The 64,066-nt window shown below is 50.3% G+C and overlaps 4 protein-coding genes across 6 annotated transcripts; all 4 read right to left on the bottom strand.

The window, feature by feature from the left end:
• Nucleotides 1-11,364: 11,364 nt before the first annotated feature.
• On the bottom strand, nt 11,365-12,860 carry GJA4 (gap junction protein alpha 4). The gene has a single exon (XM_003989842.4). It carries the CDS (start codon nt 12,858-12,860, stop codon nt 11,859-11,861), a length of 1,002 nt encoding a protein of 333 aa, XP_003989891.1. The 3' UTR covers nt 11,365-11,858.
• Nucleotides 12,861-20,506: 7,646 nt separating this feature from the next.
• On the bottom strand, nt 20,507-26,259 carry GJB3 (gap junction protein beta 3). Of its 2 annotated transcripts, none has more exons than XM_006934554.4 (2): nt 25,887-26,259; nt 20,507-22,217 (listed from the first exon to the last, which is right to left on the bottom strand). In XM_006934554.4, the coding sequence occupies exon 2, from the start codon at nt 22,181-22,183 to the stop codon at nt 21,371-21,373; it is 813 nt and encodes a 270-aa protein (XP_006934616.1). In that variant the 5' UTR covers nt 22,184-22,217; nt 25,887-26,259; the 3' UTR covers nt 20,507-21,370. The 2 variants fall into 2 exon arrangements, with proteins under 2 accessions (XP_006934616.1, XP_019692179.1); XM_019836620.2 differs by lacking the exon at nt 25,887-26,259 and adding an exon at nt 25,265-25,387.
• A 17,831-nt stretch (nt 26,260-44,090) lies between these two features.
• Nucleotides 44,091-46,739, bottom strand: GJB4 (gap junction protein beta 4). The gene is made up of 2 exons (XM_003989840.5): nt 46,638-46,739; nt 44,091-45,224 (listed from the first exon to the last, which is right to left on the bottom strand). The coding sequence occupies exon 2, from the start codon at nt 45,147-45,149 to the stop codon at nt 44,349-44,351; it is 801 nt and encodes a 266-aa protein (XP_003989889.1). The 5' UTR covers nt 45,150-45,224; nt 46,638-46,739; the 3' UTR covers nt 44,091-44,348.
• Nucleotides 46,740-47,980: 1,241 nt separating this feature from the next.
• Nucleotides 47,981-51,354, bottom strand: GJB5 (gap junction protein beta 5). Of its 2 annotated transcripts, none has more exons than XM_006934553.3 (2): nt 51,200-51,354; nt 47,981-49,141 (listed from the first exon to the last, which is right to left on the bottom strand). In XM_006934553.3, the coding sequence occupies exon 2, from the start codon at nt 49,112-49,114 to the stop codon at nt 48,293-48,295; it is 822 nt and encodes a 273-aa protein (XP_006934615.1). In that variant the 5' UTR covers nt 49,115-49,141; nt 51,200-51,354; the 3' UTR covers nt 47,981-48,292. The 2 variants fall into 2 exon arrangements, with proteins under 2 accessions (XP_006934615.1, XP_003989888.1); XM_003989839.3 differs by having other exon boundaries at nt 47,981-49,138; nt 51,200-51,330.
• Between the last annotated feature and the right edge of the window lie 12,712 nt (nt 51,355-64,066).

Genomic DNA, 64,066 nt, shown 5'->3' with positions numbered 1-64,066 from the left:
ATTCTGGGAGGAACCTGGGCAGAAACATCTGATTGACTGAACTCAAAGCATCGTCCCAAGCCTGAAAGGTGCTTTGTTCTCATTTCAGCTTCCATAATGGGAGGTAGACTCTGCCTCTTAGGCACTCCCTCCTCATTGGGAAGGGTGTGGATGCCTGTTCCAGGCAGCTGAACTTCTCTTACCTGCTTGAGTCTCTGTTTGCCCCATTTCCCCCTACCTCTGTCCCATGCTTCAGGGATATAGTTTCCTTTCGCTTCTTTTTGTGATGCTTACCTGCCTCCACGCAATATTTTGGAGTTTTCTTCTCCTAAATTGGTTGTAAATCTCTTAGTCTCTACTTCATATTGTGCAGATAAGCTCATGGGCTTAGCTCTTTTGAAAGTGTTCTTTCTGAGCCCTGTCAGAATCTCTGAGTTCAGTTCAATTAAATTCTATAAACCTTAATGAATACATTTTTTCTGGTTCAGAAAATCATTACTTTTTGTGGGAATTTCCTGATTTTGTTTTTTTGGGGATGCATAGTCCAGGCCCTCAGGGATCTCATGTTCTAGTGGAGGAGACCTAGAAACTTCAACTATCAAAATTCTTAGTCCAAGTTTCTCTTTTCAAAGCCTTTCAGGTGTTGAAAAGCCCAGGCCACTTTTACTTCTTGAGGCTCTTGCTATATTAAATAGTAAGTAATTGTATATAAAAATTATGGTATGTTTCAAAGATGTAAAATTTTTTAAAAGTTTATTTATTTTTGAGAGAGAGAATACAAGTGGGGGAGGGGCAGAGAGAGAGAGAGAGAGAGAGAGAGAGAGAGATGGAGAGAGAGAGAATCCTAAACAGGCTCCACACTGTCAGCGCAAAGCTTGAACTCACATACTGTGGGATCATGACCGGAGCCAAAATCAAGAGTCAGTTGCTTAACGGACTGAGCCACCCAGGCATCCCCCAAAGATGTAAAATTTGAATGCTTTTTGACACATATGCTAAAGCGTAGTGGTATGTATGATCTCATTTGGAAATAGTGCCAAAACTTCCACTGATGTTACTTCTGGGTTGGTGTTCTCAGTCTTGGCCTGTCCCCTCCCTGTCTCTACTCACATATACCCTGTTGTCATCTCCTTAGTCCCTCTGGAGGCCTCTCTTAAGCCAGTCCTGGGAAGGCATCTGAGCTCCCTGCCATACTGTGTTCTGTTCTTTACAGGGACTGACTGCTATAAGGCTGACAATAGTTCTTCTCATGGTTAAAGCTTGGCTTGGGTACCTGTGGTCCTAACCTAATGTCTTCTCATGGCTAAAGCTTGGCTTGGGCACCTGTGGTCCTAACCTAATGCCTGGGCATCTGATCTTGAGAAGCTTTTGGATCCTTTGCTGAGCTTGGCTTCCCGTGTCTGTCCTTCATTCCCCCTTTTAAGAATTCATCATCCCCCCCACCCTTGAGTTTCTGTTTCTGCTTTTAGAGATCCTCTGGATCACAGCTGAGCTGGGATGATTGAGGTTCTCTGAGTTCAGGGTATGGCCTAGGTAATCAGGTCCCCCACCACCCTCAGGTTCTCTGTGATACTTTGCTGTGCTACCCCCCTTCCTGGAGTGGGGTAGAAAAAGGGGTACAGTCTTTTAGAAATAGTATTTTGCACTTAACAAAGATTCCACACATACAGACCCAGGAATAAATGTAGATTCCACCAGGGAAAGCCATTTAATTGTATTAAACTCTCAGACTTATCGGATGAAGGATAAATCCGATTTATCAAAGCTAAGAGTCACTAATACTCTGGGTGAACATCCAGATTTAAGAGGATGGTTCTCATCAGTTGGCATAATGGGCTGAAGTGGACACGATGGCATTTTGCTGTTGCAGATGTCACACGTGTCACTTTTAGTACCCAAATTCCCAATTGCATAAGCTCATATTAGTAATAGTTAGTGGCAGCTCACCAAACTAGTATCACTCTGATACAAAACATCTTACATGGCACACAGAGAAGCCAAGGAACAGTTTTATTTAGGGCTTTTAGTTGAAGTGTAAGCAAAGTGAGAATAGTTGGTGTGATTACCTAAGGCTGTCCAAACACCTAATTCAAATAGCATTTGTGTGTGTGTGTGTGGGTGGGGGGAGGGACTATAGCAATAAGTACTAAGATTCATGAAGAAGAGAATCTGAGTAGACAAACTGTTGCTGGAGACAGTAAAAAAATTTTTACAGAGTGACATAAAAAAGGCATTGAAATAAGAGTTAATATCTATTCTTCTCCAAGTATTCCAAAAAATAGAAGAGGAAGGAAAACGTCCAAATTCCTTCTACCAGGCCAGTATCACCCTGATACCAAAACCAGATGAAGACACAAAAAAAGCAAACTACAGGCCAATATCTCTGATGAACATGGATGCAAAAAACCTCAAGTAAACACTAGCAAACTGAATCCAACAATACGTTAAAAAAAATCATTCACCATGATCAAGTGGGATCTATTCCTGGGTTGCAAGAGTGGGTCAATATTTGCAAATCAATCACATGAGACATCACATCAATGTGAGAAGGATAAAAACCATATGATCATTTCAATAGATGCAGAAAAAGCAGTTGGTGAAGTACAATAGCCATTCATGATAAAAATCCTCAACAAAGTAGGTTTAGAGGGAACGTACCTCAACATAATAAAGGCTATATACTTTTATTCAACATAGTACTGGAAGTCTTAGCCATAGCACTCCGACAAAAAAAAAAAAAAAGGAAAGAAAGAAAGAAAGAAAGAAAGAAAGAAAGAAAGAAAGAAAGAAAGAAAGAAAGAAAGAAAAGGCATCCAAACTGGTAAAGAGGAAATAAAACTTTCACTATTTGCAGATGACATGACTGTATATAGAAAACCCGAAAGACTACACCAAAAATCTACTAGAACTGATAAATGAATTCAATAAAGTTGCAGATACAAGACCAATGTTCAGAAATCTGTTGCATTTATATACACTAATAATGAAGCGTCAGAAAGAGAAATTAAGAAAACAATCCCATTTACAGTTGCAACAAAAATAACAAGACACCTAGGAATAAAGCTAACCAAAGAAGTGAAAGACTGGTACTCCAAGAACTATAAAACACTGATGAGAAAAATTGAAGATGACACAAAGAAATAGAAAGACATTCCATGCTCATGGATTGGAAGAACAAATATTGTTAAAATGTCTATACTACCAAAAACAATCTACAGATTTAATGCAATCCCTATCAAAATACCAACAGCATTTTCCACAGAACTAGAACAAACAATCCTAAAATTTGTATGGAACAACAAAAGACCCCAAATATCCAAAGCAATCTTGAAAAAACAAAGCTGGAATTTATCACACTTCCAGACCTCAACTTATATTACAAAATTGTAGTAATCAAAACAGAATGGTATGGGCACAAAAGTAGACATAAATCAATGGAACAGAATAGAAAATCCAGAAACAAACCCAAAATTATATGGCCAATTAATCCTCAACAAAGCAGGAAAAAATAGCCAATGGGAAAACGATAATCTCTTCAACAAATGGTGTTGGGAAAACTGGACAGCAACATGCAAAAGAATGAAACTGGACCACTTTTGTACACCATACACAAAAATAAACTCAAAATAGGTTAAAGACCTAAATGTGATACCTGAAACCATAAAAATCCTAGAGGAGAGCACAGGAAGTAATTTCTCTGATATTGGCTATTGCAACATTTTTCTAGATTTATCTCCTGAGGCAAGGGGAAAAAAGCAAAAATAAACTATTGAGACTACAACAAAATGAAAAACTTCTGCACAGTGAAGGAAACAGTCAACAACACTAAAAGGCAACCTACTGAATGGGGGAAGATATTTGCAAATGACATGTTTGATAAGGGTTAGTATCCAAAATCTATAAAGAACTTACACAATTCAACACCAAAAAAAAAAAAAAAAAAAAAATCCAAATAATCCAATTGAAAAATGGACAAAAGACATGAACAGACATTTCTCCAAGGAAGACATACTGATGGCCAACGGACACATAAAAATATGTTTAATATCACTCATCATCAGGGAAATGCAAATTAAAACTACAATGAGGTATCACTTCACACCTGTCAGAATGGTGAAAACCAAAGACAAAAGAAACAAGTGTTGGGGAGGATGTGGAGAAAAAGGAACCCTCTCTAACTATTGGTAGGAATTCAAACTGGTGCAGCCATTGTGGAAAACAGTATGGGGGTTCCTCAAAAGTAAAAAATAGAACTACCCTATGATCCAGTAATTGTACTACTGGGTATTTATCCAAAAAGTACAAAAACACTAATTCAAAGGGATATATGCACTCCTATGTTTATTGCCACATTATTTACAATAGTCAAATTATGGAAGCAGCCCAGGTGTCCATCAATAGATGAATGGATAAAGAAGAAGTGAATATAATGGAATATTAAGCCATAAAAAAGAATGAAATCTTGCCATTTGCAACAACGTGGATGGAGCTGCAGAGTATATACTAGGTGAAAAAAGTCAGATAGAGAAAGACAAATACCATATGATTTCACTAATATGTGGAATTTAAGAAAACAATGAGCAAAAGGGGGAAAAAAGAGAGGGGGAGAGAAATTAAAGAAACAGACTCAACTACAGAGAACAAATCCAGTGGTTACCAGAGGGGAGGTGGTGGTGGGGATGGATGAAATAGGTGATGGGGATTAAGGAGTGCACTTGTGAAGAACACTGGGTGATGTAGAGAATTGTTGAATCACTATACTGTACACCTGAAACTAATATAACACTGTATGTTAACTATACTGGAATTAAAAAAATACTAAATGAAGGCAAAAAAAAAAAAGGTATCAAGTCTGATGGGCTTTACAGACAAGTTTGTTCAAACCTGGGGCACCTGGGTGGCTCAGTTGGTTAAGTGTCTGACTTTGGTTGAGGTCATGATCTCGTGGTTTGTGAGTTCGAGCCCCATGGTGGGATCTTTGCTGTCAGCACAGAGCCTGCTTCAGATCCTCTGCCTAGCTTTTTCTCTTCCCCTCCCCTGCTCCTGGGCATTCTCTCTCTCTCAAAAATAAACATTAAGTTAAAAAAAGTTTATTCAAACCTTCAAGGGATCATGCTATTAAAACAATTGCAGACTGTAGAGTTTACTTTAATTGGTCCTTGGCCTGAGTATAGAATTCCAGGTTGAAAATAAATTTTCTCAGAATTTGGAAGGCATTGATCCATTGTCCTGTAGCTTCCAGTATTGTTGCAAACTGTGGTGCCATTCTGATTCTTGAGACCACATATGGAACTATGTTCTCTCTCTGCAGTCTTGAAGGCTCATCTCTTTGTCTTCTGTGTTCTGAACATTTTCAGTAGTGTGGACCTATGTTGTTCATTGGGCAGGGCACTCAGTGATTTGTTTCAGACTCTTTCATGTATGATGCTTTCCTCAAATGCCTGGCATCCTTGGCTGTGTGCTCATATCTAAGAAAGGGTCACTAAGATACTGGGATGTTCAGAGTGAATGGGTGGGGCTTTGTGACTGATCTTCATTGCATGGACATAGAGTGGCTCTATTTCCTTAGGGAGCCCTTAGTGGCCACATCTTTAGGTCTTTCCTTTTGGGTCTGTCAGATTCCACTGAGAAGACTCTTCCAAACACCTGCCTAGAGAATATAGACATGGATTTCAGGATTCTGAAGAGGAGTGAAAAAAATAAAAGGAGAATATATTCTGCCAGATTTTATTTTTTAAATATTTAAAACAAATGTTTATTTTTGAGACAGAGAGTCGTGGGGGAGGGGCAGAGAGAGAGGAAGACAGAAGATCCGAAGCAGGCTCTGTGCTGATGGCAGAGAGCTGGATGCAGGGCTCGAACTCATGAACTGCAAGATCATGACCAGAGCCAAAGTATGACGCTTAACCGAGCCACCCAGGCACCCCTAAAATACTGTTTAATAATATTAGTGTGGGTGCCTTGAAATGGGTAATTTTTAAAACAATTTTTAAATGGTTATTTATTTTTGAGAGAGAGAGAGAGAGAGGCAGAGAGACAGGGTGACAGAATCGGAAGCAGACTCCAGGCTCTGAGCTGTCAGCACAGAGCCTGACACGGGGCTTGAACTCATGAACCACGAGATCATGACCTGAGCCAAATTTGGGCGCTCAACGAATGGAGCCACACAGGCACCCCGAAATGGGTACTTTCATGCAATGCTATTGAATATTTAAATATTTTTTTTCTGGAAAGCAACTTGCAGGTCATATAGAAAAAAGTCCTGAACAATGAATAATATATCAAGCTTTCTTGTTCAGAACCTTAGAGAATGCTATTCCCTTTGTCTGGGATGCTCTCCCCATCTCTTCTGTGGAGAATCCCTCCTCACCTTCCTCAAGGCAGCCTTCTGTGGCCAGCAGTCTTCTCTTTTTATAGCCTCATCTAGAAGCAGCATTCTGGGAGCCAGCTGGGAGGGAGGGGGAGAAGGCTGAGGGTCTCTCCATTAAGTATGTAAACTTCCATTCAACTGCCCTCTGGTCTTTATACTACTCCCACCCTGTACTCTCTATGGTGTCTCCCCCTCCTCCTCTGCTTTGTCTTCTCCTGAGAATAAGCTCCCATCCCTGTAAGGGTGGGGGAAGGAGGGTCCTCAGTGCCCAGTGCCTTCAGTCAGCTCTCTTGTTTCCAGCTCCACCTTTTCTCCCACGATCAGAGGTGGCTGGTGCTTCCACTTCTTAGAATTTGTGCATTTCTGCATTTCTGAATAACCCACAATGGATTACTTCCACCATCAGAAAAAAGCCCCTAGCTTTTTAAAATGAAAAAATGTCGTACCTTTGACCCAGTAATTTCACTGCTTGGAATGTCTTTCTTTTAAGGAAATAGGCAATTTGGAAAACACTTATGTACAGGCATCTACATCATGGTACAATTTATAACAGAGGATAATTGATTGCAAACAATCTAAAAATCCAATAGCACGGTCATGGTTAAGTAGAGAATGATAAAGTCGTGTGATAAAGCCATTAAGTGGTGTTTCCAATTTGATGACATGGGGAAAAGCTTTGTGACTTATGTAAAATGAAAAAAGAATATAAAACTGTAGGTACAACTTCATTCAGATTTTATTTAAAAATATGCATGGAAAGGGGGTGCCAGGGTGGCTTAGTGAGTTAAGTGTCCGACTTCAGCCCAGGTCATGATCTCACAGCTTGTGAGTTTGATGCCTGCATCGGGCTCTGTGCTGACAGCTTGGAGCCTGAGCCTGCTTAGAGTTCTGTGCCCCCCTCTCTCTCTGCCCCTTCCCTGCTCACACTCTGTCTCTGTCTCTCTCTCTCTCCCTCTCAAAAATAAATAAACATTGAAAAAGTTTTAAAAAATATGCATGGGAGAGCCTGAAAGGAATTATTTCTGAATATTAATAGTTAGTATGCCTGGATGGCGGGATCTCATTATCTACAATGATCATGCATGACCTTTATAATCTGAAAAAAATTTCTATATATGGAAAAGAGGAGAAAATAGCAAAGTTAACATAATCCTACATTGCATTCATAGAGGTAGAAGTTTTGAGTCAAGAGAGATTGATAATCTGGATTCTGACCACTTGAACTATCATGTCTAGCACTGAGGGGAGTGATGCACCTGTTAAGAGGAAAGTAGACAACTTATTGGTTGGCCAGAGACTTCTGGAAATCAGTCAGCTGGAAAAATAGGGTAAGAGCAGACTCAGGACCAGCCTGGTGGCTATCTGCATGCGGCTATAGTTCTTGCATGGGAAGGACAGAAAGATTGAGCCTTGTGAGGCACTTGTGGTCAGAGCCAGGGCCGGTGGGGGAAGTTGTAAGGTGGAGAAAGAAATTCTGACAATTCCGTGATGGAGATCCCTTCCTGTAAACGTCCGTGGGCATGCTGAGGTTAGTGTAAAAAGGAAACAAAAGGATCTACACTCAAGGAACCGGGGGTTGTCCGTAGAATCATGAGGTCAGCAACCCAGCGGCCAGTGAGCCAGCACATTAGATTGGAAAGAAGTTTGACATCACCCAACCCTGACAGCTCTGTTTATGCGCAGCTCATGACGTTCACACGCTCCCCTGGGTCACAGATAAGATGACCTTGGGTTATGCAAAATTCCCAGTGCACTCCAAATAATCCTGTCCCTTTCTTTCCTACTTAGGAAGGCAATGTGAATTCAAGTGACTGGAACTGATCTTATTATAGAAACAAAGTTGAATCTGTTCTGATTGATGAAAAATAGCACATCACTCGTGAGCTTTAGACTGGTGATTAGTGACAGGTTACTCCCTGTTTCTCATTCAACCCTTTCATTTCACAGGGGGAAACTGAGGCCCAGAGAGGGACAGGGACTGGAGTCAAGTGAGTGTGAGGAGAGTCAGGAGTAAAGCCCCCAGTGGCTCTTTCTGTGACCCAGAATTGCCTGTTGCTAACGTAGATTTGGGTGGTGGTGAGGAATAGGCAGGTGGGAGGAAGAAGCGAGCTGGAATCTGCTGTGTTCCATCCAGGCCCGCATCTCCGAGGAGGTGCCTGAGACCAACACATACTCCTTGGCCTTGCCCCACTAGTGCTTAGAGGTGAGGCGGGGCGGGTGGGGTGGTGTGCTGTGTCCCCCAAAGAGGCATGCTGAAGTCCTAACCCCCAGTACCTCAGAATGTGGCCTTATTTGCAAATGGTCTTTACAGAGGTAATCAAGTTACAATGACGTCATTAGGAGGAACTTAATCCAATATGGCTGATGTCCTTACGAAAAAACGTGGACACAGAGACAGACACACGCAGAGGGAGAATCCCATGTGAAGATGAAGGCAGAGAGTGGGGCAATGCTTCTGCAAGCCGAGGAATGTCAAAGATGGCTGGCAACCCACCAGAAGCTGGGAGAGAGGCCTGGAACAGACTCTCCCTCACAGGCCCCAGAAGGAACTGACCCTGCAGACACATTGATCTAGGACTTCTAGCGGCCAGAAGTGTGAGAGAATAAATTTCTGTGGTTGAAGTCCCCTCCACCCTGTCTGTGGTACTTTGTCACGAAAGCCAAGTGGCATGGAACTCGTAGCCCCTCTGCATTCATAAGTCTTCACCCTACTGCACTGGGCCCACCCACCCTGTGTGGCTCCATTCCCATGGCACTATTCTTATCCTCAGACCACAGCCCATTTGCCCTCGTGGTTGTGTGGCCACCAGTCTAGGACCCAACCCCAGCCTTGCCCAAGAGCCAGGTCCCTGGTCTGACCCCAGACCCAACTCCAAGCTCAGAGCAGGCGACCCTTGAGGGAGGGGAAGGATACCTTCCTTACTCACCTAGCCCTTTCTTCTCTTACCTTTCCAAGCTAGGACAGGTAGGGAATACCTACTGGAAGCACAGGCTTCTAGAGCCCTCAGACTGGGCTGGCTCTCAGAGACTGACCTCTAAGCCACAGATCTGGCCTCTCACCCTGGCTGGGGAAGAACCCTTTGGAAGAGGACCTCAGTGTCCCAGATCATGCCCTTCTTATTCACGAACAGCCTTTCTGCCAAGTCTATCTCAATCCCTCATGTCATAGACATGTGGGATTGTGAATGATGGAAGTGAATGATGGGCTAGGCCCGTGGGGAATAAAAGTGACTCTGTGGTGATCCTTAGAGACTCACTGGGTAGATAAAACAGGCTCATACTAAGCAGCAGTTCAGTTTCCTGAGGTAGAGATCATCACTGGGGACTGGCTGGAGAAATCAGGGAGGGCTTCCTGGAAGAAGAAGGACCTGTGATAACCTTGCTAGAGGCTCAGCTGAATTTCACTACATGACTACTATAAGCTAGGCAGACTCATGTACATTCTCTTATTTTTGTTTCTTGTAACTTGTGAGGCAGGCAGTGTTATCTGCATATTACAGAGAGAACAGAGACTTAGAGAAGGGAAACAATTGACTTAAGACCACAAGGCTTTGTACATGTCAGAAGTAGCATTTAAATTGAGGACCCTCTGATATCAAAGCTCATCTTTCTCTTTGCACTCAGGTACTGCCTTTTTTGATGTAGTGTAGTGTTTGGAAGTTGGGGGAAGGGCACTATAGATCATCAAAGGAGCAAGGTGGGAACATACCTGGATGAGTCTGGGGAGCCATGAGGAGGCTGGTCTGTCACATCTCTGGGATTCAGAAGGAACAACAGAAGCCGGAGGAATTATAGGGCTGTAACTTTTCAGGCTGAGCATCCAAACTTGATGGGTAAGTCGTGAATAAGTTAGTTCTAGGGTGAGGGGTACAGAGCTGGTGTTTGGAGACCTATCTTGATGAGAGTAGGGATGAGCTGCCAACATGCTGTAAAGCTCTCAAGGAGAGGCGTGTGGCCACATGGGATGGACCCCAGGTCCCTGTCCAGCCCCAGATCTCCCTGACTAGGGGAAGACAGCCAGCTTGCCTCTGAGGGCCACTATCTGAGTGCTTGCCACCACCTGGGTCACCTTCCATGAAGGGTCAACTCTGCCAATACTGGGTTCATCCTCACCCGTACTTCCCCCATCCTGGATGGCTCACCAGGCCCTAAGCACCCCCAGGACCCCCTGCCCATTCCCCTTCTCTGTGCTTTTACAAAAACAATTTTCTCTGCCCGAGTATTCAGTGTCCTCTTGCCCTTCCCAGTGAACTATTCATCCGTCATGATCCAGTTCCATTTTCTTTTTAACGTTTTATTTATTTTTGAGACACAGAGCATAAGCTGGGGAGGGGCAGAGAGAGAAGGAGACACAGAATCCGAGGCAGGCTCCAGGCTCTGAGCTGTCAGCACAGAGCCTGATGCGGGGTTTGAACTCAAAAACTGCGAGATCACAATCTGAGCCAGTCGGACGCTTGACCGACTGAGCCACCCAGGCGCCCCATCCAGTTCCATTTTTTACTACTTTTACTGCAAACTTTGTGACTCAGAGGCAAGATTTCTCTGTACTCAGTGCATGGGGAGGAGATATGTTGCAGGCCTTTAGCGGGGGCAGACTAGAAAGGGCCAAGGTAGGAGGAGGCAAGTGATCTAAATCTGCCTCCCCAAATACCAAGGGGTCCAGAATGAGCTGGGATAGGGTAGAGGGCTTGGGAGCAGAGTGTCCAGTAAGGAAGCACACTGCACTCAGCATGGCCAGGGCACTGGATGGCCATGGGGCAGGATGGGGACAGGCAGGGGCTTTGGCCGTTGTGGGGGGCTGCATTGTAGAGGCATTTCAAAAGGTGAGCGTTCAGGACTCAGGGCTGCTGAGAGGCAGGATGTAGGGGTTTGAGGGTTTAAGACGCTGGGTGGAGTTGGGGTTGCAGAGGCCAAAGACGGATCATACAAGACTGCAAAGAAAAGGAAGCCGGGCCAGGCGACTGCCCCCCAACCTCCCAGGTGGCACATCATGACAGCACCAGGACACACGTAGCTTGTGACCAAGTCTTGTTTATTTTAGAAGCATAAACAGTGGAACTAGGAAGGAGTGAGAACGAGACACCAGTCCCCTCGACAGGGCCAGATCCAGCACAGGCTGTGTGTGAGGTCTCTGACCCAGCAGCCTCAACCAGCCCTTTCCTGTGAGGACAACGTGGGCAGAGGTGAATCTTTCATGAGGGAGGGGTAAATTGGCTCTGGGTTGCTCTGAACCAGGTGAAAAAGTCCAGAGGCCCCACAAGGCCCTTGGTCTGGAGCACCCCAAGCTGGCTTTGTGCCTGTGGCAGTCATGTTCTGGAGGGGGATCCATGGTGCCCCTCTGGTCACCAGGAAAGCCCCAGATGCTCAAACACAATCTGCAATGAGGGCTCCTGGCCAGCAAGCATCTGCTTCCCTTGCTCCCCTCTTTCCTGCAGTCTTTAGGGAGAGGGTATCCAAGGCAGCCAGACTTCCCTGGGCCCCTCTGTTGGGTGACATAAGCCCCAGCCCCCTACACATACTGCTTCTTGGAAGCAGAGCTGCTGGGGCGACTGGGGGATTTCTGGCCACTCTCGGGAGGCGGGTCCAGGAAGAGGGGGGCCCTGGAAGAAGCCAGCCTCTCCTCCGTAGTCAGGTTGGCCCAGTTCTGCTCACTGGATGAGAGCCCATTGTAGGTAGGGCAAGGCGGGGACGAGGGGCCCTCGCCCACGGGGAGGTAGAAGAAGACCTGGTCAGGGTAGGGCTCCGAGGAGGTGCGCTGGGCCGGGGGCACATCCTGGCCCTGCCGGGCCCTCACCCCCCGGCTGAGGCAGCGGCACAGCAGGTGTCCCAGCTCTAGCAGGTTGAGCACCAAGGAGATGAGTCCGACCACCAGCATGAAGATGATGAAGATAGTCTTCTCTGTGGGGCGCGAGACGAAGCAGTCTACGAGGTAGGGGCAGGGGGCGCGCTGGCACACGAACACTGGCTCCATGGTCCAGCCATAGAGACGCCACTGGCCATACAGGAATCCTGCCTCCAGCACACTTTTGCAGAGCACGCTGGCCACGTAGGTGCCCATGAGCGCCCCGCGGATCCGCAGGCGGCCGTCCTCTGCCACCGAGATCTTGGCCATCTGACGCTCTATGGCTGCCAGTGCTCGCTCCACGCGTGGATCCTTGGCTGGCAGCGCCCGCAGCTCCCCCTCCTTCTGCCGCAGCCGCTCTTCACGCCGGGACAGATAGATGACGTGGCCCAGGTAGACCAGGGTGGGTGTGCTGACAAAAAGGAACTGCAGCACCCAGTAGCGGATGTGGGAGATCGGGAAGGCCTGGTCATAGCAGACATTGGTGCAGCCCGGCTGGGCCGTGTTACACTCGAAATCTGACTGCTCGTCGCCCCACACGGACTCGCCAGCCAGGCCCAGGATGAGGATGCGGAAGATGAAAAGCACCGTCAGCCAGATCTTGCCCACTACAGTCGAGTGCTCCTGGACTTGGTCCAGCAGCTTCTCGAGGAAGCCCCAGTCACCCATGGCTACCCGGCCTCCTCCGTCTGCAGGGAGATAGAGGACACAGTCAGCATGACATCCTTCTCAGTTGTCCTGGCAACAAGCTTGCAGGGAGGTTGGCCACACCCATTCTACCTACAGGGACACTGAGGCTCCAGGAGGGGAAGGGACTGGCTTGGGGGCTCACGGCCAGCAGGGTGGTCAGGCCTAAAAGCTGATCTTTGGATGATGGCTACTAGGTCCTTGTTTTGTCATACCTCTGTATCCCTCTTGTTCCCAGGCCGAGTCCCAGGATAACACAGCTCAAGATTTGGATCAAATTGAGGCTCCTGAGCTTATGGGAACAGAATCTGAGGAACTTACCCCAGGTCACATGGCTGTGCTATGCCCCTCCTTCCTTTTGCCCATGATGGGCTGGCTGTCCCCAACTGTGGGCAGTGGTGGTGCTATCTTCAGCTTCTCAGGGAGCCCAAAACCTCAGGTCCCTGCCCCCCTGCCCATGGTAAGTCACCCAGCTGACCTCACTCTAACCTTTGAGCTGTGGTAAGGGGCAGGTGGGAAGGGTGTTAGATGCTAAAGGCAACATCCTGCATTAGTTCCACCTGTCAACAATAGTGACCACCTGCCACTTAAGTATGGACACTGATCCTACCCCCTTCCTCCATACCCCCTGGGCCCCCAAGCTGTTGTTGATAAATTCTAGACTCTTAAAAGAACTGTCATAGCAGGGTGGAGGCATAGGCCACCAAGTTCCCAGAACACGGGGTATGGGGGAGGTGGGTGGGCAGAGAGCTGGGGGAAGAAATGCAGGGAAGGGGGCAGGGGAGGCGCTTCTTCAAGGAGCAAAGCTCTTTAGAGCCAGGCTCTGGAATCAGACTTTGGTCCTGGCTCCCTTTTGCTAACTAACCCTGGGTAAGCGTCAACCTTAGCACCTCAGTCTCCTCTCCTGTAAAATGGAAATAATACTCCCACCTCCTAGGGTTGTAAGGATACAGTGAAAGAAGCCAGTAACGTGGCTTAGCAGAGAGCCTGGCCCGCAGCCGTCGCGCCTTCCCCGACCCCCAGCAACCCTCAGCCCGTGGCGGCCGAGCGGCCGGTGGCGGAGGCGTCTCCCTCCCCCCGCCCCGCTCGCTCGTTAGCAGGTGGCGTCCTGGCCCTCCCCACCCCCAAGCCCAACTCACCGCCTGCCTGCCGGGTGGCCCAGGTGGCGGCGGGGTTAGAGCGACGGCGGAGCGGCGCCCGCGGGAGCCCTGCTGGACGGCGCCGGACGGCGGGGGCGCCTTAAATAGCGCGGAGGGGCGGGGTGGGGGCAGGAAACGCCACGGGAGGGCGGCGGGGCGCTTCTCAGAGCCGGGGGCGGGGACCGGGAGGTGCCGACTCCCTGTAGCGACGCTTAAGGAAAGGGCCCCGGGACTGGCACTGGGAATTAGGAGGCGGAGGGGGCTTGAGAGGCCTCTGGCTCCCCTTCTTCGCTTTCTGCGCGGTGTTCCGGCCCAGAACCCTCCCAGCCTCAGTTTCTTTGGCTCTGGAACAGGAGTTCTGCAGGGCCAAACCTTTCCCAGGTGGCTGGATTTGAAAGGATCACAGCGAGAACTTTCTGATCCTGCAACTGACCTGAGGGCTGTGAGGGATGGGCAGATGCGGATGAGGGTGTGGGGGCCTCCAGGGAAGGACCTTTCCTTGACCATGGGGTCCTCTTGCCCTTGGTCAGAAAAAAGAGAGAAGACCACTCATTTTTCAGGGTGCCACCGTGTGCCTCGCACTGTGCCCGGACTTGGCAGTCGAGGCTCATCAGGACGTGAGGGACCACATCGGGAGAGAGGGGTTATATCTGCCCTCCCTAGAGTCCGTGGTGGAGCTGGGCTCTCAACCCAGCCTGAATTCTTGCGGAATTCTCAAACATCTCCACTCCTGGGCAGGCGATCAGAGGTCACTAAGCAACTCCCATAGATCACTGGAGACTGAAGAGGAGGGGCTCTCCACCTTTAGCTTGGATCCCTTGCTCATGCCTCTAAATGGGGAGGGGGCTCCCAAAGGAATGAAAAAGGGTGGGGGGCAGAACCTGCCATCCTTCATTCAGGCATCGCCCTGTCGATGAAAGTCAATGAGGGTCTGCTGTGCTGCAGCATTGTAAGTGGAGCTGGGGGGTTGACCATAGCCAGCCAGGTGTGGTCTCTGGTCTCCCACTCTCACTGGCTGCTACAGGAGGCTGGAATTGAGCATATCAGCCCTTAGGTAAGAGTAAAGTAGCAAATCTGGAAGGTTCTCCTGAGGACTACAGGGTGACTCAGAGGGGACTTGGTTAGGGACGTTTCCTGAGAAGACTGAATTAGCCGGTTGAAGGGGGTGCAAGGGGGAACATTCTAGGCAGAAGGAACAGTGTGAGCAAGAGCCTGGGTTGCAAGGTCTCGAGACCTTGGCTGCTGCCCCTAGGGTGCTGAGACTTTGCTGGGAGGAGGCCAAAGAATCTAGAAGTTGAGACTTTGCTGAGGACTCCTGTGCCTTTAGGCAAGTTGCTTAAACCCCTGTGCCTCAGTTTCTTCCTCTGTAGAATGGGGATGGTGATTGTTCCTACTGTGTGGAGTTGATAAGAGATCCAATCAGCACATAGCATAGTGGTACACAAGGAGTTTTCAAGTGAGCAGTGGCTAAAAATGTCGTGAAGAAACAATTGTGACAAAAAGAGTCTGTGGGTTGGTCTTGATGGGAGCAGAGAGGACTGAGGGGAAGGAGACCCAGAGTGGAGTGGTGGGGGGCAGGACAGCTAAGGAAAGGAAACGTGGCAGGTGGGGGCTGAGGCCTGGGGCAGGTGGTGGAATGGTCCTGGTTTTTCTGCAGTAGGTTTTCTGCAGCAGGCTTCAGTCCTCCCAGTGCCCCAGGGCTGGGTCCCTGAGGGTCCTGCCCTCAGCCCTGGCAAGCAGACTTCTGGGGCAGCAAGTGTGCTGGGCCTGGCTCAGACCTCAAAACTTCAGGATCAGACTGAGCTTGCTTCCCCTTCCAGGCCTGTCCCTCAGGGCCAGGCTGAGCAGAGCCTCCTCCCGGATTTCCAAAGCTGACAACTGCGCCCACTTAGTTCTGACCTCGGAGGGCATGAGAACGGAGGTCCCTGGAGGCGGGTTCTTACCACGCCCCCAAGACAGCCTCGCTCTGAGTTCCTCTCCCGCTGCTGGGCCCAGGCTCTCCCAAGCCTTTCTGATCCCCTCTCCTGGAGGGAGAGAGGAGCAGGTGGAGAGGGCAAGGCATCCTTGGAACCCCACACCTCCCTCTCTTCCCACTGCCCTGACCCTGTTTAGGCCACTGTCTCAGTGTGCTCTCAGTAAGGCCTCCAGCCTTATCCCTCTCCCCCTTTCACCATGTGATTGAGCCATACTCCATTACTGTAGTTCTCTGAGCGCTCTACTTGTGCCCATGCCGTTCCCTCTGCCTGGAGTGCCCTCACATGCCTAACCTACAAGTCTTTCTATGCTCTATGTCAACTTCTCCCAGAAGCCTCCTTGCTGTCTCCCCTGGGTTAGGTGAGCCTTGGTGCCCTCAGTGGCTCACGTATTGCCCCTGGGTGCATTGTTTTATTTTGGGTTTTTGGGTGGCTATTTTTAGAAATTTTATTTTTAATTGTGGTAAAAAAAAAAAACACATAAAATTTACCATCTGAACCGCTAAAAAATGTACCATTTAGTAGTGGTGTTAAGTACATTGACATTGTTGAGCAACAGAGCTCCAGAACTTTTTCATCTTGCAAAACTGAAACTCTCTACCGATTAAACCTCCCCCCACCCCATTTCCCTTCCTCCCACCCCGGGCGCGTCACTTACTGCATGAGACTGAGGGCCCCTAGAGGGCACGCAGCGGGGTCTTCTTTACATCCCCAGCACCTAGCAGGGCACCAGCCCCATATATGAACGTATTAATTCAGCACATTTTTACTGAGCACCCCCTGCTGCTGTGGCACTGTCTTAGACAGTGGTCCCTGGAGACCAACCAGGGAATGACAAGACTCCCTGTCCTTGGGGATTTTACACTTTAGCTGTGGGGAGACAGAACACAGAACCTGCTAGATGGCGACAAAGCTATGTGGAAAGCAGGGAGGGAGGGTTGAGCATGCTGAGGGTGCAGTTTTGACGTTGAGTAGAAGAGAGGAGATTGTCTCACTAAGCAGCGGGCATTTGATGCGCACCCTGAAGGAAAGGATGGAGGGAAAGAGCCTTCTGGACAGAGGGAACAGAGAGTGCAAAGGCCCCGAGGCAGGAACATGCCTGGCAGGAACATTTCCTGCTTGAGGGCAGCAAGGAGGTCAGTGTGGCTGGAGTGAGGTGAGAGAGAAGGGGTGCATACTGAGAGAGAGCAGATGAGGTGTGGGGTGGGCAGATCTTAGAGGCCCCTCAAGGGCTGTGTGAGATGTCTCAGGAGGTGCAGGCAGGGGGGTGACCCCGCCTGATCTGGGTTGTAAAGGATCCCTGGGGCTGTGGTGCCGAGAATGGACTGTGGGGGTGAGCGGTGAATATGGACATCCCCCTTTGGGATAGGACTTGTTGCCCAGCTGTGGGAGTCTGGGCAGCTGACAGCCTCCAGCTGTTAGCCCTTTCAGGTCCACTCCAGCTGTCCAGGTGGCCAGGCTCGGGGGGTGGCCCCAGGCAGTGACTGAGCCAAGCAGCGGTCAAGGGCCCAGCCAACTCCACGTGACCGCCTCTAACCGACAATCTCTGCCTGATGGACACAGCGCAACAGGTCTTGTCGCTCAGTCCCGCTTCCTCCCCTTTCCGTTCTTCTGCTTCCCAGAGCTAGGGCAGGAAGCAGGGACGTCGTTGTGGTAATCCAGGTGCGAGATGATGTGGTTGTCTCAGCTCAAGCTGCTGGAACAGAATGCCACACGTGGGGGGCCCTAAACAATGGAAATTTATTTCTCACGGTTCTGGAGGCCGGAAGTCCAAAAAGGTTCTTGGTGAAGACCCTCTTCCCGGTTTACACAGGGCTGTCTTCTCATTGCGTCCTCACGTGGTGAAGGGAGAAAGGTCCTCCCTCTTCTGTGTCTTCTTCGAAGGGCACAAATCCCATTCTCGAGGGCTTCACCTCCCAAGGGCTCCACTTCCTAATACCATTACAGTAGACGTTAGGGTTTCAAGGTATGAATTTTGGGGGGACACAAACATTCAATCCATAATAGGAAGCTGAGACCAGGGTGATGACACAAGAGAATCTCCTGTTTAGCTTGGGCTGCGTGGTGGCTGTTATTTCGTGCAGTAGGTGTGGTTGTGAAGGCTGTGTGTGCGTGAAATCTAAATCTATCATGTGCGTGAGGGAAGGAGGCTTGCAGTGAATGCTCATGTGCTGGGGAAGGAGGAGATAGAAGCGTGTACCCTGAGAAGAGAAGGCCAGGGGACATGAGAGCCACCTTGTGGTGACAGCGTTGTGTGCTGGGGACTCTGGATGGTGAACAGTAGCTCCAGGTGTCCTGGATCAGAAGAGTGAGCTGCACTGCTCAGAACAGCTCTCAGGCTCTCAGGCCGAAGGTGGCACATCTCAGGACAGGGCTGGGACATCCTGTCAACCACGGTCCTCACCCCCAGCCTGGAGAAGGGGCCTGGGGCTGGAGGCTCAGTCTGTGCTGAGCTAGCCAGTGATGTCCTCTGGTTGCTCTGGCCTCCAAGCCATCCTTGGCCAAGCAGCTGAAACTGCCCTGGAAGATGCTGGAATGTGTGGCAGCAAGTAGGAGAGACCTTCCCTGAGACCTTTGCACTCATCCAGGCCAGGCTGGGACTGGCCTTGTTGTGGCCTGGGCAGCAGGCAAGCTCCTGCCTGGATATTTACTGAACACATTAGCACCATACTGCTGGGTTACCTTCAGTGTCTCATCTCTACAGCAACCCCAGGAGTAGTACTGCTCTGAGTGCTGGGATGAATATGGTCCCTTTGTCTCTCGGGTCAACTCTCCACCCTGCTCTGTGCCCCAGGAGGCTGAGCCATAACTGGCTGCCTCATTTGGCTCCCTTGCTCTCTGGATCCTGGTTGGGTTGTGTCAGTGGGAGCCACTGGCAGGAGAGCAGGAGATGAGAAAGTGAAGTTGGGGTATTTATTTGGTCGCTGGGGTGGAATGCATCCTTGCAGCTCCAGTGTGGCAATCCAGTCCGTGGCTACCCTGGTACAAGCCCCAGGGCACTGCAGTAGTGTTTGTGGTTTCCTTGATCATGCCCATACTTTTTAAAACAAATTGACTCAGTTGGTTAAGCGTCTGACTCTTGCTTTCAACTCAGGTCATGATATCATGGTCGTGAGATCAAGCCTGCATTGAACTCCATGCTGAACGTGGAGCCTGCTTGGGTTTTGCTCTCTCTGCCCCTCCCCAACTTGCATACGTGTTCATGTGCATATGCACCGGCTCTCTCTCTCTCTCTCTCTCTCTCTCTCTCTCTCAAAATAAATAAACATGAAAAAATATCCCTCAAGGAAACTCTTTAAAGTTACTGGGTTTGAATGTGCCATCTGTTTTTTGCTGGGACCCTGACTGGTGCAATTCACATTGTAATGATGACAAGACTGCCGTTCTGAAAGCTTGCCCAAGGTGCAGCGTGGTGACTGTGGTCATGAAGTGGTTAAGCTATGATTCAGACTGTGGGGGGTGGGTGTCAGCCCAACCCTGGGCCCTTTAAGCTTGGTTGGCTTACCCACCCCACTAATAGCCACACGAAAGAGCAAAGGTGAACCATAGCCTGTTCTGTGGACATAGTGATCTGTCCTCTCCTTGCCTGCATTGGCTCTTGGTTCACTGCTCCTAGGTTTCTGGCCCCTGGCCTTGGCTTTGATGGTCACTAAATGTGTCTCTCATTAGTGGAGACTTGCACCCCCTTTTGCTTTCCATTCCAGTCTGGCTTGAATGTTGGTGTCCCCTAAATTGCAGGTCACCACACAGTACTGGGGGTGGGGTGGGGGGGGTGCTGTGAACCACCCCAACTGTTGGTTACTGCAGAAGACGAGTATGTTACTGTCTCCCCTAACTCGGAGCTGTTTGAGTTCAGCTCCTGTTCTCCTATGCACTCTCCACCTCCTGCCAGGGCCCCGGTGAGCCAACGATGCTCAGGGCAGATGGAAGGAGCTGCTGAATAATGCTTGAGTGAGGCTGGGACTCCCACCTTTAGAGGAGACAACCATCCTGTTGTGGCATATTATAAGGAGTGAGAGTATGAATAACAGAGATTTGTGTACACAGGGTGGGGACGTGGATTGTTGATGGTGGTGATTGGGAGGAGGAGGGAGTGTGGTTTATCTATGGGGAGAACAATGATTGTGTGTGTGCTCAGAGCAGTGTTCTCCCTAGAAACGCGGGAAGCGCTGTTGCAGAGGGAGCACAGCGTCCTCTTGTGACCACACTTACAATCACAACATATATACCAGTAGGTTCCACCCACATCCCCACCCAGATCAACCCCAGCCCCAGTCTGCCTTCACCCCCAGACGTACAGCCCTCCTGAGGGCTACCTTCCCTGCCCTCAGGGTCTTGTGGGTGGGAGTACAGAACAGAGGACGGAGCCAACCTGTATAAAACACAGCCTTTATTTATTTATTTTTTTTTTTTTTAATTTTTTTTTTCAACGTTTATTTATTTTTGGGACAGAGACAGACAGAGCATGAACGGGGGCAGAGAGAGAGGGAGACACAGAATCGGAAACAGGCTCCAGGCTCCGAGCCATCAGCCCAGAGCCTGACGCGGGGCTCGAACTCACGGACCGCGAGATCGTGACCTGGCTGAAGTCGGACGCTTAACCGACTGCGCCACCCAGGCGCCCCAAACACAGCCTTTATTGATTTCAAGGAACATCTACCTTGAGTCTCTGGCAGCAGAGTCTGAGAGGCTGGCACTAGGTTGAGCACGTTTGTGGCAAGAAGACGGCAGAAAAGCTGTCTGAGCCTGGGAGGAGCAGAACTGGGAGAAAGGGGGCTTCCCCTGAGGACAGTGGGGACCAGGAGGACACCCGAGTATCTCGAGCAGCAGGTGGCGTCACAGAGCCATCTCCTCCCCTTCACAAGCTCACCCTCAGGCCTTTGGACCTCCCACTGCTTAGAGACTACTTCCTTTCCAGCCCAGAACCTGGGTGCTTCTCCCAAGGGAATGAAACTCCCTTTGATCCGGTGCTTCCAAACCAGGGCAAACATCTCCCCTGCAAACACCTGCCGCTTTCTCGTCTAGGAAGCCCTTCTCACCTCTCTCAAACATTTTGTACTCAGGGTAGTCTCTCCTGATCACTCCCTCCTGGGTTAGGCGGAAGCTCTGCTGGGAGCCTCCTGGGGGTCCCCTCGCACTCAGTCGTTGATTTGTTTGTTTCGACGTCTGTCTCCCCCAAGGGCTGGCACTAGTTCTGGGGTGTGACTTATACCTGGGTAGACAGCACAGTGCCCAGTGCTCAAAAAATCTGCCAAAAATGAAACGGGATAGAGTAGCGAATTCAAAGTGGGGGCACCCAGCACCTGTAGGACCCCTCCCCCCGTGCAGTACTGCCCATCTGTCCCCACTGGCAGCTCCAGCGTCGCTCCCCAGCCTGTGGTCAGATGGGGGTCATGCTGGGTGCAGACGCGTGTCTCTTGTCGTCGCCAGAGTCGGAGCCCAGCTCCCCAGCCTCCACCAGCTTGTGGTGGCAGCGGCAGGTGGAGGCCCGGCTGGTGGAGGATGGGAGGCTGTGGCCCTTCGGGGGCTTGTTCCTGGCTATGCCTCGCAGGACCCTGTGGAAGATGAGGTAGCAGATCTCGCAGATGGTGAGCACGATGCAGACGGCAGAGGCACCCACCATGAAGTAGGTGAAGACCTTCTTCTCGGTGGGCCGCGCGATGTAGCAGTCCACGATGTTGGGGCAGGGCGCCATGTTGTCACACTGCACCAGGCGTGGCATGCTAAAGCCATGCCAGAGCGTGTGCAGCACGTAGAGGAAGAGGAATTCGATGAGGAGCTTGAAGATGAGGCTGAACAAGTAGGTCCACCACAGGCCGCCGTGCTTCTTGCCCGCGTTGGCGTACAGCTTGGCGCACTGGTCCCCGTGCTTCTGGCGGTGCCGGCGCTCGCGCTCCTCCCGGTAGGCCACGTGCAGGATGACCAGCAGCGAGGGGCACGTAACGAAGATGAGCTGCAGGGCCCAGAGGCGGATGTTGGAAATGGGGAAGAAGTTGTCGTAGCAGACGTTGGTGCAGCCGGGCTGCCTGGTGTTGCAGTCGAAGTCCTTCTGCTCGTCCCCCCACACGCGCTCCGCGGCCACGACGTACACCAGCACGCGGAAGACGAACACCACCGACAGCCAGATGCGCCCAAATGCCGTGGAGTACTTGTTCACGCCGCTCAGGAGGGCCTGCAGCGTCTTCCAGTCCATGGTGCTTGGCGGGCGTGCCGGGGGCCGTGCCCACCTGACGGCATGCAAGGGAAAAGTCCATGTTTAATGTATGGGTGACATTTAAAATTTTTTTATTATTTTAATTTTTTATTTTGTTGCATATATATGTTATTTTGTTATATGTACGTGTATACGTATATACACACATATATATGTATATTTTTATGTATTTTTTCATTTTTATTTTTGAGAGACTGCAAGCAGGGGAGGGGTAGAGAGAGGGGGACAGAGGATCCGAAGCGGGCTCTGTCTTGACAGGCTGACAGCAGTGAGCCTGATGGGAGGGTGTGAACCCAGGAATCGTGAGATCACCACCTGAGCTGAAGTCGGATGCTCAACCGACTGAGCCACCCAGGTGCTCCGCATAGGTAACATTTGATGTGAGCATTTACCGTGTATCAGGCACTGTTCTGGGGTCTTTATGTGGATAGATGCGTTTGATCAGCCAATGACCCTTTGAGATCAGGACTATTATTCCCCCCAGGCTACAGGCAGGATACAGGCCTAGAGAGAGGCTAAGTCAAAAGTCACAGAGCTTGTATGCATGAAGGAAGGGAATGTGCATTTGCTGATAATAACAATGACCATTTATTGAGCATTTACTATGGGTCAGCCGAGGAGCTAAAAGCTGTGCAACACTATCTCCTTTAGTCCTTATAATGACCCCATGAGGTAGATACTATTATGCTTCTCATTTACAGATGAAGATAACCGTTGCAAAGCACTTAACCCATAGTAAGTGCTCAATAAATGCTGGCCACTCATTGTGAAATCTAGAGAGGCCAAATCACTCATTTAGAACTGCAGTTGGATTCCAGGCCAGGCTGTCAGTGCAGGGGTGTGGGGGGGTCAGGCTGTGCTCTCCACCACCTCCTACCCCTCCTCTGCTGGATGCCTGTCCCAGACCAGGTTCTTGCAACTTACTTCACTGATTCCTTGCTACCGTCTTGTGAGGGGTGGGGTCATGAGCCTGTAGGGACCAAGGGCAGGCTGCCCCAAGATAGGCCACTTTGGCATGCAGATGATTTTGAGTTAAAAGCAATCAAAGCTCATCAGATTCAGGAAAAGCTCTTTATCTCTCCTTCAACTGCCTAGAAGTATTCAGATAGAGGACCTGCTCCAGGAAGAGAGCCATCACCGGAGATAACTACATTGTTATACGAACTAAGGAGGGTAGACAGAGAGGAGCCTAGCAAGGCCTGTTTGATCAAAGTCCTCTACATCCCATTGTTTCTGAGTGGCCCAGCAAACATTTGTTTACCAAATATTTACTCATTTTCATCCTTGGTGAATTGTATTTCTTCCCTTTGAAGTCCCAGACCCCTATTCCCTTCTCTTTAGTTCAGGAGGGCATATATACCTCCTTTCATCTGTCTTTGGAATTTCCACATCCATGTGGATTCCCCATTCACATGAAATTAAATTAGATTTTCTCTTGTTTATCTGTCTCTAATTTCATTCTTAGTCCAGCTAGCAGGACCGTAGTCCAGGTAGAAGGGCAGAGGATCTTCTTGCTCCCTGGCAAGCCCATTCTGCAGAGGGGAAACGGAGGTTCAGAGAGGAGAAATAACCTCCTCAAGGTCTCCCAGTCAGTAGGTGGTGACGTTGGGAGAACAACTCAGGTTGGGGGTGAGTGGGGGATGGTAGGTGGTTTGGCTCCTGGCACACCAGATCCAGGGAAAATCTAGAGACAATCCCTCTCCCTGTGCCAGAGCCTGGGGGAGCCCCAACCACCCCAGCCATGCTGGATGCCCGGGCTCCGTGGTGGGGAGACATACTTTGTTCAGGCCCCAGAACCACCCATCTTCCTCCCAGTCCTGGGATGACTCAGAGGGTGTGGATGGGTGGGTCTGCCTGAGTACATCTAGTGTCTGCCTGTTGCCATGGGTGTGGGAACATGTGTCTCCATGTGCATGTGTGGGCCTGTGTGCACATGTGGGCGCTCCTGGACCACACGATGCCCCTCTGAGCATGCATGATGCCTGTGGGTCCAAGTCTTGCAGGGCCCCTCTCACCCCTCTACTGCTACCACCTTGCTCCAAACCACCATCACGCTTGCTGGTATTATTGCCAGGGCCTCCTCGCTGGCCTTTCGGCATCTGTTCCTGGGCCCCTAGAATCCACTAACTTGGACCGTGTCACTCCCTTGTTTAAAACTTTCTACTAGCTTCACATTACGCTTAGGATGAAACCCCAGATTTTACATTCTTGCCCTCCTCTCCTACATTCTCACCCTGCCTCTCTCTGCTCCAGCCACGTGAGGAGAGTTGGGGACTCTGCAATTATTCCTGCTGCCAGGAATGCTCTTTCTCCAGAACCTTGCATGGCTGGGTCCTTCTAATCGCTGAGGACTCCCCAGATTACCCTGGGTCTGGGAGCCCTGCCCTCCCAGTCACTCTGCTCCTGTCTCCTTTATTTTCCTCCTCGAATTTAATCACCATTTGATATTAAAGTATTTGTTATTTTTTGGTTCTTATTTATTGTCTGTCTCCCCCGCTAGAATATCAGTGCTGTTTTGCTTACTGAGTTATATTTAGTGCCTAGTGTTTGGCACACAGTAGGTACTCAGTAAGTGCTGGGTGATAAAGAAATGCATGCTGACTTCTCAGAGAGGCAGCTTGGAGGGAAGGGCTGTGAGGTGGGGGCAGGTAGGTAGCCTGCAGAACAATCTGGACAAGGTCGCTTGAGGGAAGGACTTCCCGGCTCTGGCCAGAGGGAGAAGGCACATTTGCTTCTCAACACCTCAGCTCTTCTGATGCCTCTTCTCCGGGACTCTCCAACAGCATGGTGTGACTGCAGAAGACCCCATCCCTGCAGACCCTCTTCTCCCCCACGTGCTCCTCTGAGACCTGGCCTTATGGGGACGAGCAGAGAAATGTGCACTGAGCATGGAGTCACATCTGGATTCCAGCCTCAGCTCTGCCCCTTACTAGCCAGGTGACTTCCAAGAATCCCTTAATAGTTTGACCTCCGTTCCTTATCTGTAAAGGGAAAGAATTCCTACTTTCTTGAGCTGTTGTAAGAATCTTAAGATCACTCCCTCCCCAGCCTGCCACTCACCTGGTGGGAGCTCAAAAAGACTGAAGTGGTGGTTGGAGCCCAGTCTGCCAGCCTTCCCGAGGAGAGGGGCCCTGTCACCCGACACCCACCTGGGTGCAGCCCCCTTCTGGGTCCCCACCTTCCACCTTCCACCTTCCACCTTCCGGTCCTGTCTGTCCAGTCCCGCCCAACACACCCCAGGGACTCCACTCATCTGCAAAGAATTTCCCTCCAAGCTCAGAACTGGGACAGGTGGAGCCAGTTCTGATTACCCCAGCCGGCCACCAGCACTCCCCCCCACCCTCACCCCCCAGCCATCCTCTTTTTCCCAGCTCGGGACCAAACTTCGCCCAACTGTCGCCACACTCTATAATGCCACTGCAGTCTCCCCCCACTCCCCTCACCCACTTTCCTTTCATCCGGGGCAGCTCGGGAGCTTGCGGACGTGGGAGGGGGTGTCTCAGAACCTTCCAAGCCCCCTAGAGCCCCCACCTCGCCCAGAATCGAGGGGCGAGAGGGCACTGGGGGTGTTGGGGGAGACCCTTCCACCACCTCCCTTCCTTCGCACCCCCCCCCCAGCCGACCCCGTCGCTGGGGGTCGCCCGGGAGCGCTCGAGTCCCGCCACCCCACCCGCACACTCACCGGGAGCCCGCGTCCGGGAGCCCCGCGCGGCGGCGGAGGGGCGGGAGCCGGGCTCTGCAGTGGAGGCCAGGCGCGCGGCGGCGGCGGGCTCAGCCAGGGGGGCGGCGCGGAGGAGGGAGGGCCGGGGAGGAGCCTGGGAGCCGGCTCGGCCGCAAGGGGTCCGCGTCTAGTCCCGCTGCCACCCGCCGCCGGGGCGGCCTTCCGAGGGGCTCGTCGCTGCTCCGAGCCTCGGTTTCTTCATGTGGGAAATGGGGGCATCGGTGGCCATGGGCAGGGCTGTTGCAAAGGCTCCAATGAGATCAGGGGCGGGAGGCACTCTAAACTGTTAAGTGCTGTGGCCCGGGACAGCCTGCAATCATGACTCGCCCACACGCGTTGCCACGGCGACTGTGCCCGCGCCCTGCGGGTCTCTGTTCCTGCCCGGCGCCCGGCCGGGACCCTGCTTGGGGGCACTCTGGGCACGATGAGCCTCCACGGCGGTGCCTGGCTCAGGCTCTGTGGCCTCCAAGGTGGGGAGCAGACTCTGCGTCCACAATGGAAAGGACACAGCGAGTCCTGTGCCTGGAAAGGAGATGGGGGGATCCTTTGTCCAGGGGTGAGGGCAGAGGTGGTCGCCTGGAGTTAGGACAAGGGGCAGATTCTGTGCGAGGGGGTCGGATGTTGGGGCGAGAGCGCCCTTGCCCTAGAGACTGCGGAAGGAGGCGGGCCTGCAGCTGGGCTGGGCTCTGGGGACAAAGAGGCTTTATCTTATTTATTAGTGTGCTGTGACAAGGAGCTTTCCCAGCCTTGTTGGAGAAACCCCAGCGTTTCTGGCCTCCCTGGGAGCCCTGGGGTCTTAGTCACCTTGGGGCTGAGCCCTCGCTGTCTCCATAGAGATGGAGACATAGAGATGGTGTGGTTAACACAAGGGTGACTGTACATGGGATTTCCCCAGGACTGTACGGGTTTGCCACCTGTGGTCCAGTGTAATTCGCATCCTCCCCTTCCTCTCAAGAGTGCCCCCAAACCTGGGAAGATCCATTACACGGTCACCCTACCGACTACTCATTTCGATAGAGACTAACCCTGCATTGCGTGTTCAGAGACATCTTTGCGCCAGACATGGCTGGCAGACTTTATTTCATCCTCACAGTGGGGAGGAAGGTGTGACCCTTCCCACTGAGGTACAGAGAGGTTAGGTGACTTACCCAGGGTCATACAGATGCTAAGCAGCAGAGCCAGCTCTGGAGGTCTCAGCCTTGTGGATGGGGCAAAGCCACAGGGCAGAGGCCGTCTTTCACTCACTGGGTCGTGGCCCCTGAACATCACTGTTGAGACCCCATGCCGGGTGGTCTCGGTGCTTCTGTGTATGTGCCAGTGTTGGGGGATGTGTGAACATGAGAGCGTCCTGTGAGGGTCCATGACTCTGCCATCTGCTCCCTGCGGCCTGTTGCTCTCCAGCATCTCAGAGCAAACCCGCTCCCCACTTCCTTCCCTCCTAGTCGCTCTTCAACCCATTTGAACAACGTTTCCATCCCGGTACTGTGTCACAAAGGCGACCCTGTCAAGGTCACCGCGGATTTCCATGATGCTAAATCCAACAGTCGTGTCTCCATCCCCACCCTCCTGGACCTACAGAAGCACCTGACACAGCGGGTGACCACTGCCTCCTTCTCAGAACGCTTTCTGCCCTGGGTTTCCTTGACACCACACTCCCAGTTTTCTTGCACCTTGGAGGCCACATGCTGGTGTCCAGGGCGGGCATGTCCCAGGCTCTAGCCTCTTCTCTCCCGGGTGAACTCATCCAGTCTGGGGGCTTTCAATACTATCCAGCACTGAGGAGTCCCACGCTTGTGGTGCTACTCCTGACTTCTCCCCGAACCCCAGATTATGTGACCAGGGCTGCCCACATGACCACCAGGTTTCCAGTTACTTGTTTCTCCTTCCTGAGATCAGCTATGCATCTTTGACTATATACTCTCCTTTTGACATTTACCCAATGTGGGTATGCTATGCACATGGTTCTATGCATAGAACAGCTAAATAGTATGTGTACTATCATGTATTTAATCAGTCACATACTGATGAAACGTAAGGCTGCTTCCAATCATATATTTCCTACTTTCTATTATAAACACCATTGCAATAAATATGCTTGGACAAACATCATTTAACACATTTTAAAATTAGGTCCATAGGATACATTCCTAGAAGTGGAATTTTTGGGGTAATGTTGTATGCTCATTTTTAAATTTTTATAGATAATGCCAAATCCTCTCCATAGATGTATCAGTTTACGCTGCCACCAGACGTGAGTGCTTGCGTCCCTGTGTCCTTGCTAATGTAGAGCATTATCAAACTGTATGATCTTTGCTCATTATACTTCTATTTTGCATTTCTTTTATTATGATTGAGGATGAGCATCATTTGGTATACTTAACATCCATTTTGTTTGTTTTTCTGTGAACTGTCCTTTGCCTTTGCCCATTTTTCTTTTTTTTTTTTTTAATGTTTATTTATTTTGAGAGAGAGAGGGCGGGGAGGGGGGAGGTGGTGGGGGGAGAATCCCAAGCTGGCTGACACTGTCAGCGCAGAGCCCAATCCGGGGCTTGATCTCATGAACTGGGAGATCATGACCTGAGCCAAAATCAAGAGTCAGATGATTAGCCAACTGAGCCACCCAGGTGCTCCTGCCTTTGCCCATTTTTCTAGTGGATGGTTGCCTTTTAAATTATTGATTTCTTAGGGGCTCTTTATATATTAAAGCAATAAGCCCTCTGTCTATGATACAAATAAAAAAGATACAGTCCCTGGTTACACACTTGTATTTTTGACTTTGAATATGGAATTTTTGCCATACAGAATTAAAATATTTTTTATGCAGTCACATGTATCCATCTTATCTTTTTGGTTTCTGGGTTTGGTCATAATTAGAAATGCCTTCCCTACTCTGGGAACTGAAAAAGTTTTCCTCCCATGGTTTCTCCTAGCTAAGGTAATGCTTTCATCATGTAAATCAGATGTCACTCACCTATGAAAACCTCGCAGTGACTTACCATTACTTTTATACTAACACCCACTCTCCTGACATTGGACTACAAAGCACCAAATGACCTGGTCCTGCTTTGTCTCCTATCCCACATCTCCTTGGTCACTCTTCTCCAGTCACCCCGGCTTTCATTCTGCTGCACAAACACACCACAGTCAGTCCAGCCTCCTGGCCTTTGCATGGACGCCTGGCCCTCTGCCCGGACTGCTTTTCACTCATCACCTTCTGAAAGAGGTATTCCCTGGGCACCCCATCTGATGTCACCTCATCCACTTCCTCAGCAGTGTCACTTCAGAACGTTCCCTGACATTCTAAGAGGGCAGCGGGCTTGCCAGTAGCACTCCTGCTGCTTCTCCAGAGTGCAGACACTCAGTTATTGTTTGCAAAGTAAATGCTGGGTGCACAGAAAGTTATGTGTGGGGACTGTCTGTCTGGTAAGTGCGATTGGGTAGCTGTGTGTTAAGGGGGGGGGGGTGTGGGGAATATGGGTGAATGGTTGGTGGTGTGGCTGTGAACGGGTATGATTGCAGAGGTGGCTGGGAGGCTTTTGTGAGGTTGTGTGCATGTGTGGTTGTGAGATGGTGGCGTGTGGCAGGGTCTCTGTGTGTGGTCGGGTTATTCTGCTCTGGTGACCAGGTGATTTTATTGCCGAGCTCCTGATCATTTGGACCTTGCCAGATGCTGCCCCCTCCCTCCTGACATCAGGCAGTGTCTCCAACAACCGGCCTCTGCTTTTTCTTGGAGGGATCTGGACAAGTCCCCATTCCAGAAAGAGGCTGCGAGGCCCTGCCGTCCCACTTCCAAGTGCTGCTCCCTGAGCAGGGGAATGTGTGGGAGGCCATGTAGGCCAGCCCCCTGCCTCAGGGCAAGACTGTGTTGTAGCTGGGCTTGGAAGCTGCCCCAGCCACCCACACTCCCTTCAGGGTCTACACCTGTTCTCTGGGGGTGGCGGGCCCTAAGCCTGGCACTGCACTTCTTCTGGCCCAGGCCTTGGCAGGGGCTGGTTTTGTTCCAGGCCTCCCCCAGTGTCTGAAACTCTGCCCAGGCCTCAGGTAGGGGCTTCCCTCTCTGGCTGAGGGTTTCCTTGCATTTGTGTATGTGCGGCAGGGGCTCTTTCTTCCCTTGAGCAGAGTGGGGCAGGCAGAACCAGCTGCGAAGCAGGTCAGGTGGAAGAATGGGGGCTTTCCAGCCGTGCTGCAGCATGCCTGGGGCTGTGGGTAGGAAGGAAGAGATGTCCCAGGATCCAGCCTAGAATACTGCTTTCCTTCCAAGACACTGGGACTTACTTGGGACTTCTGCCCACACAGCTTTTATCGTCAAATAGAGGTAACGCCTGGCTTTTCTGAGTTGCCGGCAAGCTTCAAGATTCCACATGTGTCCTGAATCCCATCCCTTCTCACCCGCCCCGGACCTCCCTCCTTTCTTTCTCCTCCATCTTCTCCCTTCTGCTCTTTACTGGATCTTTCCCTTTACAATAAATGTGCTGGTAGTCCTTTGTCTTAAAAAACAAACACACCTCCCTCACTCCGTTCTTCCAGCATCTGCCTCGTTTCTTTCCATTCCTCTGTAGTAAAACTCCTCAAAAGAGTCGTCTTGATGCATCATCTCCATTTGTTCCCTCCGTCCCCTCTTGAAGTCACTCTAACCAGTCCCTGGTTCATCGCATTCCACCTGAACCCTCTTGCCCGGCTTCCCACAGCTAAGGCTCTGCATTCCCGGCAGGAATTTGGTCCCTAGGATGTCACACTCTCCTGACTTTTTTTCCTCTCTGGTTTTTCTTTCTCCGTCTCCTTTGCTGGGTCCTCCAGATCTCCTTGACGTTGAAGTATTGAGGTGCCCCGGGGCTCAGTCCTAGGCTCCTTCTCTCCTCTGGCCCCACTCCTTCTCCTGGCGGTGCCATTCAGTCTCAGGGCTTAAAATAATCAGAATTAGGCTGACAACTCCTAGATACTTATTTATCTCCAGCCAGACCAGCCCCCTGAACTCTGGGCTCATGTGCGTAGCCGCCCGTCCACCTCTCCTATCAGTGTCTAGTAAGTATCGCAGACTCACCTTGTCCCCAATCTAACTCCTTCCTTTAGTAAGATTGTCAGATTTAGGGACAAAGCAAACAAGTAAACGCCCCTCCCCTTAAGTAAAACCATACCCCGAATCACGTGCTCAGTTAAAATTGAATTTTAGATTGTACACGGGACTTCCTTATACTAAAAGACACTTATCTATTCTTTTTTTGAAATTAAAATTTAGCTGGCTGTCCTGTGTTTTACCCGGCAACCTGCTCCTTACATCCCTCTCCATCCTTCTTACTTTTCCAGTAAATGGCAATGTTACTCATCTACTTGTTAAGGCCCCAAACTTAAGAGTCATTGTTGATTCCTTTTATTCATACCCCACGTTCAGTGCCACAGAATCATTTTGGTGCTACTCTCAAAATATTTTCAAAATCTGGTCGCTTCTCACAGATTCTGTTAAGGTTATCCTGGTAACATCAAACCCACGGCTTGTTTCTTTCCTGGATTATTGCAGTAGCCTCATAACGGATCACCCTGCTTTGTCCTTGCCCCCATTCATCCATTGCTGACGCAGCCACCAAGGGGATTGCACCCCCTCTTTTCCCTAAAGCGCTGCTCAGGCTTCCTGCTTACTCAGAGTGACAGCCAGGGGTATCAGGATGGCCTGTGTGAGGTGGTCCCTCTCAGGCCTCACCTGAGGACTCTGGCCTTGTTTTCCACGGTCCTCAGCTCTCTTGCTGCCCGGCCTGCTGACTTCTTTGCTGTGCATGGGTCTGCATAGCGTCTTTCCCAGCCTCAGGGCCTGCGTGCTTGCTTTTCTCTGTGCCGGGTGCTGCCTTGCCTTCCCTGGCCTCCCCATCTAGAACTGACCTTTCCCTCCCCACACTCTCTCTCTCCTGCTTAAATTTTCTCCTTAGCAACTATGATCACGTCACATATTTTATATTTTGCATATTCTTCTTGTTAATTGTCTCTCCCATCACTAGAAGCTGTGAGGACAGGTATTTTTTTTTTTTTTTTTTGGTCTGTTGTGTCCACTGGTGTATCCTCAGTGCCTAAAATGGTGCTCGGCACTTTGTAGACAAAGTACTTGCCAAACGAGTAAATACATGCACACAATAAACCCCCATCCCAGGCCAGCACAGAGCAGGTGTTTGATCAGTTCCCTTCTTCAATTTTTTTTAAAAGTAGGCTTCACACCCAGTGCAGAGCCCAATGCAGGGCCTGAAATCACACCTCCAAGATCATGACCTGAGCTGAGATCAAGAGTCAGATGTCCAACCGACTGAGCCACCCAGGCGCCCCTCACCAGTTTCCTTTTAGCTTAGTGTCCCAGCTACCTACCCTCTAGAAGTCCCTCCCTGGCCACCTGCCTCCTCCAGGAAGCCCTCACTGATTAAGCCTCATCTCTTTCCCCTCCTTCCTGCTACTAGGCTCAAACACCTGGTACTTAAGGGGCAGGTGGGCTGTCTGTCTGTCTGAATTTGTCTGTCTTCACCCAGCCTCTGCTCTCCTTCTGGATGAGGAAGAAGTCTTTGCTTGGGCTGTCCTTTGAGCTGCAAAGGTGTGGGCTAATGAAGCCAGCCTGGGGTGAGATGTGTGCCAGATGCCTGAAATCAGCCTGCCACCTGCAGTGTGGGAGCTTCTGGAGCCTTGATTCTGGGTTGAGGAGGTGATGGGCCCTGGGCCTCAGGAAGTAGAGCCTAGACTGGGACTGGGCTGCAGGGCTGTGGTTCCTGAACTTGCTGTTTCTACGAACTGGGGAGGTCCTGATCTAGGCACCTGAGTAGATGGTTTGCCATTGGCCGAGCTGGGAAGCACAAGAAAGAAAGCAGGTTGGGAGAAGCAGAAAAAAAAAAAAAAAAAAAATGATAGGCTCATTGTATCTGGAGCTGGCTAAATGACATGTGTGTTTGATGATATTCCAGTGCAGTCATCTTGACAAGGCCATGAGAGTGTTCAGACATGACTTGTAAACCCCCCATTTTTATGATTCAGGTGAGCATCAGACAGTGTCACTCCAACCCTGAGCCTCACTTCATGCCCAACACAGCCCATCCCAGATCCTCGGGGGTGGGGTGTGGCTCAGCACTGGTTGTTCACACAACCAAGTTTTCCTCTGCATCCAAATGCCCTGCTGGGGTGTCCGTGGAACACACGTGTGTGGATGTGCAAGAGGCATCTGGATGCATGGGACAGGGACAGGAAAGAGAAGAGCCCTCATGCACTGCTGGTGCCAGTGTGAAACGGTGCAGCTGCTGTGGAAGACAGATTGGCAGAAAGAATGCAGGATGACCATATGACCCAGCAAGTCCACACCTAGGTCAAGGCCAAGAAGAGCTGAAAAGAGGGACTCAGATTCAGATATGGGTGGTCATAGCAGCACCATTCACAATAGCCAAGCCAAATGCTGGGAACAACCCAAATGTCCATCAAAAGGAAGAACAGACAAACAAAAAGGTGGTATGTCCATACAGTAGAGTATTATTCAGCCATACGAAGGAGTCATGTCTGATACATGCTTCAGTATGGATGAATCTTGAGGACAATATGCCAACGGAAATAAGCCAGACACAAAAGGACAAATATTGTATGATCTCTGGATGTCTAGAATAGGTAAATCCATAGACAGTAGTCGTTAGAGGCTACCAAGGCCTGGGTGGAGGAGTGAGTGGGGGTTATTATTTAGTGAGTACACAGTTTTTGTTAGGGAGAATTAAAGTTTATTTATTTAGAGCACACATATACATGTAAGCAGGGGAGGGGGGAGAGAGAGAGAGAGAGAGAGAGAGAGAGAGAGAGAGAATCCCAAGCAGGCTCCATGCTGTTGGCACAGAGTCTGACACAGGGCTCAGTCTCAGAAATGGTAAGATCATGATCTGAGCTGAAATCAAGAGTCAGACGCTTAACTACCTAAACCGTCCAGGTGCCCCTGTTAGGGGTAATTAGAAAGTTCTGGAAATAGTGGTGATGGTTGTACGTTATTAATGAAATTAACTCTACTGAATTGTGTGGTTAAAAATGGTTAGAATGGAAGTTTCACGTATATCTTATCACAATAGAAATATTAAGAAAAATGAGGACTATGAGGGAAAAATAGGAGATGAGGAAATAATCTGTAAGCAGATACAGATTTGGAGTCAGCAGTGTCCAGATGATGATGAAGGACATGATAAAGGAGGAGCTCACTCAGGGAGGGAGTGGAGCCTGAGGGGAGCAAACAGCTTGGGAAGAGCCCCGAGGACCACCCCAATGGGGGACGTTGAAGGAGATTGAGGGGGTATGACTGGAGCATCAGGAAAACTGAAGAAGCCTGAGTGTATTAATCAGTGTTCTTGCTTGCAAATGACAGAAATCTGACTTGAATTAGTTTGGGCACTTGATTGCTTTGTAGAAACACGAGGAGGGGAGGGATGTATTGGAGCCCCAGAAGCACTCAGTAGAGCCACGTCTGGCTGTGTCTAGAGCCTCTCCAGCTGGCCTCACCTCTGCTCCTCTCTGACCGTTGGCTTCTCTCCATGTGTTGATGGGCTTTTGCACATGGTTTTTCTCATGGTCATGGGCTCTGAGCTCACACTTTCCCAAGTTTCCCTTAGGAAAGACTCAAATAATCTGGGGAAGAACCCCGAGTGGTCCCACCTGGGAACACACATCCACCCTGAAGTCGAGAGGCCCGGTGGCACGCCTGGCAGTCGCCTTTAGCTCCCCCTTGGAGAAGGGCCGGGTGGACAGAACGTACAAGGTGTCTGTGATACGGGAAGAGGTACAATGAGGGAGGGCTGTTTACCCTATTAAATGGCTCCTGGCTCAAGGAATGGTAGTGCCCACTGGCCTTGGTGACAAAGGAATCTTAGGTGCCCTTGGCAAGGGCAGGGTGGTTTGAGTGGGGTGATGGAGCAGAGACTGATCATAGCTGGTGGGAGGGAGTGGGAGATGAGGAAGTCAGGATGGTGAGTGTAGACCTGTTTTAGGATGCACAGTTGCAAAAGCCAAGAGAGAGATAAGGAGATGCCTGTGGGAGACATGGGTTCAAGGAAGGGTTTTGTTTTGATTTTTGGATGGGAGAGGTGTGAGCCTGCTTAAGTGCCAGGACAGCCAGGAGAGAGCTAGAGGTTGAAGAAACAGGAAGGCAGGAGGGGGTGGGAGAGAGGAGTCCTCAGCATAGGGTGTGGGGGTGGGGTTTTTAAAGCATTAACGGGAGTGGGCTCACCCCTTTCACTGTGCTGGGGGAAAGGAGGGAGGGCGACTGGTCTGGTGGCAGTCAACAGGAGAGCATTCTTGGATAGCTTTTGCTTTCTCTGAGACGTGGGATAAAGATAAGATAGAACTGGCTAGAGGGTTCGAGGAGAGTGGAGAAGGCTGAGAAGGCCAAACGCCACCATGAATGACAGCAGACAGACCAAAGCAGGGAAGAACGAGGGCTGTCAGGTGGGGCTGGAGAACACGGATTTGCAGTGACCTCACTCTGGTTGGCTGTTGGGTTCACTGGAGCAGAGCCCAGCACAGGGTGCAACCATGGGAAAGCACTGTTGGACTGATCTGGGCCTGGAGTCCTGCTAGATAGGAGGGACAGAGGGACGATGGGGAAATTGGTAGGACAGCAGTTCATTCCAGTCATTATCTCATTATTACCATTTTACTGTATCAGCAAATACTTCTTACCCTTTTACTGTATGCCAGGCATGATGCAGGGCCTGAGGATACACTGACAAACCAGATGGGTTCTGTTCTGGCTCTCAGAGAGACTGCAGTCTAGAGGGGAGGACAGACACCAGTCTAAGAGCTCTCATGTGAGGGTGGCGCGAGAGACTCTGGATCCCAATCCTAGGCTAGATTCAGAAGGAAGTGAATGTAGGAGGGGCTAGCAGATTGGGAGGTCATGGGGTCAGGTCTGGAGGTGCCTCTCAGGTCCCCTGTCGGTCGGTTGAATAAACATGGGCAGATGTTGAGGGAGGAGCTGAGCGAGAGGGTGGTGGGGAGGCTGTGGTAAGAGACGGGGGTGACCTGCACCTGTCTCCCCACTTCTTCCTTCCCTCCTGTTACAGTAGCCGATGTGCCTCCATCTGGGCTCTGCATCCCATTCCCTCTGGCTCTAGGGGGACCTTGACCTCCTTTCTTGTGTACTGGATTCATTTCATCATTATTTAAATATTCCCAAGTCTCTTAAACCGTAACAAAAGGAAAAAATTGACTGGTCCCACCCTTTTGCGACGAACACCCTTTCATTTTCTTTTCTTCTCCCAGCCACCATTTTCCAACCAGTTGTTCACGGTTGCTGTCTCCATTTACTTGGCCCTCACTGTCCCCTCACTTCACTGGGACCTGGTTTCCTCACCCCATTCTCTACAGATGGGCTCCTGCCATGGGTACCAGTGACCATCTATGTTAATTGAATGAACACTTCTCAGTCTTTATCTAATTTGACCCAAGGCAATGTTTGGCCCTGATGATCATTTCTTTTTCTCTAGAGACTCCTCTTCTAGAAGTTCTACAAACTTCTTTAGAACAATCATCTCTTGGCTTCTGTGACATCACCTTCCTCCTCTGTGACATCATACTTCCTTGGCTTCTATGATATCAATTTACCCTGCAGTCCCCTTTGCTGGCTTTCCCCCCTTCTCTTTGGCCTCTAAGCCTCCATCCTAGGACATCTTCTCGTTTCTCCCCCCCAGGCTCTGTACAATATTAGCCACCCTCACAGCTTGAGTTACCACCTACCATAAGCCCAGATATATGATAACTCCAAGTAAAAAGCAACCCCCTAGGGTCTCCTGGGTGGCTCAGTTGGTTAACCCTTTGACTCTTGGTTTCAGCTCAGGTTATGATCTCACGGTTCATGGGATCGAGCCCCGCATCGGGCTCTGTGCTGACAAGGCAGAGCCTGCTTGGGATTCTGTCTCCCTCTCTCTCTGCCCCTTCTCTGCTTGCACACACTCTCTCTCTCTCTCTCAAAATAAACATTAAAAAAACAAAAGCAACCCTCTATATTCCCAGTGAGGGGACCCTCTAAAAAGTTGGGGGCTTATATGGACACATAAACTTTTTAGTGTGACCAAAATAATAATTTACTTAACTTAGTTTGCTACCTATATATTTTTTTCTTTCCAAGTTTTCATTTAAATCCTAGTTAGCTAATATACAGTATGAATCTAGTTTCAGGTATAGATTTTAGTGATTTAACACTTTCATATAATACCTGGTGCTCATCACAAGTGCATTTCTTAATTTTTTTTTTACATTTTTATTTTATTTTTGATAGAGAGAGACAGAGCACAAGTGGGGGAGGGGCAGAGAGAGACGGAGACACAGAATCCAAAGCAGGCTCCAGGCTCCGAGCTGTCAGCACAGAGCCCCACGTGGGGTTTGAACTCACAAACCGTAAGATCATGACCTGAGCCGAGGTCAGACGCTCAACCGACTGAGCCACCCAGGCGCCCCACAAGTGCATTTCTTAATTCCCATCACTTATTTCTCCTATTTCTGGACCCCGCTCCCCTCTGGTAACCATCAGTTTGTTCTCTATAGTTAAGAGTCTGTTTCTTGATTTGTCTCTCTTTTCCTGCCCCCTACCACTATGTTCATTTGTTTTGTTTCTTAAGTTCCACATATGAGTGAAATCATATATATGGTATTTGTCTTTCTCTGACTTATTTTACTTAGCATAATATTCTCTAGAGTTTGCAACCTGTTTTTAAAATCACATTATAGGGGCGCCTGAGTGGCTCAGTCGGTTAAGCGTCCGACTTGGGCTCAGGTCATAATCTCGCGGTCCGTGAGTTCGAGCCCCACATTGGGCCCTGTGCTGACAGCTCGGAGCCTGTAGCCTGTTTCAGATTCTGTGTCTCCCTCTCTCTGCCCCTCCCCCGTTCATGCTCTGTCTCTCTCTGTCTCAAAAATCAATAAATGTAAAAAAAAAAATTAAAAAAAATCACATTATATAGAACAATGTAGTAAACCTATTGTTTTTTTCTCCCCTGAATAGTTTATGAAGCAATTTTCTTTAAACTTTGAACATTTTTCTGTAACACCTGGGTTAATAGTCATTAGAGTTTTGTTTGTTATCATTAACCTTTTACAAAACACACAAACTTTATTTTTGTCCAAGTTATTTGTGAAATAGTGCTTTTTAAGTCTGTGAATGATACCGAGAACTTTATTCTCTCCACAAAACCCGGTTGCATAATATTAGGTTGTATAACTTAAAAAAAAATCATCTGGTAGGTGTGTATATGTCATCTCTTTAACACAACCACTTTTTTTTATTGTTCTTAATGTGGTTTTGTTTTGTTTTTTTAAGGGCTTGCCTAGGAAGAAAATATTTGCAATTGGAACGTCATACCACTGGGAGTAATGATGGAATCTGTGTGAAATGTCTTTGCCTGCATTTTTTCTGATTCTACCCAGTGACCTCTGTGGATATCCAAGACTTCATTGATTGGGGTAATTTCAGGCTAATGAGTTTCCCCCAAAGAGCATTCTGTTTTTCAAAATGCAGTAATTGAGAGCATGCCCCACAATGTGAGAGACTTGGTAAGGACTTGGATATAAAACAAATCCTTCCTACCTGGGGGATAATTTTGGAACAAAATCTTTTTTTTAATGTTTATTTATTTATTTTTGAGAGAGAGAGAGAGAGAGAGAGAGAGAGAATTTCAAGCAGGCTCTGCCCTGTCAGCACAGAGCCTGATGTGGGGCTTGATCTCATGAACCATGAAATCATGACCTGAGCCGAAGTCGGATGCTCAACTGACTGAGCCACCCAGATGCCCCAAGAATGGTTAATTTTCATTTTTATGGCCATTATGGAAGCCACTCGGAGGGTTTTAAGCAAGGGGGTGACTTGACTGATCTTGGTTGAAATATCTCTCAGGCTGTCACGTGCAGAAGGAACAGCAGAGGAGTGAGAGAGGAGGGGGCCAGCTGCTGCAGGTATCCAGATGTTCAGTGAGGTGGCTTGGCCTGGGATGGAAGCACTTGGAGACGGTCTGAAGGGAATGGACTTTGAACTTAGAATTATATCCAATGTGACTTGCTAATGGTGTGGATATAATTGTGAAGAAAGAGGCATGTAGGTTTTTGAACTCAGCAGCTGGGTGAGTGGGGATCTCCTCTTCCAAGGTGGGAAGACTGGGAGAGAACATAAATCTGTTCTCTGTTAGTAGGATCAGGAGTTCTGTTTTGGATGACTGAAAGGAAGTGTTGGATATATGAGTCCAACACTCATGGGAGTGGTTAGGTGGGAACATATAAATGTGGGAGCCATTGGTTTATAGATGGTTTTTATAGATGGTACTGGACAAGATCACAGAGGGGAAAAGAGGGTAGAGAACTGGGCCCTAAGGCACCCTGCATTTAGAGACCAGCAAGAGGAAGAAGAAGCATCGGTGGAGATCAAGGAGGGCCCCTCGATGTGGTGGGAGGAAAGCCAGGACAGGGTGCTTCCTGGCAGCCAAAGGAAGATGGTGTTTGAGGAGGGAGCTCTCAGTGGCCGTATGTTGCTGGGGGAGTAAGATGAGATTGAAGAACCAACCATTGGATTTGGCAGCTTGTTGGCCATTGGTGAACTTGAAAGAACAGTCCTGACTAGAATGAGTAAATGTGATGAGGAGGTGGAGACAGCAAGAATAGACCACCTTTAGAGAGTTTTGTTTTTTGCAAAGGGGGTGGTGGCTGGAGAAGGATGTGATGTCAAGAGGGAATGACAGAAAGAGAGAGGACACGTCATAGCATTTTTACAGAATTGTGAGGCAACAGCTGTGGAGCACAGTCCAGAGGGGTGAGAGGTGAGGGGTCCAGTGTCCAAGAGGAGGGGGTATCAGGAGCAGGGGCGCTCATCCGTGTCACAGGGGAGAAGGCAGAGTGAAGGGGCACATAATGCTTGCCTGTCAGCTGAGGAGGTTTAGGCAGAAGGGGGCAAGAGGAGAAGGTATGATATAGTCATCTCAGAGACTAGGGTTAAAGTTTTAGGAAAATGTAGACTTGCCTGAGGTGCTGAGTGCCCACCGGAGCTTTGTACTCAGAAGTTTCCACTGAAACCAGTCAGTGCAGTTGTGTTATTCTCCAGGTGCTCTGGAATGGGTGCCACATGGAGAGCTGGTTTTAACTGGGGTTTGTCTTGCCTGGTGAGTGACTATAGCAGCAGGCAATGGCAAGGGAGAGCAGGACACATCTATGAGGGGCCCACAGAGTCTAAGCTGGGAAAAGAGGGGAGGGAGGACATAAAGGGGCTGATGATGGATGGTGAAACAGTAGATGTGGCAGAGGGAGCGCTGGAGCGGGAAGCAGAGTGGGTGAGCTAGGAGATGATGCAGCTCTTGTTAAGACAAGACATATGTGGGTGACTAAAGATGGAGGGGAACAAGGAAGTCAAAGCATGGCGAGGTAGGTGTTAGATGTGGTCACCAGAAATGGTAATACGCATAGCCTTAGAGAGAGAGAAGGTGATCCAGGGGCTAAGCTGGTCCAGGAACAAGAGGAGATAACCAAGATATCTTATTTGTCTCCCCAACTCAATGTGTCTGCAACTGAAGTTATCACTATGTCCCTCAAACCTGCCTCTCCCCTGGGGAAATGGCACCACCACCCTGAGAAGAAACCTGGGCGTCACTACGGTTCCTCTCTCCCTGATCCGCACACCCACTCAAATCACCCAATTGATCTGATTCTATCTCGTAAATCTTTCTTAAATCCAGCAACTTCTTTACATCCCCAATGCACACACCCTTGTTGAGGCCATTGTTGTTTGTCACTTGGACTATTGCATCAGTTTCCAAATAAGTAGCCCTGCCTTGGCCCTTCTGCACATTAACCAGAGACACTGCACATGAGATCATCTCACCTCTGTGCTGAGTCTCTCCAGTGACTTTTCATTGTCCTGAGGATGAAGTCCAAAATCCTTAACAGGGCTTTACCATGAAACCTCTGCATGATGTAGCCCTTGCCTACTTGGGCCTGACTCTTACTGCCAGCCCCCACACTGGGCTCCAGCCCTTCTGGGTTACTTCCTGTCCTGGTCACCCTGTCCTTGCTCTTCCCTCCATGCCTTTCTCATGTTGTCCCTTCACCTGGCATCCCCTCCTTGCTCTGCTTGGCAAAATCCTCTTCTTTCTCTAGGTGTGAGCTTCAGAAGTCTCAGGGAAGCCTTTCCTGAATCCCTGGATGTTGGATCCCCTTCCCCCTCCTCCCTCCCCCCTCCCCTCAGCACCCTGTGCACTCCAGGATGCTAAGAGCTGTTCTCTTCATGGGATATAACCTCCATGAGATTAGGGACTGTGTCTGATCCTTGGCACCTAGCGTGGGGCTTGTCATGTAAAAGTGAACAATAACTATTTGTTGGCTTGAATCAAGTGGGAGATTCTAGAGGTGGAGTAGTACTGGGTGAAGACAAAGTCTGGGGTGTGGTCCTGTGAGTGGGTAGCTAAATGGAACAGAGGAGGAGGTCATGAGAGACACCGAGGGCATGGAATGAAAAGGACAGAGTGACGCCCAGATGTTTCCGGCAGCCCTGGGCCACGAGAGAATACCCGAAGACCCTGACTTGTGTCCTCAAGTCTTCAGTGAGCTAGAAGCAATGAGGTGGCAGCAATGGGGGTGGGGCAGAAGGCGGAAGAGACAGATGGCAGGGGCCTGAGCTGAGCGAAGGGAGTTCAAGAAGGGGGAGATGGGAAGGTCTGAGAGTGGTAGTGAGGGCTGTGGGGGGGCCTTGGGAGTGTGGGCAGGACTGAGAAAAAAAGTTCCATAGCTAGCGGCTCAGATGGTGTTCCACCACTCTCTGGGTCACTGGCTCAGGACTTGGGATCTCCGAGAACAGCACCTATGAACAGGGCTGCCACAGGAGTAGTCAGGTCCTAGGATGCACTCACCATATGCTGGCAGAAACTGGAATGGGGAATCTGGAATCTCAGAGGGATATGGCTATGGCTGGTGGGGGCTGGTCTGAGAAGCATGGGGTCACCTGGTTCTGAACTGGTTGAGAGCATTAGCCTGCTTTCTGGGATCTGGTGGTCACAGCTCTGGTCTGGATTGGAGGTAGAGCCACCCTTATTTCCTGGGGGCAGGAGTTCAGTGGATGGTTTTGGTGCCCTGCCCATGTCCCCTTTGCTGGGGGACAACCATTCCCCAACTGCTGTGAATATAGGGCACTCATGGCTTCTAGCTGTCCCTGGAGAATTGACCTTGATTGAATAGGAACCGCCTACCCCTTCCTGTCAGCCCTGCTGCCCATGGGGTTGCCTGAAGCCAATGACTGACTGGTATGGGAGTTCCAAAGCTTGATGCCCTTTCTCGCTGGGACAACTCAGAGATGGGATTTATGATCCAAAGGCCCCTCACCCCACAGGGATCCGGCCAAGGCCATTTCCCTGAGCCCATACCCAGCTCAATTTGCTCCCCTCCCTAGCCTGCTTCTCTTGCTCCTTCCATCACATGCAAACAAATTCTTGCTGTTGGTTCTGTTTCCAGGGACCCTGACCTAAGAAGTGACTCCTGATCTTGTCCCGTAATTGGGCGTGGGGCACAGAGGCTCTCTATGGACCACTAGAGACACAGCCCAGCTAGGTGGGCCCTCTCCAGGCCAGTTTCCTTAACTATAAATGAAATCTTTAGGCTAGATTTAGTTAAATGGAACAATAATGGAATCTATAAGCAAATGAGAGGACACTTATCTGTGCTTCCTGGGCTAGGTGTGGTGAAGGATTCAGATAAACAAGACAGGTCTCTTCCGCCAGGCAGCTCATAGCCCATTTACTCATTTACCAAACATTTATTAAAGGTAGCTGGGGACCTGGGTGAGTCAGCGTCCTGCCCGTGAAGGGCTCACAGACCGATGGGCAAAGGCAAAGGCACAGGCTAGGTTTAAGGTTTTGAACCGTGGGGTTCAAGGAAGCATCCCAGGGGAGATTGGAAGGGTATTCCAGGCAGAAGGAACACTTATGCGAAGGCATGAGGCATGACACAGCATGATGTGTCTGGTTGGGGACCCATAAGCCCTTTGGTATTATTGGTGGGAACAAGGGGGGAGGAAGCAGGGGTGACACTGGGGAGGCCAGCAGGGGTCAGGTTGAGGGCAATGGAGGGTAGTGGCAGTAGTGGAAGAATTTTTAAAGCAGGAAGAATGCCAGAGTCAGGTTCATATATAGAAGGACTACTCTGTCCCCATGGTGGAAGGGTGGTGGGAAAGGAAGGACAGATTCAGGAGACATTTAGGGTTGGAGTTAGCAGGATGAACTGCACTGGCACTGGCTTGTGGGGTGTGAGAGGCTGGGAGACGGGGAGGGCATGAGGGTGTCAGGCCAGCTCCTGCCTGGGACAACTGGGTGGCTGGGGTGCCATTCATGGTCAGGGAGTCGGTGATGTGTGAGGACGGTAGGTGTGGTCAGCATGGGAGCTGCTGACTGGAGGAGGCCTGGGGGCCTCCCGGAGGGTTGTTCCCCTGGGCTGTTGGTGGGGGCTCTGGCTCTGAGGCAGGTCCATACTGGAGGTGTGATTTGGGGAGGGGTCAAGGTCTGAGTGGTGGGGATGGGGGTGGGAGGATGAGGAAATGTGTGTCTGGTGAAGAGAGGGGGATTTCCTCAGACTGGAGGCTCTGGGAGGGACCCTGTAGCTCTGATGTTCTCAATAGGTCCATGGCCTGTGGGGATATCTCTACAGACTCCCCATCCTGGGCTCACTCTCAGCACCTTCCCCTCCCTCCCAGCCTTCCCCTGATACACTCAGGGAGACTCTCTCTCTGAGGAGTGTGATGGGCAGGGTGAGGGAGGCTGGAATGGGGGAGGGGCCGAGGCCTCCTGAACCATGCACATTCACTGCAGGGGCTCCCACTGAGAACTGACCTGTGCTGGGCCCAGGGTCTCCTGGGATCCCACTCCTCTTGCCTTGGCCAGCTGGTTGCAGACCAAGGCTGGTTGCAGAGTCCAGAGACCCCTGGAGCCACCTCTTGGCATTCCTACCACGTCCTGGGGGCACACTCTGTGTGTGTATGTGTGGTATGTTGTGTGGTGCGTGTGAGTGTGTGTGGTGTGGTGGTGTGTGTGTGTGATGCATCGATGACCTTGGATCTGAGGTTCTGGGGTGCAGTCACCCACTGAGTGGTTGTGGCTCCTCTCTGAGGTCCATGGTGAACCCCCCTGACACTTCTACCCGCCACTCCCCACCTGGTCTACAAAATACTGGGAAAATCACATTTATTAAGGTTTTGACATACCCCATTGCCATATACAAAATCCCCACCAGCCGTCAACCTCCCTCCCCCGGGGCTCAGGACCTAGAGACCAAGCTGCTCTCCAGCGCTGGCCCATGGGGGTGCTTCCTGAGCCCCACAACCGTCTTCCTCACCTGCCCTGCTGCAGAAAAGAGGCCACTGCCCTGCAGTGGCCTTAGGGAACAGACCATGGACCCGGTGGTCCCAGCCGCCAACCTCACAGGTTATGGAAACCCACCTGCATCCAACGTGGCCGGCCCGGCCTTCATTAGGACAGAGTTCCCATCTTGGGGGTGCTCTCTCTGGGAGAGGACATATGGGGGGCACGTATCGGGCAGGTGATCCCGGCGCGGAGACCGCTGGCGCTTCGGGCTGAAGGTCTCCAGGCACCTCTTGCCCACCAGGTAGACGACCTCACTGAGGTTGAGCAGGATGCAGATCACAGCTGTGGCCACCATGAAGTAGGTGAAGACCTTCTTCTCCGTGGGTCGGGAGATGTAGCAGTCCACAGTGTGGGGGCAAGGGGACTCGGAGCAGGCCACCACCCGGGGCATGTCGTAGTCCCGGTAGAGGCGGTGGAAGATGTAGAGGAAGGCAGAGTCGACGGCAGCCTTGAAAACGAGACTCAGCAAGTACGTCCACCAGAGCCCGCCCCGCTTCTTGCTGGGGTTGTCGTACAGGGACGGGGCGTTGGGGCCGTGCTTCAGGCGGTGCTTCCGCTCCCGCTCCTGGCGGTAGGCGACGTGCATGACCACGAGCAGCGAGGGGCAGGTGACCAGGATGAGCTGCAGGGCCCAGAGGCGCACGTGGGACACGGGGAAGAACTCGTCGTAGCAGACGTTGGGGCAGCCTGGCTGCTTGGTGTTGCAGACGAAGTCCTTCTGCTCGTCGTCCCACACCTCCTCCGCGGCCACCACGTACACCAGCACGCGGAAGATGAACACCACCGACAGCCAGATGCGGCCTAGCGCCGTGGAGTACTTGTTGACCCCGCTCAGGAGGCCCTGCAGGGACGCCCAGTTCATGCCGACTGTGTCCTTGCTTCCTCACGTGGACGGTCTACACCGCGAGTGCCCACTCCGGGGTGGGGGCCACGAGGCCTGGAAATGGGTGCCCTTTATTGAAGGTGCGATTGGCAAAACCCTTTCAGAACCACCTTGTCATCACGTCCTCACCTGCAATGACTTGGTGGTGGTGTGTGTGTGTGTGGGGGGGGGGTAGGGATGGCTGTTATCCCCATTTCATGGAGGGGGGGGGGGAGTGGGTAAACTAAGGCCTAGACAGCCACCTACCCAAGGCCTCCCCCTGCTGGAAATGGTGGAGCTGGTCTTGAACTCCCATCTTCCAGCTCCAAAATCAGGGGATGTTTTATTCTACAGGGTAACGGATAAACGTGAAAGGTAATCATCTTCCATGGATGTGCCTGCCAACTTCTGTGACCCCAAGTTTCCGTGGATAGCATAACTTCTACAGAAACAGGAAGAAGGTGCAGGTTGGATGATTTGCCCTCCTGCCAGCTGCTGGGGCTCGACAGGGGCAGGGGATGAGGGGTGTGTATCATTATCCTCCGGCTTCTAATGAGCACCAACATGAGCCAGGCCCTGTGCTGGGTGTGTTCACATTGGCCTCTTTGAAGAACCCCTGAGTGATAACCATCCTCACTGAGAGGCCCAGGGCATCCCCAGCCCGGACATTTCCTCCCACACTAAATAGGCTCTTTGGAGCTGTGGCGGTTTGGCCCCATGCGCCTCCCCTTCCCTGCACCCGTGCGAGCGCTGACTGTCCTGACCACAGTGGGTTCCTCTGGAATGCCAACCATTTCGGCTTTAGGGAGGGCCTGGGAAAGGGACAAAGGCAGGATTCTGGCTCGGTCCACCCCTGATCATGTACTTTTTCTCAGGGACACCTGTCTTCTCTGATTGTCAGCCAGGTCTCCCATTATTCCTGGTCGGGCCTCTGTCCGATGTGCTCTGTCCTCCACACCCCCTTATCTGGAGAGCCATCAGGTTCTCTCTCCTGCCCCAGCCCCCCCCGCCCCATCCCTGACTCAGACCTCACCATCTTCAGAGCTTCTCACCCTGGGACATTTTCTGAATACCCTCCTCTATCTCTCATGGCAGAATGGATCACTGGTGTTCAAACAGCCTGTTTACCTGTCTCCTGCACCAGACTGTCAGCGTCTGGAGGGCAGCCTCTATGTCTGGATCATCTGTTCCCCCAGGACTCAGCACCAGGCCTGGCCCCGTGAGCACACAGTAGATGTTTGCTGAACTGAGCAGAAACTCTCTCTTCCTGGTCCCTCCTTTTCTTTGTCTCTTCTCTGGTCCTCTGTCCTCCCTTTGGTCTGGCAGGATGTCCCCTCCCCTCCTTGGGTCTTCCCTGGGGTTTCTCCAGGGATCCTCTGTACTCTTTCTTCCTCCCAGGAGCCCAGCCTGCAGCCTGAGTTCACGAGGTTCCTCAGCCCACCTGGTCCCTGCTTCCCAGCCCCCTCTCCGGCCCGATTGGGTCCTCACCTTTCTTGGGTCTAGCAGCCACTCTCTGGTCCCTGGGCTTGTCTGTGTGCCTGAGGGCCTCCCAGAGGCAGCTTTTGTTCCTCACTCCTCTTCGGGGTGGAGCTTTCTGAGCCAATGAGCCAAGGGAGAGTGAGCGGGTGGGCCGGCGGGCGGACTTCCCCGGGCACATATTCAGAGCAAACACCTGTGTGGCTCTTCTCCCCTGGCCCACGCCTTCTCTCCAGCCTGGATGGGCATGGCTGGGTCTGGCTCCCTGGGCTGGCAGGTATGTAGGTGGAACTGTTGGAGGGGGGGAGGCAGTGCAGGAGCCTTGTATTCTCATGTCAGGGCCCAGGTCAGCCCCAACGCTAGCCCCTGTCTGTTGCTCCTAGCCCCTTCCAGTTGCCTTATTGCCCCTAGTCCCTCTGTCCCCAGGCCTCTCTCTTGCCCTTTTCGGAAGCACGGTTCTGGGGTCCTCAGCAGGTGGTATATGTGGAGAGGGGCAACCTTGATTCAGCCCAGGATCACGTTGCACCCAGGTGGAGACGTTTCTGGGGACTAGAGCTTGGGCTGCTGGTGAGCTGTGTGGGGGGGTGGGAGGGACAGATTCTGGTTTTTCAGACAAGGATACCGCTGCTCGGGTGGAGACAAGGAATGCAGGCCAGCAGCATGGAACGTCCCAGCTGGCATGGGGCCAGGCATAGCCTCCCTGTCTGTCTCCGTAGACCTGGGTCCCTGGGGAAGGCCTGCAGGGAAGTCAGGGTCTTCCTGGGTGGGGGCTGCAGAGGGGCCTTGGGCCTGTGTCCTTTCTGACTGTCCCGGTGGCTCGGATAGTGAGGATTAATGTGCAGCCAGGGAGGGGCTCTTCTGCTTGATTTCCCACAAGCATTTATTGAGCACTTCCTAATACCAATGATTAACATTTATGTGGCCTTTTACAGCTGGCTTACCCCATCCACAGCCATGAGCTCATCCAGCACCCCCCAGCCCCTCCAGGCTCCACATTATTAACCCACTTTAGAGAGGAGCTGAAGTCACTTTTCCAGAGTCCCGGTGGAACGTGGGTTCGAATGCAAGTGTTCTGACTCAAAAGTTCATGAACTTTCCATTGCAACACACACGTCCCCACGTGCTAAGCCCCATTATGTTTGCAGACAGCCCTTGGGCTTAAATTTGCAACTGGGGATAAAGGCTTGTCTTGAGCTTGAGCAATCGGCATGACCCCCAGGAGTGCTGGGGACTTTTTCTGGGGGAGGGTACGGCCCCTCCCCCTGGCTGGTTCAAGTCCAGCCCTTTGCAGGGGCAAGAGACGTTGACCCAGTGATCTGACAGGGGTCACAAAGGATGAAGAAACGAAGCAGGGCTCGAAGCAAGTGGAGGCGTTGACTTTTATTAAACCTTGACCGTGGGCGCCCCCCCACAGATGGCACTGGCACATCCATTCTCTAAACCCCTCCTCACGGCAACAACCCAGCGAGGTGGGCTTCGCCTCCAATTTACACAGAAAGAAACTAAGGTTCAGTGTGGAGGGGTAACCTTCCCGAGGCCCCGCAGTAGGGGCAGGTGCAGGACGCCCCCTCCTACCTGCCCCTGCTTGCAGCTCAGCTCCCCCACCCCCAAGGCTGCACCCATGGGAGATGCCGGGCCCTTTCCAACCAGGCTTGATCAGGCCGCTCTCACAGCATGGTCTTCTTCACATGGTCTCGAGGGCGGTCTGGTAAGAGAGGAGGATGAGAGTCCGAGCCCAGAAAGATGAGGTCGCCCGAGAGGAGGTCGTCTTCCTTGTAGGAAGAGGTGGGACAGTCTGGGCGATGGCCTCCGCCCGTGGCCCTGGCTCTCCTCGCTGCCAGGCCCTCACGGCATCTCTTGCTCACCAGGTAGGCCAGCTCCACGAGGTTGAGCAGGATGCAAACGGCGGCCGTGACCACCATGAAGAGAGTGAAGATGTTCTTCTCTGAGGGCTTGGAGATGAAGCAATCCACCGTGTTGGGACACGGAGCTGCGTGGCACTTGACCACATGAGGGAGGGTGTATTTGGGGTAGAACGAGTGGAACACATAGAGGAAGGCGGTATCCACGCCGGCTTTGAACGCCAGGCTGCAGACGTAGGTCCACCAGAGCCCACCCCGCTTCTTGCCGGGGTTCAGGTAGAGGCGCCCGCCATCCTCCCCCACTGCCTCTCGGTGCTTCTTCTCCCGAGCCTCCCGGTAGGCGACGTGCATGACCACGAGCAGCGAGGGGCAGGTGACCAGGATGAGCTGCAGGGCCCAGAGGCGCACGTGGGACACGGGGAAGAACTCGTCAAAGCAGACGTTGGAGCAGCCCGGCTGCTTGGTGTTGCAGTCAAAATCCTTGTGATCGTCACTCCACACTCGCTCAGCCGTCACCAGGTACACCAGCACGCGGAAGACGAAGACCAGAGACAGCCAGATTCGCCCAAAGGCAGTGGAGTACTTGTTGACCCCGCTCAGGAGCCCCTCGAAGATCCCCCAGTTCATGGTGGACCCAGCTGTTGGGTGCTACTGCTGAGAAATGATAAGAATTCCCCACATGTATAGAGCACTCACTCTGAGCACCTTATAGAAATACTGTATATCATCTGTATTTAATTCTCATAGCCACAGAGGAGCTAGGTTCTATTATTGTCCCCATTTTGCAGATGAAGGAAACTGAGGTTTGGGGGTTATGCAGATTGCACAACGAGTAGGTGCAGAGCTGGGATTTGAGCCCAGCTAATTCAACCCAGAACCCAACACTTATCCATAAAAGTGCATGAAGGTGGGTCCAGGGAGTCAGTCTTTCCTCCCAGGGCCCCGAGATTCTGGTCTTACAGTCCTGCAGAGTGAAGGTTTAAGTAGGTGGACACTCTGCCCTTTCCCTCTGTCCTGACCCTGGCCCTCCTCCTCAGGGGGCCGAGCCTCAGGAAGACTTCTCTCCTTTTGAGCCCTGCTCTCTCCTCTTAGCCCCTCCGAAGGGGAACCCGGTCTTTGCCCTTTCCTTGGCTTGCGGGACTGGGCTGGAGAGGCTGCTGGAAACTTGTCCCCAGACTGCCATCTGTAAATACCCAGGCAATGTCTTGCTGGAATGCAGCTCACTAGAAGCAAGGCCAATGACAATCCAGCTGAAAGATAAAGTAGGGGACAACGGTTCTCTTTATCCAATGGCCTTCCTAGAGTCGCCTGGTATGCTGTAGTTTGGATTCCCAAACTGGGGTTCCATGGAATCCTGTCCATAGTTTGGCAACAGGAGTAGTGAGAGAAAAGGATTCTGTGTCCAAGAAAGGTAGGCAAACACAGGTTCAGCAAAGTTAAATAGGTCCCTTTACTTGACCATGCTAATACGTTTACGCTGTGAGTCTCCAAAAGGGGGACGAAATATGTAGCATTGCCCAAACTCCTTTGACCACAGAACCTTTTTTTTTTTTTTTTTTTTTTTTTTTTTAAATCATCTTATGGAGCAGTCTTGTCAACACAGCAAAATGGGAAATTCTGCTCTGGTCAGTTTCACTGGTGAGTTCAGCGTGATAAACACACAGGTATCAGATTTAACTCCGTTTAGGGAGTATGACTGCCATTCTGAGTGTGTGGTGTCCACTTGATCTCTTGGAGCTCTTCTGCCTGGTTCCTGGGTTGGGGGGTGGTTCCCTGAGACCCATGTACTGTGGTCTCACCTGCTGGGATCCCCAAGGACCTCAGGGAGACTGCACAGCCTCTTGCTGTAAGGGGTTCCTGGTGCCCTTTCCAGCGCTGGTCTAGGCACTGGGCATTGCCCTGTCCTGCCTGTGGGATCTGTTAGAGATGGGCAGGGTAGTGATAACAGCCAACAGTTATAGGGTGTTTATGCAACACCAGGCACTGTTCTGAGCACTTTGCACGAACCAATATAGTATGAAAGGGTATGATATTTTTTATTGCCAATTTGCGGATGAGTAAAGTGGAGCACAGAGAGGTTAATTAATTTGCTCATATTTGCACAGCTGGGAAGCAGCAGAGCTGGGATTTGAATTGCACTCTGGGGCCTGGACCCCTTTCCCTAAGCTGCAGGAAAGGGGCCTGTGCCCGTCCTCTCCTCCACGAGGTGGACGTCAGGTTAGGGAGGCTGGAGGCGTCTCTGCTCCCACCCTGTCTCCTACCCTGTCTCTCCACTCTTCTGTCTATACCACCTACCACTTGGTAGTGAATCATCAACTTATCTTTGCTCGGTCCTGCCTAAGGTGGGAGGAACTCCTGGCAGCCTGACAGGGAACAGCCAAGGAGGCTCCAGCCCTTAGTCCCCAGAGGCTTCTGGCCCAGCCCACCTAGGGTGTGGTGGGGTGGGGCTTTGCAAGCCCAGGCAGAGTCTCTTCGCTTGCTCAGCTTCTGGCACCCCTGTGAGCCCCTCTCCCACTTGGTCCCTGGCTCCTGCCTCTGCTCAGCTGGGGAGAGCTGAAAGAACCCAGAGCAGTGGAGGGAGGAGCCCTCTGTTCCTCTCCCACCAGAACCCAGGGTGGCGAATATGTCCAGGCTGCCTCCCTCGCCTCTCCATCAGAGATGTCTCCTTCTGCCAGGTACACCAAGGGTCCATCTGGACACAGGTGGCCTTACCTGAGTGGCTACTCCTCAAGGGTCCTGGCAGCTGGCAGTCGGAGGCAGCTGGAACTCATGTCAGAACCAGGGAGGGTGTTTGGGGCAGCGCCTTCCTGGGACGGAGCCTGCAGAGTCCGCAGGCAGCTGGGTGTGCCGCTGGCCTGGGAGGAGGCGGAGCTGTACGTGGCACTGCCATTGGCTGGGCCCTAGCCTCCCCAGACTGCCTCTGAGGAGGCCCAGAAACTTAAGGGTTCATGGTTCACTCTTCCTTGGGTGCTGAGCCCAGAATCCTGGCATCCTCTTAGGGTAGAGCCACAGGTCCACTCTGAACCTCGGCTTGTCCACTCATCCTTGGCCTTGTGTGCGAGGACCTGAGGTCCGTCCTGACTTCTCATCCTTCTCCAGAAATGCCCCGTGCTGCTTCTTGGGACTCTACAGGCTGCTCTCTGGCCTTCCATCCTTATGGCTTCAGTTACCTTCGGAAGCACAGTGACTCCCAAACACTGTCTCCAGCCCAAATGCTTTGCCCCATCCCTTGCTCACCCTTGGATGCCCTTCCCTCGCTCTTCGCATCGCCTGGTACTCCTCCAAGAAGCCTTCCCTGACTATGCCATTCCAGGTGGCTTAGAGCCTCATCTCTGGGCTTCCACGGCCTTGAACTTCCACATCATGGTAACTGTATTGGAATAGTTGATCTTAACTGAGCTGGTTCCAGGTTGGACCTGTCTGTTAGATAAACAAATCAATCCACATCAACAGACAGTTTTAGGGACCTGTGAGCAGGACATAAAGCAGACAAGCCCCTGACCTCCAGGAACTCACCAACTTGGCCTTGATTACCAGCTGATAAGACCAGTACCAGCTGCACAGCCTCTCATGACTGCCAAGAGGCCATGGGACAGGTTTCGGGGCCCAGTCTCCCCTTCTCCACCATCTTGTGCCTGCTGGAATCCAGTTCAGTCATTACACCCCTACCCTGGGTGCATGAGGGATTGTGCAAAAGGCCACCCCCTCCCCAACACACACACATACACAGAACCCCCCGACTCCCAACACTGCATTCAATAGCCTTTCCACCAACCCTTGTTTTATTATTAGTTTTTAAAGTTTATTTATTTATTTTGAGTGAGCTAGTGAGCACACATGCATCTCTGGGCCTCACACCCCTGCATCTGGAATCTCACGCCCTCTGGATTTGATTTTCACTTCTAGTACTTTTATTTATTTTTTATTAAAAAAATGTTTATTCATCTTTGAGAGAGAGAGAGACAGAGTGCAAGCAGGGAGGGGCAGAGAGAGACGGAGACACAGACTTTGAAGCAGGCTCCAGGCTCCGAGCTATCAGCACAGAGCTGGATGTGGGGCCAAACTCACGGATCACGAGATCTTGAGCTGAGCCGATGTTGGATGCTTAATCGACTGAGCCACCCAGGTGCCCCAACCTCTGGTACTGTTAGACCTGGGAAATTTCCCTATTCTCCAAAGTACAATGAGACTTTTTTTTTTTTTTTGCCCATGAGGAGTGTCCTTGGAGGCAGTGAGCACAATGCAGTACAGTGACTGAACATAGGGTGCGTGGCCGGAATCCCACTTCTGCCTCGTCCCCTCTATGTGATGCCTCAGTTTCTTATCTGCATAGTGAGACAGTAAGATCGCCTACCTGGAAGGGTTGGTGCACTGATTAACCCAGCTAACCGAGGCACGGTGCTAGAACAGTGCCTGGCACAAAGGAAGCCCTCTTTAGGACTACCCCTGATGCGTGTGAACTGATCTGCCCCCACACGCCTGGCACAGGGTGGGCACTCACAAAAAGTGACTTCCTCCCTTTCCTTAATCCTATGCCTTTTCTCTCCAAGATGGAGGGGAGGCAGAGAAGGGAAGGGGGAGACAGGCATACCAGGGGAAACCTCATGTGGACGAGTGCTGTCTTTGGGTTAAAAATGCAAAACCTGGGGGAGCCACAAATAGCACAGGTCTACAGCAAGCACAGTGCAGCCCCACATGTACACACACACACACACACACACACACACACACAGAGGCCACACTTACACGGGGCAGTGCTTTGTTTTGTTTGCTGCTCTACCCCTGGTGCCTAGAATGGTGCCTCGTACCAGGTTAGGCCTCATTTATGTTTACTGAATGAATGATGTCTGAAATTCATGCACGCTGCAAAAATTCACACACATCTCCGTCCCCCTCTACGTTCTTCCCGCCAAATGATTTCCAAGTCCAGGAGAGGGAGACACACGGATGGATCAGGTACAACATTGTGAGAAGTGCTATGAGGGACATACAACAGAGAAGGGAGCGTCACATTCTGCCAGAGGGAGATCCGGACAAGGTAACATTTAAGTTGGATCTTGAAGGATGTGTAGGAGTTCACCAAGAGGAGCCGAGGAGGAGAGGCCTCCGAGGCAGAGGGCCCAGAGTATGCAAAGGAGCTCCGTGAAAGATGATAGAAGACCTTTAGAGAGTGGACTGGGTGGGGGGCTGTGGGAGTACCAGAAGACACCTGGAAGGTTGGCAAGGGCAGTCTGGACCCTGAAAGACCCTGGAACACTGTGCTGAAAAGTTTGGATTTACCTTGTGTGCGGAGGGAGGCATGAGGGAGGGAAGGAAGCTACACGGTCATACCGGTATAGTTGATTCTCATTATTTGTGGTACTTACGTTCCGTAAAGTCACCGCAAACACTGAATTAGCAAATACTGAAACTTTGCCAGTGGGGGAAGTGCAGTGTCAGGTTCTGCCAGGTTCTGCCAGGTTGCATTTTCATCAGCTGATCGATACCTAACCTTGTTTTATGTGTGTTTCTTCTTAAAGACACCTTATTTAATATATATTGTTGAATCATTAACGTTAACCTCGTGGCCAAAAGCACTGTAACTCGCGGAACGAAGCTCATCGAACCGCCATGTGTTTTCTCCCTAAGGCTCCACATAGCCCGCCTGGGCTTAGGAACTGGCCAGCACTTCAGTGTTACCCTCGGGGGCCAGTTTAAACAGCAAAACCACCAACAGCATCAGCTGGGGACATGCAAGTCGGGGACTCAAATTTTTGGCTGCCCTGGTTACGTCCACGAATGACTATGAAAGCACCGAGTGTATTGATTTCGTTGGCGGGGGTGGGGGGTGGGGTGGGGGGTGGGGTGGGGTTAAACAAATACATTTTAGTGAATAGACGAACTCATAAATATGGAATCTGTGAATAATAAGGATCGACTATGTGTTTAGAAAGCTCCCTCTGTTTGAGAGAAGAAGCACGCGGGACTGGTAAGTTATTGCAATTGATTTAGGCAAGAGAGGAGCCAGAGGGATGGATTTGGGAAGCGGTTGATGAGTACAGCCAGCACTGCCTGTATGGGTTCTGACTGGATGCAGGGGGCAGGTAGGAGGAAGACCCCGATGGTTCCCAGGTTGCTTGTGTTAGTGATTGGCAGGTGGTGGGTTCGCTGTTGGAGGTAAGGAACATAGGAGGAAAAGCAGGCTGTCTGGTGGGGGTGGGGGAGGGAAGGGGATGCACAGGTTCTTCCCAGATGATCAGGAGTTAGTGAGGTCAGTGCTCCACGTGGAGGACAGCCATGTGGACGGTCCGCAGCCAGCAGCTGGCCCCAAGGAGGTGATGGGAGCCCCAGAGGGTGGCCGTGGAGTGCGTGCTGGGTGACAAGAGAAGAGGGTCCAGGCAGAGCTCTGGGGAGCACTGACATTTTAGGAAGCAGGTGAGAAACAGCGTTGTCTGTGGAAGGCTAAACCAGTGCAAGCAGGGGAGGATGTATGTCATGAAAGTGCAATACGGGAAACCCGCCTGCAGAGAGGCCAGTCGAGGTCCCTGGTGACTTTTGGCAGAATAGCTCAGCAGGGCTGTGGTGACACAGGCTAGAAGGCAGTGGGTGGGGAAAGCAGAGACTGAACCTTTTCAGGAAGCTTGCAGGGGAAAAAGGCAGGGCCGATGCATCAGAGCTGAAGAAGGGTTTCCTTCTTTCCAGGGAGAGGGGAGGAGGCTGGAGGGCCATTTGCCCTGCAAATGGTTAATGCGTTCTATCTGTCATCCTTTCTCTTACTCTTCTCTTTCCTGGTTCTCTGGCCCTACTCGCATGTCCCCCGGTCCTCAGCCAGGGCATTCCTGACTCTCCTCATCATCTTTGACATGTCCTTCCGGTTCGGAGGGACCCTTCCCTGAGCCCTAACTTCAGGAGACAGTCTTGGCCTCCCTGTGGGGAGGTACCCTGTGGGGTCAGCTCACCTGTTTCCTGTTTCTTGCCTGTTCTCCCTGTTAATGGGTATGGGGTGGGTGGGAGCTGGACTCCCTTCTGGACACCAGCCACCTCCCAGGCTCCCTTCTAAATGCAGCAGACAAAGGGCAGTATAGGCACTGTGGCCTGACACCGCGTTGATGACTATTGAAACCCCTGTTCCCAAATGAGAGTAAAGTTTTGGTCCTTTTGACAAGGGAAGTCAGCCTGTGGGGCCAAGGTGGTGTCCATTTCCTGTCCCCAGGAGAGGTGGAAAAGCTGGAAAATGGGGTAGTAATGTCAGCTTCATTATTGAACACCTCCTCTGTGCCAGAAACTAGGCCAAATGCTCTACGTGCACCAAACACATAAATGCAAGTCATGTTAAAAAAAAAATAAATCTGTTCAAGACCTTTCAGTGGCTCCCACTGTCTTGACATAAAGTCTCATATTGCTAATATGGTAATGCCCTGCATGATGAGGCTTCTGCTACCCTTTGTTCTGAGCCTCTTCCCTTCTGTCTTTGTGCTCCAGCCACATTGGCCTTCTCTCACTTTCTAGAACACAGGAATCTCTTTCCCACCTCAGGGCCTTTGCACGTGCCTTAATGATCTTTCCTCATTTTCCCTGAGCTAGCATCACCTCAAGTTCCAGATCTTGATTTAAATGTCCCTCTCAGAAAAGCCTCTCTTGACCCCTGAAACTAGATCAGGTTCTCTGTCACCCATTCTTTTGGCACCTGCTTCTCCTTTGTGACTGTGTCACAACCGCACTTGTAGTTGGGAAGTGCCTGTGTATTTCATGTCCTCTCCTCCTTTTGAGTGCCGTCTTCAAAAGGACAGACACAGAGGTTGGGCCATGGGAATCGTGCTCATTCTTGTCTCTACCATCTGGCACAGCGCCTGGCCCGTAGTAGCCGCCTAATGAGCGATTGATAATGAGTGAATGAATGAATGTTTCTGTTTATCAAGAGTAAAGGAGCCACGAGCCTTGCTGAATCTTTGAGCAGAAGTGTGTTGTCAAGATGCTGTTTTAAGAGTATGGGTTCTGGAGTCAGGCGGCCCAAATTCCCACCCAACTCTCCTGCTTACTCAGCTCTTACTGGCTTCCAACCCTGGGCAATTTTCTTAGCCCCTCTGGGCCTTACTTTCTCCATCTGGAACACAGGGACCACTATAGTATCCATCTTGTAGGGTTACTGTGAGGGTTAGATGAATAAAAATACACAAAACGTGTGTGCCTGGCACATCATAAATACCTCATAAATGCAAGATGCTGTTGTTCACTGCGAGGATCCCTATCTGGGAGAAAGGCCGAGCTGATACTGCTCTCTGATCTCTTTCCCTCACTATTTGGTGGCAGTCTTTAGAGGAGCCTGTCTCAACTCGTTGAGGGGGAATGGGGGAAGTAAACAGCCATGTGGACCTCAGCAGTCCAATCCTTCACCACCACTGGAAGGATACAGGGATGCACAGGTCAGGTTCCTGTCCTGTATTTGCTTGTGACCTTGAGGGAATGGAGGAGACCCATTCCTGTAGTTCTGGGGGAAGGGCAAGGCCCAGCCCCTGGGAGAGCTTCCTCTGCCGACGATCTGCCTCTATCTCGGGGCCTGGGCTGGCTTAGCGGGAGAGCCTGCTCCTGTGCTGGAGAAGCTTCGCTTTCTTCTGGAAATGGAAAGCTTGTGGCAAGACTTCCCGACTGTTCCTTGGCAGAATGATGGGTGCTGTGGTATGGCAGGAGTCTAGGAAGGAGGTAGGGGTGCAAGGGTGGGAGGCAGGCAGGGCGGAGAAGAGGCAGAGCTGGGAAGCGGGGGAGGGCTGTGCGACAGATGGAACCCACACGGCCCTGGGTTCAAATCCCACTTCTGCTCCCTAGCCATGTCCAAACCCACTCTCCTTTCCCAGCCTTAGTCCCTGTTCTGTGTGTGTTGCGGCAGGTGACAGAGCTGTTATGGGAGAGACAGCAGGGCCTATGGAAAGCATAGGAATGACGGTTGGCATGCTCCCCACCCTTCTCTCCTCCCCGGCTCTGAAGGCTGCCGCTAGCCAGTTGGGAGGGTGGACATTCTTGTCTTACCTTCCTGGAGCCCCCGGTGGGCATGGCATTCATCGTCATGCTCTTCCCTGATGACCTTCTCTTCCTGAGCCCCTGGAGCCACTCCACCAGTCTGCCTCTGCTCCCAAGCTCAGCCTGAGGCTGGGGGTCGGGGGGGGGGTGGGGGCTGGAGCTGGCCCGCCCCTTGGTCCCTCTCTACTATCTCTGAGTGTCTCTGAGGCTCTGGGTGGGCTGGGTCATGGCAGCACTGACTGCCCCCATCTGCCTCCCCATCGCTCCAGTCAGCCTGACAGTAACACTGGGGAGATGGTCCCCATCGCCTAGTGCCCTGTGACCACAGCAGCTTGTCTCAGTTTCCTGTGAGGCTTTTTTTTTTTTTTAAGGTTAAAAAAAATTTTTTTTTTTGAGAGAGAGAGTGTGTGAGCCTGGGAAGGACAGAGAGAGAAAATCCTAAGCAGGCTCCGCACGGGTGTGCAGAGCCCGATATGGGGCTCAAACTCACAAACCATGAGATCATGACCTGAGCTCAAACCAAGAGTCAGAGGCTCCACAGACTGAGCCACCCAGGTGCCCCCCCACAACCTTGCCCCAAGCATCCAAGGGCCAGGGACCTCCCTTTGGGCTCTGGCAGGAATGCCCTGCACCTCTGGTCAGTGATGGTTTTAAAGTTTGTTTCCTCAAGTAGTGAGTACGCGTAGCACATGCTGTCAGTGCCCTCTGCGTGTCTCCTTGGCCTGCTCGGTGTTGGCGATTAAGAGGACTGTGCAAAGCTCGGTGATTTACAGTAGGCAGGCCAACGTCCCATGGCCAGCACCTGCCGCCCTGCCTGGCGCTGTCTGGGCTTCTGGGGCCCCTGCTTATGATGGGGTGGCTGGAAGTACCCCCAAATTGGCACCTCACCGGAGTAGCCCTCAACCAATGACTGATAGAAATTAGGGAATAAATCCTCCAACTTCCACCCCCTTTGGTTGAGGTAACTGTGAGGCTCAAGTCCTACTCTTTCCCAGAGGCCCCCAGCGGGATTAATCTCACTTGCCCAAGGAAGCAACTCGCTCAATCACCTGCCCTTCACCAGCTTCCTTTCCTTCTTGGCCTCACTTCCCATTCCCATGCTGATATTTCCTGGGATCACCTCCCCAACAAACAATCTCACATAAATCCTCATCCTCAGGCCTGGCTTTTGGGAGAGTGCTAAGTAAGACATCTCTTGTCTGCACAGACAGCACTTCCTGGGGAATCCCCATTCTCCAACCAGCCACAATCTCCCCACAGGGCTTGCTGTCTTGTTGAGCGTTGGTTGGCCCAGGGCTGGGACCGGCCCGAGTTGAGCTAATCAGTCATAGGTACCTTGCTCTGTTGATTGGCCCAGTGCGACCACAGACCCAAGCTGAGCTGCTAAGCGTCCTTCCCAGGGGCATTTGAACACAGGACAGGGGCAGTGTCCATCTGATGATAAACACAGAGATGTTCTGGATCTGCTGGTGGAAGCAGCAACAAGTGAGAAGCAAGTGAGTTCTGGGAAAGGCCTTTGCATCCCAGCTCCCTTAGCCGGTGGAGCCCAGCCACATTGTTTCCCTTCCTGCAGGCACAGAGCTACTACATGGTCCCTTTTCCAGAGCAGGTTTTTTTGTTTTTTGTTTTTTGTTTTTTTTTGTGTGTGTGGGTAAGATTTTGTTTTTAATTTAATTTTGTTTTTTAAAAATTTACATCCAAATTAGTTAGCATATAGTGCAACAATGATTTCAGGAATAGATTCCTTCGTGCCCCTAACCCATTTAGCCCATCCCCCTTCCCACAACCCCTCCAGTAACCCTCTGTTTGTTCTCCATATTTATGAGTCTCTTCTGTTTTGTCCCCCTTCCTGTTTTTATATTATTTTTGTTTCCCTTCCCATATGTTCATCTGTTTTGCCTCTTAATGTCCTCATATGAGTGAAGACATATGATTTTTGTCTTTCTCTGACTGACTAATTTCCCTTAACATAATACCCTCCAGTTCCACCCACGTAGTTGTAAATGGCAAGATTTCATTCTTTTTGATTGCCGAGTAATATTCCATTGTATGTATATGTGTATATATATATATATATATATGCCACATTTTCTTTATCCATTCATCCATCGATGGACATTTGGTCTCTTTCCATATTTTGGCTATTGTTAATAGTGCTGCTATAAACATTGGGGTGCATGTGCCCCTTCGAAACAGCATACCTGTATCCCTTGGATAAATACCTAGTAGTGCAATTGCTGAGTCATAGGGTAGTTCTATTTTTAGTTTTTTGAGGAACCTCCATACTGTTTTCCAGAGTGGCTACACCAGCTTGCATTCCCACCAACAATGCAAAAGAGATCCTCTTTCTCCGCATCCTCGCCAACATCTGTTGTTGCCTGAGTTGTTAATGTTAGCCATTCTGACACGTGTGAGGTGGTATCTCATTGTGGTTTTGATTTGTATTTCCCTAATGATGAGTGATGGTGAGCATTTTTTCATGTGTTGGTTGGCCATCTGGATGTCTTCTTTGGAGAAGTGTCTATCCATGTCTTTTGCCCATCTCTTCACTGGATTATTTGTTTCTTGGGTGTTGAGTTTGATAAGTTCTTTATAGATTTTGGATACTAACCCTATATATTCTGTCGGTTGCCTTTTAGTTTTGCTGATTGTTTCCTTCGCTGTGCAGAAGCTTTTTATTTTGATGAGGTCCCAGTAGTTCATTTTTGTTTTTGTTTCCCTTGCCTCTGGAGACGTGTTGAGTAAGAAGTTGCTGTGAGCAAGATCAAAGAGGTTTTTGCCTGCTTTCTCCTCGGGCATTTTGATGGCTTCCTGTCTTACATTTAGGTCTTTCATCCACTTTGAGTTTATTTTTGTGTAAAGTGTAAGAAAGTGGCCCAGGTTCATTCTTCTGCATGTCGCTGTCCAGTTTTCCCAGCGCCACTTGCTGAAGAGGCTGTCTTTTTTCCATTGGATACTTTTCCCTGCTTTGTCTAAGACTAGTTGGCTATACATTTGTGGGTCAATTTCTGGGTTCTTTATTCTGTTCCGTCGATCTGGGTGTCTGTTCTTGTGCCAGTACCACACTGTCTTGATGATTACAGCTTTGTAGTATAGCTTGAAGTCAGGGATTGTGATGCCTCCTGCTTTGGTTTCCTTTTTCAAGATTGCTTTGGCTATTTGGGGTCTTTTCTGGTTCCATACAAATTTTAGGATTATTTGTTCCAGCTCTGTGAAGAATGCTGGTGTTACTTTGATAGGGATTGCACGGAACATGTAGATTGCTTTGGGGAGTATTGACATCTTAATAATATTTGTTCTTCCTATCCAGGAGCATGGAATCTTTTTCCATTTTTTTGTGTCTTCTTCAATTTCTTTCATAAGCTTTCTATAGTTTTCAGTGTATAGATTTTTCACCTCTTTGGTTAGATTTATTCCTAGGTATTTTATGTTTTTTTATGCAACTGTAAATTGGATTGATTCCTTGATTTCTCTTTCTGTCGCTTCATTGTTGGTGTATAGGAATGCAACCGATTTCTGTGCATTGATTTTATATCCTGCAACTTTGCTGAATTCATGAATCAGTTCTAGCAGTTTTTTGGTGGAATCTTTCGGGTTTTCCATACAGAGTATCATGTCACCTGCGAAGAGTGAAAGTTTGACCTCCTCCTGGCCGATTTGGATGCCTTTTACTTCTTTGTGTTGTCTGATTGCAGAGGCTAAGACTTCCAATGCTATGTTGAATAACAGTGGTGAGAGTGGACATCCCTGTCTTGTTCCTGACCTTAGGGGGAAAACTCTCAGTTTTTCCCCATTGAGGATGATATTAGCATTGGGTCGTTCATATATGGCTTTTATGATCTTGAGATATGGTCCTTCTATCCCTACTTTCTTGAGGGTTTTTATCAAAAAAGGATGTTGTATTTTGTCAAATGCTTTCTCTGCATCTATTGAGAGGATCATATGGTTCTTGTCCTTTCTTTTATTGATGTGATGAATCACATTAATTGTTTTGTGGATATTGAACCAGCCCCACACCCCAGGTATAAATCCCACTTGGTTGTGGTGAATAATTTCTTTAATGTATTGGTGGATACAGTTGGCTAATATCTTGTTGAGGATTTTTGCATCCATGTTCATCAGGGAAATGGGTATATAGTTCTCCTTTTAGTGGGGTCTCTGTCTGGTTTTGGAATCAAGGTAATGCTGGCTTCATAAGAAAGAGTTTGGAAGTTTTCCTTCCATTTCTAATTTTTGGAACACCTTCAAGAGAATAGGTGTTAACTCTTCCTTAAATGTTTGGTAGAATTCCCCTGGAAAGCCATCTGGCCCTGGCCTCTTGTTTTTTGGCAGATTTTTGATTACTAATTTGATTTCCTTACTGGTTATGGGTCTGTTCAAATTTTCTATTTCTTCCTGTTTCAGTTTTGGTAGTGTATATGTTTCTAGGAATTTGTCCATTTCTTCCAGATTGCCCATTTTATTGGCATATAATTGCTCATAATATTCTCTTATTATTGTTTTTATTTCTGTTACGTTGGTTGTGATCTCTCCTCTTTCATTTTTGATTTTATTTATTTGGGTCCTTTCCTTTTTCTTTTTGATCAAACTGGCTAGTGGTTTATCAATTTTGCTAATTCTTTCAAAGAAACAGCTTCTGGTTTCATTGATCTGTTCTACTGTTTTTTTTTTTTTTGGTTTTGGTAGCATTAATTTCTGCTCTAATCTTTATTATTTCCTGTCTTCTGCTGGTTTTGGGTTTTATTTGCTGTTCTTTTTCCAGTTCCTTAAGGCATAAGGTTAGGTTGTGTATCTGAGATCTTTCTTCCTTCTTTAGGAAGGCCTGGATTGCTATATACCTTCCTCTTATGACCACCTTTGTTGCATCCCAGAGGTTTTGGGTTGTGGTGTTACCATTTTCATTGACTTCCATATAGTTTTCAATTTACTCTTTTTTTTTTTTTTCAACGTTTATTTATTTTTGGGACAGAGAGAGACAGAGCATGAATGGGGGAGGGGCAGAGAGAGAGGGAGACACAGAATCAGAAACAGGCTCCAGGCTCTGAGCCATCAGCCCAGAGCCTGACGCGGGGCTCGGACTCACGGACCGCGAGATCGTGACCTGGCTGAAGTCGGACGCTTAACCGACTGCGCCACCCAGGCGCCCCTTCAATTTCCTCTTTAACTGCTTGGTTAGCCCATTCATTCTTTAGTAGGATGTTCTTCAGTCTCCAACTATTTGTTACCTTTCCGAATTTTTTCTTGTGGTTGATTTCGAGTTTCATAGCGTTGTGGTCTAAAAATATGCACGGTATGATCTCGATCTTTTTGTACTTACTTAGGGCTGATTTGTGTCCCAGTATATGGTCTATTCTGGAGAACGTTCCATGTGCACTAGAGAAGAATGTATATTCTGCTGCTTTAGGATGAAATGTTCTGAACCTATCTGTTAAGTCCATCTGGTCCAGTGTGTCATTCAAAGCCATTGTTTCCTTATTGATTTTTTTAATTAGATGATCTGTCCATTGCTGTGAGTGGGGTGTTGAAGTCTCCTACTATTATGGTATTACTATCGATGAGTTTATGTTTGTGATTAATTGATTTATATATTTGGGTGCTGCTGCATTTGGCGCATAAATATTTATAATTGTTAGGTCTTCTTGGTGGATAGACCCTTTGATTATGCTATAATGCCCTTTTTCATCTCTTGTTACAGTCTTTATTTTAAAGCCTAGATTGTCTGATATAAGTATGACTGCCCCGGCTTTCTTTTGTTGACCATTAGCATGATAGATGGTTCTCCATTCCCTTATTTTCAATCTGAAGGTGTCTTTAGGTCTAAAGTGGGTCTCTTGTAAACAGCATATAGATGGATCTTATTTTCTTATCCATTCTGTTACCCTATGTCTTTTGATTGGAGCATTGAGTCCACTGATGTTTAGAGTGAGCACTGAAAGATATGAATTTATTGCCATTATGATGCTTGTACAGTTGGAGTTTCTGGTGGTGTTCTCTGGTGCTTTCTAATCTTTTGGTGCTTTTGGTATATATATATATATATATTTTTTTCCCCATCTTTTCTTCCCTCAGAAAGTCCCCCTTAAAATTTCTTGCAGGGCTGGTTTAGTGGTTACAAACTCCTTTAATTTTTGTTTGTCTGGAAACTTTTTATCTCTCCTTCTATTTTGAATGACAGCCTTGCTGGATAAAGAATTCTTGGCTGCATATTTTTCTGATTCAGCACACTGAATATATCCCGCCACTCCTTTTTGGCCTGCCAAGTTTCTGTGGATAGGTCTGTTGCAAACCTGATCTGTCTTCCCTTGTATGTTAGGGACTTTTTTTCCCTTGCTTCTTTCATGAGTCTCTCCTTGCCTGAGTATTTTGTGAATTTGACTATGATATGCCTTGTTGATGGTCGTTTTTTGTTGAATCTAATAGGGGTCCTCTGTGCTTCCTGGATTTTGATGTCTGTGTCTTTCCCCAGGTTAAGAAAGTTTTCCGCTATGATTTGCTCACATAACCCTTCTACCCCTATTTCTCTCTCTTCCTCTTCTGGGACCCCTATGATTCTGATGTTGTTCCTTTTTAATGAGTCACTGATTT

Source organism: Felis catus, chromosome C1 (genome assembly GCF_018350175.1).
Source record: "Felis catus isolate Fca126 chromosome C1, F.catus_Fca126_mat1.0, whole genome shotgun sequence".
Taxonomy (NCBI): domain Eukaryota; kingdom Metazoa; phylum Chordata; class Mammalia; order Carnivora; family Felidae; genus Felis; species Felis catus.
The sequence above is the reverse complement of the archived record's forward strand: the minus strand, read 5'-3'. Positions and strand labels throughout refer to the sequence as shown.

Bases quoted from the DNA above. Each gene is read 5' to 3' on its own strand.
- GJB3 (XM_006934554.4), bottom strand. From the start codon at position 22,183: ATGGACTGGAAGACGCTGCAGGCCCTCCTGAGCGGCGTGAACAAGTAC.
- GJB5 (XM_006934553.3), bottom strand. From the start codon at position 49,114: ATGAACTGGGGGATCTTCGAGGGGCTCCTGAGCGGGGTCAACAAGTAC.
- GJA4 (XM_003989842.4), bottom strand. From the start codon at position 12,860: ATGGGTGACTGGGGCTTCCTCGAGAAGCTGCTGGACCAAGTCCAGGAG.
- GJB4 (XM_003989840.5), bottom strand. From the start codon at position 45,149: ATGAACTGGGCGTCCCTGCAGGGCCTCCTGAGCGGGGTCAACAAGTAC.